Source organism: Sminthopsis crassicaudata, chromosome 2 (genome assembly GCF_048593235.1).
Source record: "Sminthopsis crassicaudata isolate SCR6 chromosome 2, ASM4859323v1, whole genome shotgun sequence".
NCBI lineage: Eukaryota > Metazoa > Chordata > Mammalia > Dasyuromorphia > Dasyuridae > Sminthopsis > Sminthopsis crassicaudata.
Window position 1 is genome coordinate 392,504,149 of NC_133618.1, and position 72,089 is coordinate 392,576,237.

General features: G+C 32.8%; 1 long non-coding RNA gene across 1 annotated transcript; it reads left to right on the forward strand.

The window, feature by feature from the left end:
- Positions 1–21,276: 21,276 nt before the first annotated feature.
- On the forward strand, positions 21,277–51,998 carry LOC141553539 (uncharacterized). The gene is made up of 3 exons (XR_012485507.1): positions 21,277–21,366; positions 23,585–23,691; positions 51,923–51,998. It is a non-coding gene; the product is annotated as an uncharacterized LOC141553539 (long non-coding RNA).
- Positions 51,999–72,089: the final 20,091 nt, after the last annotated feature.

Sequence of the window (72,089 nt, forward strand, 5' to 3'; positions counted from 1 at the left end):
GGCTCCCTAGAAGGGGAAGAGTTGAATTTAATTCTAACCTCATAATACTTCTTAGTTATGACTTTGGATAAATCTGCTTCAGCTTCCTCAACTGTAAAATGGAGATAATAATAATACCATTCTCTCGGGGTTATTGTGAGGATAAAATAAGATAATATTTGCCAAAAAAATGGCTTAGCACAGTGCCTGGAATGTATTAGGTGAAATATGAATGCTTATTCCTTCCCTCTCTTCTCTACAACATGGGCCATCCATCCTATATAGTACACTCAGAGTTGCCTTTCCTGATTTTGGTTGACCACATGAAAGTTTTTGGAACTGATTCTGACCACATGATGATTCAATACTGAGAAGTCTCTTTCTTTAATGGTAACTTTACTTTGACTAACAAGGGGTTCATTCAATTTCTAGATTTCCCTTCAGGAATATGAGATATGCAAAGGAATGGGCACTGCTTTTTCTCCTTATCTCACTCCAGTTGTTGCAAAGAACATTGACTTAACAGGCCTATACTACTAGTTCCCCTTTCAGTTTCCTTTGTTGAAAAGGTGATCAAACATAAGTTTTAAGGTATTTGTACCCAAATTTGGAGTCAACCTCATGAATTTGAAAAATCTAAGAGTCTTGATTCCAATTACTGTATTTGCCAGGAATCAAGGGAAATTTCTCCTCCAGAGAAGATAACTCCAGAGATTAACCCTAAACCAGTTTTTTTTTTTTTTTTTTTTTTTTTTTTTTTTTTTTTTTTAAACAAAGGATATTGTTTAAGCAGTGCAGAGCCAGTGCTAAATGTAAACTATCTTTTTGGGTAATCTCACCAATTGCTTTATATTATTAACAAAGAAGTTTAAGCATTAGACTCCCAACAGAGTATAGTAGCTATAATTAGATTACTGAATACAATGGAAATTTTATTTATTTCATTTAACATGAATTTTATATGCTTTTAAGTATCCTGAGTTTATCATTTCTTTTGTGTATAAAAAATAAATACCTGATTCATATCTGATTCATATTATACATTTTGTATCATTATAGCCCTCTCTTTTGAGGAAATCCTAAATGCTAGCCTGAACTTAAGTTTTAAATAATTTATTTCTAGATCATTGGGGCTGAGATTTAAAAGAGACAAAAAAAAGTGACAAAAAGGGAAACTTCTCATTAGAGGCTAGGCTCTAATGTGATTAAACTTAGAACACATCTGAATCCAGAGTGGACCTATAGTAGAAAAATGAACGAGTGTAGTATCCTTGGCAGGATGTGAACCCAGTGGCAGCTCCTTAATATTAAGACAAATATAGAATAATACATTTCTTCTTTTTTTTTACTAAAGCTTTTTATTTTCAAAATATATGCATAGATAATTTTCAACATTTCAACATTATCCTTGCAAAACCTTATGTTTCAAATTTTTTCTCTCTCTGCCTTCCCCTCATCCCCTTCGCTAGACAGCAAATAATCCAATACATGTCAAACATATGCAAATATTCTATACAAATTTCCATAATTATTCTGCAGAAGAAAAATAAGATCAAAAAGGGAAAAAAAAAAATGAGAAAGGAAACAAAATGTAAGCAAACCAGAGTAAAAAAAGTGAAAATAGTATGTTGTGATCCACACTTAGTCTCCACAGTCCTCTCTTTGGTTGCAAATGGCTCTCCCTATCACAAGACATTGGAGCTGGCCTGAATCACCTCACTGTTCAAAAAAGCCACGTTCACCAAAATTGATCTTCATACAGTCTTGCTGTTGCTGTATACAGTGTCATCTTGATCTGCTTACTTCACTCAGCATCAATTCATGTAAGGCTCTCCAGGTCTCTCTGAAATCATCCTGCTGATCATTTTGAAAAGGGTGGGAAACAAGGCAGAGATGGGTCAGTGGTTTCTTTCTGCCTGTCTCTCTCTCTCTCTCTCTCTCTCTCTCTCTCTCTCTCTCTCTCTCTCTCTCTTTCTCTCTCTCTCTCTCTCTCTCTCTCTCTCTCTCTCTCTCTCTCTCTTTCTCTCTCTCTCTCTCTCTCTCTCTCTCTCTCTCTCTCTCTCTCTTTCTCTCTCTCTCTCTCTCCTCCTCCTCCTCCCTCCAAAGTGCCAAGGCCAGATCCGTAGAGAACGAATTCACCTATCCAATGTTGTGTTAAAACAAAATCTTTATTGATTAGGAAAGGGATGCCACAGAGTCGGAGGGCAATAAGCTTCCAGGGAGAAAAGCCTAATTGAAAAGAATAGAATTTTGGAGCTTTATTTTATACACAAACAGGATCATAAAACAGAGTTTGTATTTACAAAAGACTTTTCTGCTTCCCTAGGATATAAAGAAGTTTGTATATCAATGGTGTTTCTCAGGAGGCTGTAAATCCTTTGAAGTTTATATAAGAAAGGGATTTCTCTAGAGGATGTAAGATTTTGTTAATCATTTACATACTGGGCTATCTGCTTTGTCCTCTTCAATTTCTTATAGAACAGTAATATTCCATTACATTCATATACTATAACTTATTCAGCCATTCTCCAACTAATGGGCATCCACTCAGTTTCCAGTTCCTTGCCATTACAAAAGAGTTGCTACAAACATTTTTGCACATGTGGATCCCTTTCCCTTTTTTATGATCTCTTTGGAATACATGCTCAGTAGAGACACTGTTGAATCAAAGCATATGCATAGTTTGATAGCCCTTAAGGCATAATTCCAAATTGCTCTCCAGAATGGTTGGATCAGTTCACATCTCCACCAACAATGTATTAGTGTTCCAGTTTTCCTACATCTCCTTCAATATGCATCATTATCTTTTCCTGTCATCTTAGCCAATCTAAGAAGTGTGTAGTGGTACCGAGAGTTGGCTTAATTTGCATTTTTTTTTGATCAATAGAGATTTAGAGTAAATTTTCACATGACTACAAATCGTTTTAATTTTTCACCTGAAAGTTGTCTGTTCATATCCTTTGAGCATTTATCAATTAGAGAATGTGTTATATTCTTATAAGTTTGAGTCAATTCTCTACATATTTTAGAAATTAGGCCTTTATCAGAACCCTTGGATGGAAAGATTTTTTTTTCCATTTTCTGTTTCATTTCTAATGTTTTTTGCATTGCTTTTGTTTGTCAAAAATTTTTTTAATTCAATGTAATCAAAATTATCCATTTTGCATTTCAAACTGTACATTCCTGAGAGATAGACTATCCTTTGTTCTTCAAATTTGCTTATAGTATCACTTTTTATGTCTAAATCATGAACCCATTTTGACCTTATCTTGGTATATGGTTTTAGGTGTGGGTCAATGCCTACTTTCTGTCATATTAATTTCCAGTTTTCCTAGCAATTTTTGTCAAATAGTGAATTCTTATTCCAGAAGTTTGGGGGGGTGGTCTTTGAGTTTATCAAGTAGTAAATTATTATAGTCATTAACTATTATGTCCTGTGAACTTAACCTATTTCACTGATTAACTACTCTATTTCTTAGCTAGTACCAAATGGTTTTGATGACTACTGTTTTAGGTCTGGTACAGCTAGGCCACTTTCATTTGCATTTTTCTTCTTCATTAATTCCCTTGAAATTCTTGACTTTTTTTTAGGAAAGAACAATTATCAAATAAAATCAGTGGTTAAAATGATGAATGATCAGTTCCCCAAAGATCTACAAACTATTGATAATGATGAAAAAATATTATTCTGAGTCATAATAATAAGAAAAATACAAATCAAAACAACTTTGAGCTTTTACCTTACACCTAGCAAATTGACAAAATTGATAAAAGCTAGTATTACTTAATGTTGAAGCCTTTATACACTGTTAGTGTGTATATAAATTTGACCCAACCTTTCTGGAAACAATTTGAAACTAGCCTAAAACATGATTAAAATGCCCAAGGACTTGGAAACAAAATACATGTTTATTGATTGGGGAATGGCTAAATAAATTATGGTACTTGTATGTATTGGGCACCTATGTGGTTCCTTGTGCCAGAACACTGGCCTTATACTCTGTAGAATCTGAATTCAAATGTGGCCTCAGACACTAGTTGGTTGACTCTGGGCAAGTCACTTAACCTTTTTTACCTCAATTCCTCATATGTAAAAAGAGTTGGAGAAGGAAATAACAAATCATCCAATATTTTTGCCAAAAAAAACGCAAATAGGTTTATAGACAGTCAGTCACAGGGAGAACCAACTCATCAACAAGATATGTAATAGACCATTGCTGCCCTTTGAAAAATGATGGATATAGTAAAGTCTTAGAAGACTTTTATAAAATGATGCAGAATGAAGTAAATGGAATCAGGAAAGAATTGCTACAACAATGTAAATGAAAAAAAATAAAATTATTGAAACTTAATGCTTTCAAATTTAAATGAGAAAGATGTGAAAATGTACATTTTCTGTACTTCTTTCTGTTCAGAGTGGCTATAAAAGCAGAATACTGCATATATATATATATATATATATATATATATATATATATATATATATATATATGGTCAAACTTGGTTGGCATGCTGATTATTTTCTCCCCTACATTGTTTTTTTTTGTTTTCAGGAACGGCTCTTTGGAAATGGGAGGATTTATTGGCATGTATATATGAAAATAAAATATATCAATATATTATATGCATACTATATCAATGTAGTACATATTAATATATACTAATGTTAAAAAAAATTTGCTTCCAGGACATTCAGGTTAAAGTCTCTAGAAGGAAGCTGGTGATGAAATGCTGGAGAAATAGAGTTTGAATATGTAAATCTGGGAGTTATCTGCAAAGATATGATTGATGTACTCACTTGAACTGATAAGATCATCCAAAGAGAAAACTTTAAGAAGAAAAAAGAAGGCAATCCAGAAGGGAATACTAGAAAACCCTTGAGTGAAATGGATTAAATATAAATATGATCCTGCACAGGGGGCTGAAGATTTGTCACATAGGGAAGAGAAGAAAAAAAATAATTTCAGGAAAAGGAAAAAGAAAATGAGAAAGTATCCAGGAGAAATGAAGCCCCCAAAGAAGTAGAGTTCAAGAAAGTTGTAGCCTAAGAAAAGACCATTGACTTTGGCAGTGTTGATGACATTTGGCAATGACAAATGATGATTTTGGAAAAAGGGTTTCACTACAGTGTTTTGGGTACTAAGTCAATTTACAAGAGGTTTAAGAAGTGAATGGGAGGCAAGGAAAAAGAAGCAGTAAATGATGTAGAGAAATTTCTCTTTCTCCTTCCCCAAGAGTTTAGTTTTAAAGAAAAGCACCTTGGTACAAAGAAACAACTTGATGTGGTGTTGGAATTCTACCTCTTATACATACTGGCTTATGACTGCAGGCCAGGTCATTTAACATTTGTACAGCTCTGTGATCTAATCACCTCCCTAAGAATTAATCTGCAGTAGTAAAGGGAATTACCTCCACTAGGAAGTTTTTTTGTTAGTTTTGTTTTTGTTGAGGCAATTGGGGTTAAGTGACTTGCCAAAGGTCTCACAGATAGGAAGTATTATGCATTTGAGATCAAATTTGAACTCAGATCCTCCTGACTTCAGGGCTGGTACTTTATCCATTGCACTATCTAGATGCCCCTTAGGGGTTTCTTATATTCAAGAAATCATAGTACTGGCCTTTATTGCTATATTAATTTGTCCAGTTCAAGTTTACTTCTTTCAGGATCAGCTTCAAAAAGTTACTTTTAACTAATAGTCTTGTTTATACTGCCAGGATATTTTTAAGGCAATATTGCAAAGCTGAAATATCTTCCTTATTTCCACACTCAACTGTTTATCTCCCATCAATCAAACAGCTATGAAAACTCTAGAGCTTTCTTTATTAAAATGGCCTATACTTATAGGTTAAGAATTAAAGGTGTTTTTTTTTCTCTCTGTTGCATCTGGAGGATGGAAGACTTTAATAGATAGATATACTCCCAGGTTCACTCTTCTCGGTATATTCACTGAGGGTAGCTAACTTCCCATCTGTTCTTTAGCTGTAATTTTCATAGTTTCATTCTTCTGTTTCTGTGTCCTGTACACATATTGACAACAGAGTATTTCTCTTATTGTCTCCAAAAGGCTGAAGACTATGTATTTGGATATTATGCATGTTATATGACGCATGAATAAAGTGAACTCTGAAAGCTGTCTCAAACGATGGAGACAATATTGTAAAAATTGAATGAGGATCTGCTATGCCCCAGGGTCAGGTTTCTTTCTCCAGAAACTATATGGTTTACAAGGAGTGGGACCTTTTCTTTGTGAAATTAAGTTGGGGCCACCTTGGCATTGAAACTCCCATAGAAGGTAATTTAGTAATCCTAAAGATGTGATTGGGTTAAAAGTTTTTCCTCAATTATGATTTACAATGTGAAGCCATTTGTCCTGGCTAATCAGGGCAAAGATCCAGCCTATAGGGAGTATTAGCCTAGGCCCCTATGTAATTCTTGTCTGTTAACCGGGACTTTCCTTTCCTTGCCCAACTGCTTGTAGGTAGGGAGACTCCCTTTCTCACCAGACTATAATAAAATTCCTTTCTGCTTTTCTTGAGAAATCTCCTTAATTTATTTGATTAATTTGAGTTGGTGGTCTTGTCCCACACATGCAGAAGTAGACAATCAAGGAAAAGTTGATAATGATAAATGAATAAGAATTGTTTCATGTAGGATCAGATGATAATTGTGGAGTTGAAGAAAGAGAATCTTATACAAATAAAATAAAAGGCTTTGTCTTAAGTAAGCACAACTTCAAGGGAAATCTTTCTTTGGGAAATATTTGTAGAGTTCAAGTTTATTAACAACAAGGTGTTCACTATTTTATTCTCACACATTAGCTTTGACCCATTCAAAATTTTACTTATTTTATTTATGTTATATACTGAATAATTTCTAGTTCTTGCCAAAAATTATCCTTCCCCCTCCAAAGAAAAGTAAAGTTTTACCCTTATTGAAGATCATGAAATTCCATTTTATTGGCACATATACATACCTCCCATGGATCTTTTTTCTTGGTCATTTATGGAAGAGGAATTGGCTACCTGTTAGAAATAATTCTATTCCATTTCATAGATCCTTTTATATGTAGCTTGCACACATCCTTTTTTTCTAGGCCATTTATGTAAGAAGAACTGGTACAGACTCTGGGGACAATTTAAAAGAACATTCAAGGTGTTTTGATACACAGAAGTCCTGATAGAATCAGTGCTAGCAGACCAAGATAACATATTTGTGTACAAGTAATACAAGTTGTACAAGTGATAATGATAGGAACTGATCTTGTGATTTTATTGATATAAAGAGCTTTCAGGTGAGGAAAATGTCCTCTACCAATTCAGGTCCACAAGATTATCTGTGGCTTATAGTCTTAGACACTTTCCTGGAACTTGGAGACATTAAGTAATTTGTGTAGGGACACCCAGCCATATAAAGGTAGATTTTGAAACTTTAATCTTCCTGACTCTGAGATTAGCTCTTTCTGTCTTGTCACGGATATGTTGATTCTATAAATCTATTGCTCTTCTTTCATAAACTTTTTTATATGGCTGTTTTTTTTGTAAATGCCATAGACTGGGCATAAAAGACTTGACAAAGTAGGACAAAGATCTTTGGTTTATTGATAAATATTCTTCCCAGCTCCTGGACCACAAAATACTAAGGAGTATTTTTCCAAATTGCCCTTATCTGTAACACCTAATTAAAAAATCAATTTTATCAGATACATGTTCACATGTTATTTTTTGCCTTTTACTAACTAGCTTATCTGCTGCTTACCAACATGTTCAATGTGTATGGAGAGAGAATTGATGAGAAAGTAAATCATTTTTCTGGTAAGGCATATTTTTAACAGCATTAGCCAGTTCAGCAAACAATGGGGCAGAAAATATATGTTTGTAAAAAGAAGTATCTTTTGGTTTCTTTCCTTGAAATGCTGAAAAGGCAGCTCTTCAAAATTCCCTTAAGTACTTTAGTCAGAATCTTGCCCTTGCATCAAAACCCAAAAGTCTTGAACCCAGGTTCAAGTTATCCTTTTGATATGTTTTAGCTATCTATAAGTCACTTAATTCATTCTGAAAAGATAGAGTAATCTCATCAGAGAATTCTCATGAAATCACAGGTTCAGGTCTTAATTTGATGTTGACCTATAGATGTAATGTGTAATACTAAGTTCCTTTTGTTGGGCAGGCCTTTTTTTTAGCTAAATTACAGGGATAATGTAATACAGGAATCAGATTTAGACTTAAAAGGGACCTTAGAGATCATCCAATTTAACCCTTGTAGATGAGGAAATTTAGGCAGAAGGGTTTAAATGATTTGCTTAGGCTAAGTACATGATAGAGCTGGGATTAGAATCCAGGTATTTGTTGCTATTGAATCATTTCAATTGTGTCTGAATCTTCATAATACCATTTGAGGTTTTTTTGGCAAAGATACTGGAGTAGTTTGTCAGTTCCTTCTCTAGTGGATTAAGACAAATAGGTAAAGTGATTTGTCCATCATGATACAACCAGTAATTATCTTAGGTAAGATTTGAACTCAGGTTTTCCTTACTCTAGGCCTAGCACTCTAACCACTGTAGCACCCACCTGTCCTTTAGTCCAGGTCTACTGATCTTTATGCTTTATACTCTATCAACCTGCTAGACCAATAAACATCTCTTGGCTCAGAATTCCAAATGAATACCTGAGAATATCTTCATAGCAAAAGTTTACTATTTGGAATAATATATAGAAGAAGGATGTTTGAGATGAAAATAGATTTGGATTAGAGAAATGTTGGAATTACAGTATTCTTATGAAAATATTATTTTATTACTTTAAAATACAAATATATACATGAAGTGAATAAATGAAATTCACTAAGTTAATATCCAATAATAGATTTGAAAAGAATTTTATTTATATGAACAGTTGAGCCTCACAAAAAATCCCTAGGAGGTGGAAAAGTACAGTCTGATTTGTATACACTGTGAGCATAGGACAAAAGAAAACTAACCTATCTCTGACCCAGAGAGACTTCCTGCCCATCTGCATTTCCCTTGCCCTTGTTCTTGAGTTTCAGATGGCAGCTGCAGGGCTCTAGGTAATGATCTATTGAATCAAATCTCAAATGGAAACTGCAAAACACAAATTATAATTCCATTTGAAATCTTCCTCCAGTGCTTTATCATCCTGTGGAAGTGAGGCCAGAATTCTCAAAGGCTACCTCAGTGGAACAAAGCTCAATGAAATCCTATCAAGCTGGAAGGACTTGAAAGTGTGACCAGTGACATACTATTCTCTTGTTTGAGAAACAGAATGGTCAAGTCCAGACAGACTCCTCATCAGAAATAGATCTTTTCTGAAAATGCTCACAGTTTATACAAATCAGACTGTACTTTTCCACCTCCTGAATAGCAAGGATCCATTTCTGGGGGCAATATAGAGTTAGATTCTGCTCGCTAGTTATTGGCTAGCTTGGATCCTCTCCTGATGGCTAGTCTTCTTTCTATGCAGCCTAGAAAATTCCTCTCATAGATTTCTTCATTCATTATTTTCTGGCTATTGAATTTGGGGAAACCTAGTCTAAGTAATAATAATTATTATTATTGCAATAGATATATACTTATTTTAAAATTGCAACAAATTTTGCTTATAGTATCTCATTTGGTCCTTATAACAATCAAGAGAAATGGGTTATATTACTATTATTATGCTTTTAGCAGCAGTGAGAGGACCAGCCTACTCATGAGAGACAAAAGCATTAACTAACTATAAAGATTTCATAGTAGTTAATTTATATGGGACTGTTTTTAGGACATAAAAGTTTATTGCTAGGAATCAAAAAGCTGTTTTGCTAGTGAGTCTATTGTATATTAAATATTTGTGTCATAGTTAAGAAAGGTCTAGCTTATAGGTTTCTCAACCTATGATAGATATAGGTTATTATAAATAAGACCCTAATTTGAGACACTGAAAGTCAATTTAGAAGGCAATTCAAAAGGTAACTGCGAAGACTTAAGAGAAGCAAATGAGAGAAGGTGCTCATAAAAAGCAGAACACAAGTTATTGGAGCCAAGAAATCTGGAGAGGAGAAATTCAAAGTGGTACAAGTCAATAAGCCTTGAGTCAAGGACTGATGTGATTGCAGAACTGCTTTGCTTTTGGGAGCCGATTGTAGAAAATAGTATTCTATTACTGGAAAAAAGGCAGCTAAGTGACACAGTGGATAGAGGACTCAACTTCCCGAGTTCAAATATGGCCTCAGATACTAATGACTTGTGGGACTCTGGTCAAGTTATAGCTATTTTTGTCACTTGTAAAACAAATTGGAGAAACAAATGGCACACTAATCTAGCATCTTTGCCAAGAAAATCCCAAATAGAGTCAGAAAAGATCTGACAAAACTGAAAACGACTGAACAACAATTTCAACAATTTTGTGCAAAGATCTAGCTGAGGAAAGGGTATCTCTTGATCTCTAGAACCATCTTAGTCTGAAAGTGGGGAAACCCCTGAAAAGATTTCTTATATTGCCCTATTTTATTTTCTATGAGTCAAGAGAAGGAAATCCCCTAAAAGGCATAGATAACTGACCTAAATATAGTTTTAATGCAAGACTTAACAGGAACTACTTTTCACTGAAAGAGTGTCACAGTGCCTCAGAATTCAGCCAGTGGAAATCTGATCATCTCTGCAGATCACAGACTTAAGGTTTCTGTTTCCAAAAGAACTTAACATTATCGGTGGCCCAAGAGTAGCAGAAAAGCATCTTCATCCAACATAAGAGTAGAGAAGTAATGACTAGTTGTCTTGTGGCACAGACTTTTCTCTAAAGGCATCAAAGACATGAAAGCTTGCAGAAGAGAGCTGGGAATTGCCTAAGATTTCTGGGTCTCTCTCTTTATGTGCCACATTACTTAGTTTCTATAAATTTGTGTTAATTATTGCTCCTTTCCCTCACACACAATATGTGCCATAGTGAAAGAATATGACCTAGGTTTATGGATAGATATGTCTGACTTTTAGTAATTATTTCTGATTATTTTTTGATTTTGATATTTTGATGTTTTGAAACATAAAAAAAGATCACAGAGGAAACAATAATAGGATTAATAAAAGTTATAATAATTTATTTTTAGTAAATACTTTATATTTAAGAGTTAATGGTATAATTGAAACTGATTTGTATAAATGAAAAACATATTGGTGGGGACTAAGAAGCTGTAAGTAGTGGGAATGTATTCCTTCACATTAATATTATCCCTAGGTCCCTGAAAGTAAGCTGTAGTAGTGTGGCAGCTATACATATTGATATTACTCTAGACACCCACTCTACCCTGGTCACTTTTAGCTTCTTTTTATCTACTATCTTCTTCTATCAGAATATTAAGCTTCTTAAGGGTAAGGATTATCTTTCTTTTTGTTTGTTCTTATGTTGTGAACTCTCTCTTCCACCCTTCCCTCCCCCCAGCCCCAATCTTTGCACATAGTATGTTTAATGCAATTCCATTTAACAAGCAATTATAAGTTATATATGATCATGGTTGTTTGTCCTCCGTTCTCGAAGAGGATTATGACATCAGGAAGATAATGCCATGACTTAAAAGTGAATTGGACTTAAGTGAGGGAAGGCTGTACAAAGCAACCAACCTCACTTTCTCCTCCTGAGCTATTTGGATCTACTGGCAAGATATAGATCAAGATGACTGGAGATCACCTCAAATGCAGTTGAGAGACTTTTGGCTTAGTGTATCATATAATAGGCTGTGAATCTGGGAGAACTGGATTCATATCCTACTTCTGACACTTAGTAGTTATGAGTATGTGGGTAAGTAACTTGGTACTTACCTGTGTACCTCAGGGAACTCTTGTATTTGCTAAGTTAGTAAGTGAATGAAGCAATATATTAAGCTGATTTCTTGATTTCAAATCCAAAATTCTCTGCTCCCTAACTACCAATGTAGAAAAGTCCTTTAGGCTTGTATCCAACACAATGTTTTATAAGATTTTGAAATTTACAATCTACAACTCAGAGTTTTTCAAGTATTTGCATGTGTCATGCATGCTTTTGGACATATAAAGGAACTTATAGGCCCTTTTAAATAATAATATTTTGAAATGCAAAAAATAAAAGATACAACATTGCAAGGGAAACCAATCATATTATAATATAGGTCTCTCTATAGATTATACATATATATTATATCTACATATATTTAACATTTATGTGTTAAAAGTTTATGGAACCCAGGTTAAGTACTCTTGCTATGTAGTGCATCTTTCCTGGGCTTTAAGAGCGCATACACTCTCTTATCTGCAAGCATAGAGAGTAAGAAAGACATTGTATTCTGGAGAAGTCATTTCCCCCATTTTATTTTTCTTCACTATCCCATCCACATTCTTAAGACCTTTATCACTAAGACTTAGCCCCTCAAAATTCGAGTATGCATTTCAGTATTATGGAAGGATATTTTACATTTTTTACTTGCACATATCTGAAAAGCTCTCGGGCCAACACATAGCTTATGGCAGGATTGACTCTATCTATCAACTATCTTTGTATATATCTATACACATACATACAATATATATATATATATATATATATATATATATATATATATATATATATATATATATATATATATATATATATATACACATATACTATATTCATGCATACATACATACATAAATACAAGGGGTGTGTGTGTGTATGTATGTATGTCTGTGTATATACACATACACACATCCTTGGCAAGTCTCAGTCATTGTATAAAGCTTCAGGGTCATTCCCTTCTTTCCCTTTGGGCTCCTTTACAGTATACCTCATTTAGGTTTTAAATTCTGTACCTGGTATGTCACTCACCAATCTCCTTCTCAGATACTGTGAAGGCAAGATAAGCCATTATATGATAAAAATTTGGAAAAACTGCTCTTAATATCAGAGGAGTTCAACTACGCTCAAACAACAAGTAAGAGGCCCATCCTCTGGATGGGGTTTCTATGAAAGCCTGTCATGAAGTAGAATGTAACAGGATAATATTGTTTTAATATTTTCATCTGTTCCACACTCGTCTTCAGCATCCTGCTATCATAAGGTGTTTGGGGTCAAAGTCATCTAACTTGGCCCTCAAAGTTAATGATGTAACCAGATTTCTTTAAATGATTGTCTTTCCAACTAATGTGCTGTATATGAGCTAATGAGTCAATTAGAGTTTTGAAGACATTTACAGGACCTCTTATTGGCAAAACTATTAGGAGTTTCTTAAAGCTTTGAATTTCATGATTCTTTCCTCTTAACACCATGATTTTTTGAAAGGGAAATTCAATGAAAAACATGTTTTTCTAACTAAAACCATATAACCCTGAGTTATATAAACAGTAAAGAATCCTGTTTGTGTGAATGAAATTGCTCTTTTCTAGTACAGCCAAGGGAATAAAAAAGTTACCCCTAATCTTTTCACCTCAACAATGGCATTCTCCAGTCCTTTTTTTTTTATTCCCCTGAGGCTAGGGTTAAATGACTTGCCCAGGGTCACACAGCTAGGAAGTGTTAAGTGTCTGAGAACAGATTTGAACTCAAGTCCTCCTGTTCAAGACTGGTACTCTATCCACTGCACCACCTAGCTGCCCCTATTCTCCAGTTCTGAGATTTGTCAAAGTTAAGCAGAGTAGAAGGCTTAGAAGTTCTGAGTTCACTTCTTAATTTAGACTCCCTTCATCTTCATGTGAACTATATATTTGAAAAATCTAGACTGATCTATTTTGAAGAGTAAATGTATATAATATATATTTCTTTGTAGTTGAATGTGTACACAATTATTAGGACTTAATTTAGAGCTTTGAGTGGATTAGTTCAGGGAGAGGGGTCAGGGAGCATCTAGAGCAGAAGGAAAATAAAAAAATATATATATATATAAAGAAAATCCTTACTGTTTTGGAGGGATGATCCAAATAGATGATTGTGCACAGTGCTTTAAGGTTTACAAAAACACATTGATGATAATGTAGTATGAAAACAAATAATGGTTTCTGTCTTTAAAGATCTTATGTTCTACTAGGGATGCAACATGTAAACAGTTAAAATAAATATAATTTAAAGCTGGAGCGAGCACTCCTAGAATTAAGACAATTAGCAAAAACTTCCCACAGGAAATGGAAGCTAAAAGCTGGGCCCTGAAAGAAGTTAAAGTTGAGGGCGGAGCCAAGATGGCGGAGAAGAAACACACGACTCTGTGAACGTCCTCACTCCCTCACAACCAATTAGATAAATTAAGCCTCAAAATAAGCCCAGGACTGATAGATACCACAAGAACTGGAAGCACGACTTACCAGCTGAAGAGAATCTGGAGTTTCAACAGAAAAGGTCAGTCCCCAGGGGAGGAAGAAGAGAGGCCAGCACAGACGGCTGGGTGCTAGCATACTCTGCCGATTGCTCTGGGAAGGGCTCTGGGATCAGAGAAGCCACTGAGATAAAGGAATCTGGCACAGGCTGTTAGCTCTTCTCTGCTAATTATTTAGCAGTTCAGAAGAGAAAGCTAAAATACTTTAAAAACTCAGATTAGATTTTCCCCTGATCCTGGAGGTGACTCAGCAGATCTCGGCACCAGGGGGTGTGGCCTCAGCTACCACCTGAGAATAGTTAAGAGATTGACAAGTGGGTGGATACGGCTCAAAGCAACACACACTGCCTAGATTAGCTGGAGGGAGTGGAACTCAGCTCCAGGAAGTCCCAGAGAAGCGGAACCTTTGAACTAGGGACCGCGGTTTCTGGCAGACACTTCCAGTTTGAGCACAGGGGCTTTTCACATCACCTGCTGCAGACATCCAGGCCCCACTGGTACGCATAGGCTGGGCTTTGTGCTGCCTTTACTGTTCAGCGCCCTCGGGGCACAGCAGCACTAATCACCTCTGAGGCACTTCCACAGAGGGGGTGGGGAACTGTCTCCCAGAGCTCTATCTTAGCTCAGGCGCAGGAGCCGCTGCATCCATCCGGTCTGGGAGGAAGCTGGTAAAGAAGTAAATAAATAATTTCCTACCCCAGGGACAGACACCAAAAGATTTTTTAAATATGAGCAAAAAAGCCAGAAAAACTATAGATTCCTTCTATACAGAGAAAGAGCGGGTATCCAACCCCAAGGAAGTTAACAGCAGAGAGACAGAAGATAACAACCTAAAGGGGAACGATTCCTGCCCCCCATCACATAACTCTCTCCTAGAAGAAACTCTTAAAAAATTAAGGGAGTTTGAAGAAAAATGGGGAAAGGAAAGGGAAGCTATGATAGAGAATAACAACGTCCTGAAATTGGAGTTGGAAAAAATAAAGAATTCACAGGAGATGCAGGGAAACAAAATTTATGAATTAGAAAAGGTTAAAAAAACACAGGAAAGTAGGATTTCTGAATTGGAAAAGATAAAAAAGTCTCAAGAAAATAGAATTTCTGAATTGGAAAAAGAAAATAATTCTCAAAAAAAAATTAGGGAAATGGAAAAAAATTCAATAGAGCAAAATAATTCATTTAAAAACGAAATTGGGCATTTACAAAAAGAACTAAAAACTGTGAAAGAAGAAAATAACTCCTTAAAAGTCAGGATGGAACAAATAGAAATGAATGATTCACAGAGAACCCAAGAATCAGTCAAACAAAACAAAAAAAAAAATGAGAAGCTGGAGAACAACGTCAAATACTTACTGGGAAAATCTATAGACCTGGAAAATAGATCTAGGAGAGAGAATCTGCGGATTATTGCACTTCCAGAAAACTATGACCAAAAAAAGAGCCTAGATTCTATTTTACAGGAAATTATCAAAGAGAACTGTCCAGAGATAATAGAAACAGAAGGGAAAGTAGATGTGGAAAGAATTCATCGAACTCCTTCTGAAATAGACCCTAAAAAAAGAACACCACAGAATATTGTGGCTAAGCTGCAGAATCACCACACAAAGGAGAAAATCCTGCAAGCAGCTAGAAAAAAACAATTTAAATACCAAGGTGCCACAATAAGGGTCACCCAAGATCTGGCTGCCTCCACATTAAAAGATAGAAGGGCCTGGAACCTGATATTCCGTAAGGCAAAAGATCAAGGACTGCAACCAAGAATGAACTACCCAGCTAAGTTTAGCATCTTTTTCCATGGAAGAAGATGGTCATTCAATGAAATAGAGGAATTCTATATGTTTCTAAGAAAAAAAAACCAGACTTAAACAAAAAATTTGATCTACATCCACAAGACTGAAGAGAAACAGAAAAAGGTACACAGAACCCTTAAGAACTGTAACTCTGTTGTGGGTATATAAAAAGTACTCAAGGATAATTTGATTTTACTGATATAAAAGAAAAAAAGGGGGGTGTAGTAAAGGGAAGGAGGTCGGTTCAGAAAAAGGGGAAGGAATGATAAAAAGAGGGAAACTACATCCCAGGAAGAGGCATACAAAATACACCATATCTGAGGGAACTTAGTGAGGGGGAGAATCATTGTGTGAATCTTACTCTCATCAGGAGAGGCTCAAAGAGTAAATAATTAACATATTTGTTTTTCAGAGAATTTTCTCTCACCTCATGAAAAGGGGGGAGAGGAAAAGGGAAAAGGAAAAGGAGAATAAGTGAAGGGACTTGGAGGGAGGGGGGAGGGATACTAAAAAAAAAAAGAGGGAGGGTTGCGCGTCACAAGGGGGGTCTGTAAATTAAATATCGGGGAGGGGGATCAGGGGGGTCAAGGGAAAAAGCATAATCTGGGGATAATATGATGGCAGGAAATACAGAATTAGTAATTTTAACTGTAAATGTAAATGGGATGAACGATCCCATCAAAAGGAGACGGATAGCAGATTGGATCAAAAAGCAGAACCCTACAATATGTTGTCTACAGGAAACACACTTAAAGCAGGGAGATACATACAGAGTAAAGGGAAAAGGTTGGAACAGAGCCTATTATGCTTCAGGTAAAGCCAAAAAAGCAGGGGTAGCTATCCTTATCTCAGATCAAGCAATAGCAGAAGTAGATCTCGTTAAAAAAGATAAGGAAGGAAACTATATCCTGCTGAAAGGTAGCATAAATAATGAAGCCATATCAATACTAAACATATATGCACCAAGTGGTATAGCATCTAACTTTCTAAAGGAAAAGTTAAGAGAATTGCAAGAAGAAATAGACAGTAAAACTATAATAGTGGGAGATCTCAACCTTGCACTCTCAGATTTAGCCAAATCAAACCACAAAACAAACAAGAAAGAAATTAAAAAAGTAAATAGAACATTAGAAAAACTAGGTATGATAGACCTTTGGAGAAAACTGAATGGCAATAGAAAGGAATATACTTTCTTCTCAGCAGTTCATGGATCCTATACAACAATTGACCATATATTAGGACATAAAGATCTCAAAATTAAATGTAGGAAGGCAGAAATAATAAATGCCTTCTTCTCAGATCACAATGCAATAAAAGCTACATTCAGTAAAAAGTTAGGGGTAAATAGACCAAAAAGTAATTGGAAACTGAATAATCTCATCTTAAAGAATGACTGGGTGAAAGAGCAAATTATAGAAACAATTAACAATTTCACCCAAGATAATGACAATGATGAGACATCATACCAAAATCTTTGGGATGCAGCTAAAGCAGTAATAAGGGGAAATTTTATATCTTTACAGGCTTATTTGAAGAAAATAGAGAAAGAGAAGATTAACGAATTGGGCTTACAACTTAAAAGGCTAGAAAAAAGACCAAATTATAAACCCCCAACCAAAAATTAAAACTTGAAATACAAAAATTAAAAGGAGAAATCAATAATATTGAAAGTAAAAAAACTATTGAATTAATAAATAAAACCAAGAGTTAGTTTTATGAAAAAGCCAATAAAATAGATAAACCTTTGGTAAATTTGATCAGAAAAAAGAAAGAGGAAAATCAAATTGTTAGTCTTACAAATAAAAAGGGGGATCTTTCCACCAATGAAGAGGAAATTAGAGAAATAATAAGGAGTTACTTTGCCCAACTTTATGCCAATAAAAAATTGGCAAGACATTCAGTGCTCTTGGATAGGCCGAGCGAATATAATAAAGATGACAATACTCCCCAAACTAATCTATTTATTTAGTGCTATACCAATCAGACTCCCAAGAAACTATTTCAATGACCTAGAAAAAATAACAACAAAATTCATATGGAAGAATAAAAGGTCGAGAATTGCAAGGGAACTAATGAAAAAAACTCAGAGGAAGGTGGTCTAAGTGTACCTGATCTAAAGCTATATTATATAGCAGCAGTCACCATAACCATTTGGTATTGGCTACGAAATAGACCGGTAGATCAGTGGAACAGATTAGATACAAAGGACAAAAAAGGGTACATAAATAGCAACCTAATCTTTGACAAACCCAAAGATATCAACATTAGGGATAAAAATTCATTATTCGGAAAAAACTGTTGGGAAAACTGGAAATTAGTATGGCAAAAATTAGATATGGATCCACACTTAACACCATATAGCAAAATAAGATCAAAATGAGTCCATGATTTAGGCATAAAGAGGGAGATAATAAATAGATTAGAGGAACAGAGGATAATCTACCTCTCAGACTTGTGGAGGAGGAAGGAATTTATGACCAGAGGAGAACTAGAGATCATTATTGATCACAAAATAGAAGATTTTGATTACATCAAACTAAAAAGTTTCTGTACAAACAATACTAATGCAAACAAGATTAGAAGGGAAGTAACAAATTGGGAAAATATTTTTAAAAGCAAAGGTTCTGACAAAGGTCTCATTTCCAAAATATATAGAGAACTGACCCTAATTTATAAGAAACCGAACCATTCTCCAATTGATAAATGGTCAAAGGATATGAACAGACAATTCTCAGATGAAGAAATTGAAACTATATCCACTCACCTGAAAGAGTGTTCCAAATCACTATTGATCAGAGAAATGCAAATTAAGACAACTCTGAGATACCACTACACACCTGTCAGATTGGCTAAGATGACAGGAACAAATAATGACGAATGTTGGAGGGGATGTGGGGAAACTGGGACACTAATACATTGCTGGTGGAGTTGTGAAAGAATCCAGCCATTCTGGAGAGCAATCTGGAACTATGCCCAAAAAGTTATCAAACTGTGCATACCCTTTGACCCAGCAGCGCTACTACTGGGCTTATATCCCAAAGAAATACTAAAGAGCGGAAAGAGACATATATGTGCCAAAATGTTTGTGGCAGCTCTTTTTGTTGTAGCTAGAAACTGGAAGATGAATGGATGTCCATCAGTTGGAGAATGGTTGGGTAAATTGTGGTATATGAAGGTTATGGAATATTATTGCTCTGTAAGAAATGACCAGCAGGAGGAATACAGAGAGGCCTGGAGAGACTTACATCAACTGATGCTGAGTGAAATGAGCAGAACCAGAAGATCACTGTACACTTCAACAACAATACTGTATGAGGATGTATTCTGATGGAAGTGGAAATCTTCAACATAAAGAAAAATCAACTCACTTCCAGTTGATCAATGATGGACAGAGGTAGCTACACCCAGAGAAGAAACACTGGGAGGGGAATGTAAATTGTTAGCACTAATATCTGTCTGCCCAGGTTGCATGTACCTTCGGATTCTAATGTTTATTGTGCAACAAGAAAATGATATTCACACACATGTATTGTACTTAGACTATATTGTAACACATGTAAAATGTATGGGATTGCCTGTCATTGGGGGGAGGGAATAGAGGGAGGGGGGGATAATTTGGAAAAATGAATACAAGGAATAATATTATAAAAAATATATATATAATAAAAAATTAAAAAAAAATTTAAAAAAAGAAGTTAACGTTACTAAGAGAAAGGAATGATGAGGGAATATGCTCTAAGCATGGGAGGAAGCCTGTGCAAAGGTCTGGAGGTGAGGAATGAAATATTGAGTTTGGGAAACATCCATATGCCATTTTGGCTGGAATGCAGAGTTCATGAAGTAAATTGAAAAATGTGGAAAAGAAGAAGATGCCATATTTTGAAGACTTTTAAGTTTTGTATTTTATCTTAGACGAAATAGAAAGTTAATAGAGAGTTTTCAGTATGTGTATGGTGTGGTCAGATGTATGGGTTAGGAAAATATTTTTGGGAACTGTGTGAAATGTAGACTGAATAAGGCAAAAAAAAATGGCAGCAGGAAAACCAATTAAAAAGCTTTAGATCTTGTTTAGGTCAGAGATGGTAAGGGCCTGATCTAGTACAGTGGCCATGTGAATGAAGTGAAGAGGGTGAAAATGAGAGATTTTATGGACTAAGAGTCAGTAAGATTTTGCAATCAATTGTACATAGAAGATGATTTAGAGGCAAGAATCAGGATGGTTCTAAGGTTGTGAATCTTCAATTTAACACATGTTCCGGAAAGAGAGTATTTTAAAGAGGGATAATGTTAGAGGGAAGAAAAGGAGTTCTGTTTTGAACTTATTGAATTTTGATTTTGAACAAAATCTGAACTGTAATTTTTAGAGATTGGATGACTTGACATATTCACATGTCTAGTAAACATTAGTGGATGGATTTGAACCTTAGCCTCTCTGCTATCAAAGATCTTTCCAACATCCTTGATTATTTTGAATTAAACTCTACCATCCTTATATGCTTTTTGATGTCTTTATCTTAGAGGGGTATATCAAATTTAGTATTTCCTTCTGTCATTTTGGTTTCCATTCCATGCAAGGCTATTTGGTACCACTGAAAATTTGAACATTGAGGAAAAAAATGAATGAGTAATGAATTTGGCTCATTAGTTCTAAGGTGCCCTCTGGTGATGATTTGTTCAACTCTACCTTCCCTGTTGCCATTGAACCTTTTCAATGAGTAGTCCATTTATTTATGAAGATAACTCTTCAGTTGATATCTATGAAAAAACATAGAAACTCATATCACTAAGCTCTAGGGCTTCATAGAAGATTAGCATTACATAAGCAATTTTTTCAATTCCAACTCAATTCTTTCTCTCTCTCTCTCTCTCTCTCTCTCTCTCTCTCTCTCTCTCTCTCTCTCTTTCTCTTTTTACTTTTTACTATTTTTCCCCTGAGTCAATTAAGTGACTTTCCAGAGTAATACAGATGGGAAATGCTAAGAATCTGAGGCCAGATTTGAACTCCAGGGCTAGGGCTCTATTCACTATACCACTTAGTTTCTCCTTTCATTTTATAGTAGAAGAAATTGAGGCCCAAAGAGATAAAACTCATGATCACCTAACCCCAAACCATTACTTTTTTATCTTGTCTGTCAACTCATACTAGACCATTATGTCATTAATTAATATTCATATTTCTTAGAATTTTAGGATCAGAAGAGACCTCAGTGTCTTTACAGACCAACCTAAAACTCAAAAGAATCTTCAGTATGTGATAAAAAAGAACATTCAGATTCTGCTTGAAGACTTCAGGTGAGATTTAACCTAACACTTCTTGGGACAGCCTATTTCACTTTTGGTTAAATGTAATTATTAAGAAGCTCTGCTGACCAAACTTACATTTATAAGGCACTTAAAAGCACTTACTGAGAGCTGCACAGGGTTAGAATAAATGGTAGGGTAGGTCAGAAAATTTCAAGCTCTCCAGATTTCCCCTGCAAAAAAAAAAAAAAAAAAAAATAGAATTACACTTCACAGTGAACAAAGATCACCGAAAAACAAATAAATTATGGGACAGAACAAAAATCCTTCTGAGACAACTGGAAAAGATGAGAAAAATGAAGTTTAATTAATGTGTAGTTTAAACAACTCCAGTATAGTTCTATTGAAATAGCAAGTGAAGAGCTGTGTTTGGAGGTAGCTTCAGTGCCAACCAAAGACATTTCACCTCCTGGACATTGGGGAATCAGAGATCTGAGTTCTAGAAGACTGAAGGAATCTTTACTGATAAAGAATGCTAGGTCCTTGGTCCTTGGTGAAAAGGAACCTAAACATCTAATGAATGCAGGAGTGAGGAAGCTGCTAAATGGGATACTGGTAGAATGGTAAAGTACTTGCTTTGTATTCTAAACCACACGGGAGAACTGAAGTGAAGTCAGAGGCATACATTTCTATACACACACACACACACACACACACACACACACACACACACACACATTTTCTCACCACAAAACTAGAGGTTATACTAATAAGTTCACATTAAAACTATGGAAATAGGGAAGACGAAGTTTCATCTTCAGAAGACATTGAAGTAAAAAAAAAAAAAAAAAGTTTTTTCTACTCCAAACAGTAACATCAAATGGTCAAATGGTTACCGGCCCAGAATTTTTAGAACTCAAAAAATACTTTAAAAGTTAAATGTGAGAGATTGAGAAAAAACTAAAAAAAATAAAAAATAAAAATAAAAAATAAGAACCATCCCAAAAAAGCAAGATGATTATGAAAAAACAAACAAACAAACAAACAAACAAAAAAAAAAGAACCAACTAGAAAAGGTGATCCAGAGCCTTAAAGACGAAAATGATTCTTTGAAAATTAAAATCGGGCAAGGGGAAGCTAGTGAAGCCATAAGAGACTAGGAAATAACAAAACAAAATATAACGAATAAAAAAAGTTGAAGAGAATATGAAATATATTATAATAAAAACAACAGATCTGGAGAATAGATCAAGAAGAGAAAGCATAAGAATATGAAAACTGTGAAAACTGTGACCAAAGAAAGAACTTTGACATAAAGATACAACAAATAATCAAAGAAAACTGTCCTGAAGTGTTAGAACAAGAGGGGAAAGTAAAAATAGAAAAATAAATCCATTTATGATCATCTTAAAGAGATCCTGAAAGGAAAACATATAAGAACATTATTGCTAAATTTTGAAACCCTCAATTCCAAGAGAAATTATTATAAGAATCAAAGAATCAAACAAACAAAAACAGAAACAATTCAAATTTGCTGGCACTACAACTAAAATTGTACCAGATTTATCAGCAACTACAATAAAAGACTGCGGGTTCTGGTATGACATAAATCAACACTCAAAAGAAATAAGGTTATGACTGAAAGTGGTATGTCCAACAAAATTAAGTATAATAATGAATGAAAAAAATGGACTCAGGTTTTCAAGATTTTCTCACCCAAACCTGAACTCAATAGAAAATTTAACATGTAAGAGCCAACATCAGACTAATTTAAAGTGACTTAATAAGAACAAAATGCTTATGTTGTATTTTATATATGGAAATGTAAATCATATGACTAAGATTGATATTAGTGATTGGGTGGTTCAAAAGAAAGATTAGAGCAGAGCCAAATATGATCTGACTCTAGAAAGCAACACTGTCTAGAAAAAGGTAAAAATAATAATTATGCTACATGAATACAGTGCAGAGGAAGTACCAACATAGAGGAAATAGAAAAGATACTCACATTGGGAGTGAGTTAAATAGGGAACAATACACATATGCATACATTCTTACACATATAGCTACATACATGCACACATGATATATTCATATATGGGAGGTTTTTAAATTTTGAAGTTTTAAGATGGGTTAGACATCAAGTAGTAGAACCAAGTGGTACATAAGTGGCTACTTATCTATATTGTTAGAAATTATCTTTACAAGGAATTCTTTATATTAGTAAAATCACAGGTATAAACAAATATGTGTGTTTCTTTTTATGCAGTGCACAAGTAAGAAAGCTAACTTTGAGTCAAGAAGATCTAGGGTCAAAACCTGATTTTAAAGGTAGTTTTGTCATTGGACAAGTCACATAATCACGCTGAACTTCAGGTAAGTCTCTAAATTACACATCTGTTATAAAGAAGAGTTCCTTCATTGGTGAAGTTATAAGTCCTTGATATATTTATATAATTAGACATCTTTTATCATAAAAATAACCTCATTCCATCTATGCTGTAGTTGTGGCTTTGTATGTTCATAGAATTCATTTCACATATTTACATGCAATAATATTTGTGTTCTTGTATACTTGCTATAGTGGATGAACTGTTCTAACCCATCCATTTATTAGGGTAAGGAAATAGTAACAAAATCTGCTGGAACTAAATGTAATCCAGTCACATTAATAAATATTTGATATATGTGTTTTTCTTGTGATGATTTTTTTTTTCCAAAACAAGACATTCAGGAAATGTTTTCCAGGAAAATAATTGAACAAGGAAACAAAAGGCATTGACTCACTAAAATTAAAACCAGAAATCATATTTTCACTATTTTCTTCTGATTCTAGCTCAGGGAATGACAGAAAGCAAGTTGGTAAGGGTGAGCAATAGGGATAAGTGCATAAAAAATGAACTAGGATCTTGCAAATTTAACTACATTCTCTTTCACAAAGAAAAAAATTAGGTAAGAAAAAAACATACACAAGTACAGGCATACATATAAACACATATGCAAATGTACATTTATGCATGTGTCTGTGACTATATACATATACACACACACACACACACACACACACAGAGAAAAGTATTTAAGTGGTACACTAAGTGACTACACTTAAAATTAATTTCACTAGATGGCTAGTCTCTTTGAAAATGCCAAATATCTGTTACTAGAACCTAGTTGTGGGTCCATATTGTTCTTAATGGGCCAGAAATGACAACAATGTCAACTTGATGTGATCACTCGGTTGTTGTTGAATAAAAAAGAATACTTAATGCATATATATGTGTGTGTATACATATATATGTGTGTGTGTGTGTATATATATATATATATATATATATGTATGTGTGTATATATATATATATGTATAAACACATATTTGTCTACACCTATGATTTCACTAAAATAATTTCTTGTGAATGTAATTTCTACAAATATAGATAAGCAGTCACCTATGTACCACTTGGTTCTACCACTTAGTGTGTAACTCATCTTGAAAACTACTAATGAGGTGGTGAAGAAATATGCGAGCTAGTGAAAAATTAAATTTTGACACAAGTTTCTAGCCACCATGTCTATCTGTCAGTATCTTTTTTTAAATATTTATTTCATTAAATATTTTTAATACATGTAAAAATTTAACATTCATTTTTAAAATTTCAAGTTCCAAATTATCTCCTTCTCTGCCACCCATTTCACATTCTTTGAGAAGGCAAGCAATAAAATATTGACTATATGTGCAAAATCATGCAAAACATATTTCCATATTAGTCATGATGCAAAAGAAAACACACACAAACACAAACAACATAAAAAGAGAAAGTTAAAAAAATGCTTCAATCTGCACTCAGAGTTGGAAAGTATTTTTCATCATGGGTCCATTGGAGTTGAAGTTGATAGGAGCAGGCAAAAAAGAGAATTGGTATTAGCCTTATTTTGCTCTACTTAATTTTTTTTTTTGTTTAATAAATTGCAATGGAAGAAACACTATTGTCCCTTTCATTTTTATAGAATTGACATAATTGAAAAAATGTTCATAGAGTAGGTTGTAAATTCTTAATCAGGTTATGAAGATGGTATTTTCTACTTTTTTCATTTAATTTTCAGTAATCAAAAATATAAAAATGTAAGTTATTATATTCAAGGTTTATATTTTGTGTCAAAATGTTATATTTTGGAAGATGAAAACACACACAGACACACAGACACACACACACAGACACACACACACACATACGGAATTTTGTTTGCACTCACCTTTCCAGGAAAAAGAGACTATAGGTGTGGAACAATTCCTAAAATTACAGAATTTTTTTTAGGTTGATGATTTTGGCTGAAAAAAAAAGATGTTTTTCAAGTGTGCTTTTGCATCCCTGCTATTTAAAACTTTTAAAATATTGTTTTGTTTATTATTATTATTTTACATTATAAATATAACCTTTATATTATATGTTACAAAATATAGTATATGACATATAAATATGACACAATATTAAATTTGTTTATAAATATAATAAAATAGTGTAATAAAAATAACACAAAATATTTATATTTAGCACTTTTTAAAAGCACATAACACAATAAATACTTGTTGATTAACAAAGTGGAAGGGAAAGAGAAGAACACATTGTGGAATATAGACATTGTAAATACAAAAGATGATATCAATATATTCTATTTAAATAATGAAAAGTTGGTCACAGTACTTCTTGTTAACCAAGTATATAACCTGACATGTTAGCTGAATTTATTCAGAATTTGAAAAAATTCTTTATTCAGAGGCAGTAATACTGAAGATTAATTCATCCAGATGACATCTTTTCCTCTGACTAGACAGTAAGTCTAGCGAGTTTATTTGCTATTGACTATTTGCCAGAGAGAGACATCTTAGAACTAAGATGCTTTGGGGCTTCAGATAGCAAAGCTCTAAAGAGACTTTGGGAAATACATCAACAACAACACCTCTTATGTGAGTAGTTCTTTAGAAATTATCAGATGGTCTGACAAATGCAGAAAAACAATTTATCAATTAGGAATTTTCATAAGCTTTATTCCAGACAACAGACATCAGTGCCCATAGTTTCCATTCCAAGGGACTAGATTTTAGAATGAGAAATTGTCATAGCAGAGGTCAAGAATCATATATATTAAAGAATGATTAAAAGACACTGTAATAAGAATGAAAAGATCAGATCCTAGTTCAGTATCTCTGTTTCAATGTCTCAATTTCTCTAATCATCATTTTTCTCATCTGAAAGATGGGAATAATATAAATAGTATAAGGATTGGAAGGCATAATATTTATTTTTATTCCAAATGAAAGTTGTTTCTATTATTTTCTCATGGGGTAAGTATAAGCTTCTTAAGGATGTGCAATTATCATTTTTATTTTTCTAACTTCTGAAGCCAATGTAGTGTCTAGTCTGTTATTTTGGATTTGCTTAATAAATTCTTATTGAATTGGATGGACTGGAATGGGGAGGGAAAGAATGGAATTCAAGGTTGAGACTTTGGGACAAAATTTATCCAGACCAAAGATTAGAATGCTAGAATCACAGGCTCTGGATTCAGCAAGATAGATATTTCATGAAGTTTTGGGAAAGAATCAGTTTGGCTAAAATTTGTTTTTCTGATCAAGGGACAGCTATTCTAAAAATGGAAGAATAGAGAGAAAATTGCTTAGATAAAACTCAAACTGGATGTTGTAGAGTATATAAAGTATATAAAGTATATAAAGTATATAAAGTATATAAAGGTGTAGTATATAAAGAACAATAATAGTGAAGTAATTCCTAGGGGGAAAATAGTAAGAACATAAAACATATCTCAAATATCTATATACCAAAATATGGACAATAGAGTGAATATACTCGAGACTTATTGGAATGATACTTGTGACCAGAATAGGACAATGGAAAGGCATACTATATTAGAAGAAAAACAGCTACTATTAAAAAGATATTTGCCAAGAAACTTATAACCTTATTCAGAAATCTGAAATTTACAAACCTAAAGGTAAAAGTATGGCAGAGTGTGTTTGGGTAAGGATAAAAAGAAATGGTAGTGCTGTGTTAGGTAAGTCAGCACTTAACAGTTCTCTAGCTCATAGTTCACACCTTTAGTTCAGACCTTTAAAGGAGTTTATACCTTTAAAAGGAGCTAGCTCATTTGTTGTAAGGAGTTCCCACAACCCCCCAGGAGTACCCACAAGCTCATTCTCTGGGAGGATAAACGGAGCCAACATTGAGTGGGCAGGGTCAGTCTGGAAGAAGTTAGAGTCTGGAAGGGTTACTCTGGAGTGAGTCAAGGGAAGGACTTCTCCAGAGAACTTCAGGGAAGCTAGAGGAGATTCAGAGCCAGTATTCAGGAAGAAGAGAATTCGAGATTCTACTCTGATGCTAACTGGGGACACTTGGACAAGAGCAGATTCACAAGAACTAAAGGAAAAGTCCGCTCATGGAGACTCACAACTAGGATTGACTTCTAGGAACCCAGAATCCCACACTCTTGGAGGCAGAGTCTGATTTATTCCCACCTCTACCTTCGCTCTATCTGGAGGCTCCAGAAGTCCCCCAAGAAACCTGCTCCCAGAGAAAAGGATTTACAGAAAAGTAACCTCCTCCCAGAGAAAGATTATAATTTGAGAGACAACAGGACATTTTGGTGCCCAACATGGGGTAAGGACTTTTGCTTATCCTGACTCTGGCTGATTCTGAGTCCTTCAGAGGGAGCTAGCCTGGACATGACAGTGCTGTTACCTGGTGGAGAATATGGTGCTTTTTGAATACCAATCACAGAACTGACATAGTACAAGCATAACCTTGAGTTATCTGCATGTTAGAAGTTTCTGATTATACTAATATTAGAGCATCTACTAAGATCAGAATGTCTGATAAAAATTTCACTTCCCTTAATGACAAATAAGTTACAGAATAAAAAAAGAAACAAAACAAAAAACAACAAAAACAAAAATGAAACATATTCTAGATTCAAATCTGAACAAGGAGAACAAACTTTTTGATAATATGTTCTAGCATTAGCAAGTGACAGCAAATGGTCATTGATGATTTACAGAAGACTTTATAATATGATTTTGAATTATTCGGATAAGAAAGAAAAGTACAAACTATTTGAAAGCAAACTAATTTAATTTCATAGTACTTACCTTTTCAAAATTATGTATCTATTTTGTATATATTTAGCAAATATATAGAAAATGGAGAGGAAGAGCAATAAGAAAAAATATAAAAGGACACCAAAAACCTATTATAATAGTGTCAAGAAGGTTATGGACTAAAACTAATGAAAAATGCATAGAATAACAAGGACATTTATTTAGTTTGCTCAGAACAATGCAAAGGAAGAGGGAGGCCCATGGAACAAAGAAGAAGATGAGAAAATTACTAAAGTTCTTTTTTTTTTTCCCACTTTCTGTATTTAGAAAAAAAAAATCTAATAGGAAAAGGTAGAACAAAATGATGAAGAGTTACAACTAGGTAAGATGATATCTTAGGATAGGATTTGTATTTCTGAGTTATAGCTTTAAATATATTTCATGCCTGTGATTTTGGCATCTTAAATTATGGTCCAGAAAATCAAATTCTGTTCTTTTAAAAGAATCAGTGTTATTCAGAGATAGTATATACCTATTGAGGACTAGGAAGAATGTACTTATCTGGAGTACTGCACATCTAATCAGAAAGACTTTAAATGTAAAAGAGATGATAGTGAAAACATTATATATACCAAGTTAAAATCATATAAAATAGTAATATATATGAAGTACAGTTGGTTTAATAGAATACCATAAAAGAATCCTACTTGGTAGGAAAGACAGAAAGCAAAAAGATATGTGCAATCTATTGATCAAATAATTAGGAAATAATTTAAAGAGGGAAGATGCTAAAAATAAGAGATTTTTTTTTAATTAAAGCTTTCTTATTTTCCAAATGTATACATGGATAATATTCAACATTCACATCTACAAAAGCCTGTGTTCTAATTTTCTCCTCTCTCTCCCATCCCCTCCCCTAGTTGGCAAGTGATCAACTATATATTAAACATTTGCAATTCCTCTATACATATTTCCACAAATATGCTACGCATGAAAAATCAGATTAAAAAGGAAAAAAAAAAAACTGAGAAAGAAAAAAATAAAAAATACAAATAAACAATAAAAAATAGTGAAAATACTATTTCCCCATTGTCCTCTCTCTGGGTGCAGATGGCTTTCTTCATCATAAGATTACTGGAACTGCCTGAATCAACTCATTGTTGACAAGAGCCATGTCTATCAGAATTAATCATCATATAATCTTACTGTTGCCTTGTATAATGATCTCTTGCTTCTGCTCATTTCACTTAGTATCAATTTATGTAAGTCTCTCCAGGCATCTCTGAAATCATCCCGCTGATTGTTTCTAATAGAACAATAATATTCCATAACATTATTCATATAACATGACTTGTTCAGCCATTCTCCAAATAATGGACATCCATTCAGTTTTCAGTTCCTTGACACTACAAAAAGGGTTGCCACAAGCATTTTTGCACATGTGGGTCCCTTTCCCTTCTTTATGATTTCTTTAGGATACAAGACCAGTAAAAATACTGCTGAATCTAAGGATATGTACAGTTTGATAGTCTTTTGGGCACATTTCCAAATTGCTCTCAAGAATGGATGGAGCAGTTCACAAATTCATCAACAATATATTAGTTTTCCAGTTTTCCTACATCTCCTCCAACATTCATCCTTATCTTCTGTCATTATAGCCAATCTGAGAGGTATATAGTAGTATCTTAGAGTTGTCTTAATTTGCACTTCTCTGATCAATAATGATTTAGAGCACCTTTTCATATTGCTTGTTCATATCCTTTTGAGCATTTATTATTTGGAAAATGGCTTGAATTATAGATTTGAGTAAATTCTCTATATATTTTAGAAATGAGGCCTTTATCAGAATCCTTGAATGTAAAATTTTTCCTATTTTATTGCTTCCCTTCTACTTTTGTCTGAATTAGTTTTGTTCGTACAAAAACTTTTAACTTAATATAATCAAAATTATCCATTTTGCATTCCATAGTATACTAAAGTTCTTTGGCCACAAATTCTTTCCTTCTCTACAGAGATGAGAGGTAGACTATCTTAGTTCTTCTAATATCTCTGTTTATGTCTAAATCATAAACCCATTTTAATCTTATCTTGGTATAGGGTGTTAGGTGTGGGTCAATGCCTAGTTTCTGCCATACTAGTTTCCAATTTCCCCAGTTTTTGTCAAATAGTGAGTTCTTATCCCCAAAGCTGGGGTCTTTGGGTTTGTCAAACACTATATTACTATAGTCATTGAATACTTTGTCCTATGAACCTAACGTATTCCACTGATTAACTACTCTACTTTTTAGCTTAACTTAGGTTTTGATACCCACTGCTTTTTAAAATTGTTTTAGGTCTGGTACAGCTAGGTCATCTTCATTTGCATTTTGTTTCATTAATCCCCTTGAAATTATTGACCTTTTGTTCTTCCAGATGATTTTGTTACTATTTTTTCTAGCTCTGTGAAGTAATTTCTTGTGAGTTTGATTGGTATGGCACAGAATAAATAGATTAATTTAGGTAATGTTGTCATTTTTATTATATTACTTTGGCCTACCCATGAGCACTTGATATTTTTCCAGGAGATTAGATCTCACTTTATTTGTGTGGAAAGTGTTTAGTAATTGTGTTCATATAGTTCTTGACTTTGCCTTGGCAGGTAAACTCCCAAATATTTTATATCATCTACAGTTATTTTAAGTGGAATTCCTCTTTGTATTTCTTGCTACAGGACTTTATTGATAACATATAAAAATGCTGATGATTTATGTAGATCTATTTTGTATCCTGCAACTGTGCTAAAGTTGTGAATTTTTTTCTAGTAGTTTTTTGTTGATTTTCCAGGATTCTCTAAACATACCATCATATCATCTGCAAAGATTGATAATTTGGTTTCCTCCTTATCTATTCTAATTCTTTTAATCTCTTTTTCTTCTCTTATTGCCAAAACTAACATTTCTAAAACAATATTGAATAGTAATGATGGAGGTGGGTGGGAATGGTTCTAGTTTATACCCAATGCATCTGATATCACGTAAATATGAAGCTGATGGCTTTAAATAGCTGTTTTTGATCATTTTAAGGAAAACTCTATTTATTCCTATATTGTAATTTTAATAGGGGTATTGGATTTTGTCAAATCCTTTTTCTGCATCTATTGAGGTAATCATATGATTTTTGTTATTTTGGTTACTGATACAGTCAATTTTGCCAATGGTTTTCCTAATACTGAACTAGCCCTACATACCTGATATAAATCCTACCTGGTCATGGTGTATTCTAGTGGGGATAATTTGCTGTAATCTCTTTTGTTAATATTTCATTTAAGATTTTTGCATTAATATTCATTAGGGAAATTAGTCTATAATTTTCATTTCCTGTTTTCACCCCACCTGGTTTAGGTATCAGCACCATTTCTGTGTCATAAAAAGAATATGGTAGCATTCCTTCTTTCCCTATTTTTCCAAAGAGTTTGCTGAGTGGGTGTGACCAAGTAATGTGTTATTCTGGAATTCAGGGGCTTACTATTTGCCTTTTGCATTTTGGTTGGATATCTTACAGCTAATCTTTTGATCTATTGGCTTGCTACCAGAACAAAGTAGCCAACACTGCTGTAGATTTCTCCCATTATATTCTCTGGTGTGTGGAGTCCACAGGCTCTAGTGTTCTATATTAAGTCTGTGCTCAGCCACCTCCCTCCATGCCTGATTGAAGCAGACCTTTTCTGAAGTTTTTCAGAATAAATTTCTGCTGGAAACTTATTATATTCCAACTATTTGTGGATCCTATAACTCCAAAACTATTTTAGAGGGTTGATTTGGTGTTCACTTGAGGGATATCAGGGAGAGCTCAGATAAAATGTCTCTTCTCCACCATCTTGACTTTACCCTTAATTAAGAGATTCTTAAAAAGATTCTCTGTAGAAGATGTTAGTTAGAACTTAAAAGAAGCCATGACAGTCAGTAGGAAGAGATTAAAAAGAGAGATAAAAAGCGAGAGAATTACAAACATGTAGTACAGACAGAGAAAATGCATTAAATAGAGAGATGGAGTATCTTGTGTATGGAACAGCAAAAAGACATGTGTCACTGGATCAACAAGTAGAGAGAAAAGTGTAAGAAGACAGACAAGGTAGAAATAGGCTAGGCTAGAAGGAACTTTTATTGCTAAAAAGGAGAATTTTGTATTTGATCCTGGAATTAATAGGAAGTTACTGCACTTTATTGATTATAGAAGGAGACATAATCATATCTGTGCTTTAGGAAATAAATTTGGTGGCTGTGCTTTGAAATGGGAAGCAGCTTGAGATAGGCAAAACTAATCAACATGCTATAGCAATAATTCAGGTATGAATTAATGAAGATCTGCACCAATTGTGGCAATGTCAGAAGAGAGAAGGGTGCTTATTTGAGAGATGTTGGAAAAGAGAGATTAACAAGTCTTAGCAATAGACTGAACATTCTTGTAGATAAGAGATAGTAATGAGTTAAAGATGACATCTAAGTTGTAAGCCTGGGTGACTGGAAAGGTAATATTGCACTCAAAGTAATAGGGAAAGTAGGTGAGAAGGAAAGTTTATGTGCGAAAGATAAGTTGTTTTTGAACATGTTGAGTTTAAGATGCCCACTGAAAATTCAAGATATCTGAAAACCACCTGGAGATGTGAGGGCAGGAGAAGTAAATTTGAGAATCATCAGCACAGAGATTATAATTAAAGCCATGAGAGTTGATGATATCAACAAATGAAGTAGTAGAAAAGGAGAAGTGAAGAGAGAAGACATAGCAATCTAAGGAATACCTACAGTTAAAGATCATAATATGAAAGAGAATCTAGGAGGAGAGATAGAGAAGAAGTAGAGAGGTAAGATGAGGATCAAGAGAAAGGATGATCAATGTTGTTAAAAATTTCAAAGAAAGTTGAAGAGATTGAAGATTGAGAAAAGGCCATTGGATTTGGCAATTAAGTAATCATTGGTAACTTTGAAGAAGTTAATGGAGTTTTCTTTTTGACAAAAGTAGAGTAACTGATAATTTCTTGCCTTACTTTTCTTAATAATTCAAAATAACACAGAGAAGCATAATTTTAGATTTGATTCTCAATAACAAGAAAGAATTGGCTACTGGGGCAGACATGACAGTAGCTTGGGGGAAAATGACCTTTGCACTTAAAAATTTCTAATAGAGGACAGATTTCAAACCATACATTGGAAAGATGAATAAGACTCCATGATCACAAATATTTTATGGGAAAACATTCCAAAAAGATGGGAGGCTCTTCTGAATAAAATTTTGAAGATATTGAGAAAGATAATTCCAATAAGGAAGAAAATTAGAGGTAATATTTAAAATAAACCAATAAACTCATCAACCAAATCAGATCCAAAGATAGACAAAAGATGGAAGAAGGAGAAATTAATATGGAATAAGTGGGTCATGATCTTATAAGAACTATCAAAAATGCAGAAAGGTTAATAAATTTGGTGAATAAATCCAAGGAAAATATAGTGTTTTGTTTTGTTTTTTAAATCATCTATATTCAGGGAAAGTAGAAAAAGTGAAATACAAAGATCACCGTTTGGAGTGGATGGAATGCCTATAGTTGACATAGGAAAGCAGAGCTCATCAATTTTCATTTCCTTTTCTCTGCCATGAAGAATAATTTGTATAGTGAGGGTGAAAAAAATGGCCAATTGAGAGTTGCTATCCAACTAAGTTGGTAGATACAGAGTGGTGAGATGATTTTTACACATTCAAATTGCCAGATCCCTTTGAACCAAGTCACAAGAAAGTGAAAGAACAGACACCTTAGATGGGTGAGCCACTATGAAAGATAGTATCATGAAGAACAGGAAAAGTATCAGAAAAAGAAAGGTACAATTCCAATTTTAAGAAAAGAGAAAAAAACAAGTAGTTTGTAAATTTTAGGTTGATGAGCACAGCTTTGATTCCCGGCAAAATTTTCAAGGAATTGTTTATTAAAACAATGCTTATAAACTCACATGAACTAATGCTTAGTGAAGTGAGCAGAACAAGGAGAAAACTGTACACAGTAACATCAATATTGTGTGATAGTCAACTCTGATAACACTCCTTATCAAAATAATGATCCAAGACAATTATAAAAGACTTATGATGGAAAATGGTATCTACATATAGAGAAAGAACTATGAAGTTTGAATGCAGAACAAAGCATACTATTTTTACTTGTTTTGTTTTGTTTTTTTTTCCTTTCTTGTGGATTTTCTTTTTTACTCTTATTCTTCTTTCACAACATAATTAATGTGGAAATATGTTTAACATGATTGATGAGTATAACCTGTATTGAATTATCTGCTGTCTTGCTGTAGGGAAGGAATGGAAGAGATGGAAAGAATGAAGAACTTTGGAAGTCAACATCTTATAAAAATGAATGTTGAAAACTATTTTACATGTAATTATAAAAATACTGTTAAATGGGGGGAAAAGGGGAAAAACAATGCTTAATGAACATACAGAATCTTCAAGAATAGGCCACTACCAGTTAACTTAATTATTTTTTTCCAATACATTTATTAAAGTGGTAAATCAGTTATGCACTATAGATACTCTAGAATGTAGCAAAATATTTAAAATGCCTTTCATGGTATTCCTTTCCTCTCATAAGATAAATTTTAGAATTCATTCTACCTTCTTTCTTTCCAGCTCTTCTCTGAAAAGGCAAGCACACATACATGTGAAGGCATGCAAAATAAATAAATATTCATGTTAACTAAGTTGCAACAAAAAAAAAAATAAAGCAAAAAGAAGTTGTTTTAATATGTATTTAGAAGTCACCAATTCTTTCCCTGGAGGTAAATAGCATTTTTACCATATGCATTTTGAAATTGTCTTGGATCATTGATTAATTAGAACTGTTAAATCTTTCAGATAATCATTATTATAGTATCACTGTGTGTAATGTCCTTCTGGTTCTGCTCATTTCTCTTTGTATCAGTTCATAGAAGTCTTCCCAATTTTTTTTTAATTGTCCTGCTTGTCATTTCTTTCTTTTAAAAGTTTATTTATTATTTCCCCCCAACTATACATAAGAGTAATTTATAGCATTTTAAAAACTTTGAATTCTAAATCCTTTATCTTCTTCCCTCAAGAAACCTTTTACCTTCATTGACAAGGCAAGTAATAAAATAATATGCTTCGATCTATATTCAGGCACTATCAGTTTCCTGTGTGGGAATGGACAACATTTTTCATTGTAAGTCTTTCAGTTGCCTTGCATCATTGTATTTATGATAATAGCTTAATCATTCAAAGCTCATCATCTTAATAATGCTTCTATTACTAGGTACACAGTACATTTCATTGTACATCAGCTCTATGGAAGGCTTTTTAGGTTTTTCTGAGAGCAAACTGCTCTTTTCTATTCAGGTAATTTTTCAAATGAAGAATGTTTGGCATTCCTCCATTTCATTGATGTCTATTTTTTCCCTGAAGGATTATATTCCGTTTTGTTGGGCAGTTGATTCTTGGTTGTAAGTGTAGTTCCTTTGCCCTCTGAAATATTATATTCTAAACTTTTATATTCTTTAATGTAGAAATTGAAAAAATGTTGACTGTGGCTCTACCTAATTTGAATTATTTCTTTCTGGCTGATTGCATTCTTTACCTAAGAACTTTGGAATTTGGCTATGATGTTCCTGAGAGTTTTCATTTTGGGATCTCTTTCAGGAGGTGATTGGTGTATTCTTTCAATTTCTATTTTTACTCTCTTATTCTGAATTATCAGGGCAGTTTTCCTTTATGATTCCCTGAAAGATGATGCTGGGGTTCTTTTTTTTTTTTAATTCTGGCATTCAGGTAGTCCAACAATTTTTAAATTATCTCTCTTGACATGTTTTCTGGGTCAGTTGTTTTTCCAATGCAATATTTCACATTGTCTTCTATTTTTCTTCATTCTTTTGGTTTTGTTTTATTGTTTCTTGATTTCTCAAAGTCATGAGCTTCTATTTTCTCAATTAGAATTTTTAAGGAATTATTTTCTTCAGTGAATTTTGGCACCTCCTTTTCTATTTGACCATTTGTACTTTTAAGAGATTTCTTCAGTGAATTTTTGTGCTTCTTTTTCCATTTGACCAATTATTTTTAAACCATTCTTCTCAGTGGCCTTTTTGTACTTCTTTTACTTTTTGGCCAAGTCTATTTTATGAGATGTTGTTTTCTTCAGTATTTTGTGTGTGTGTGTGTGTGTGTGTGTGTGTGTGTGTGTGTGTGTGTGTATCCTTTCCCAAGTTGTTGAATCATTTTTCATGATTTTCTTACATCATTCTCATTTCTCTTCCTCATTTTTCTCTACCTGTTTTACTTGATTTTAAAAATATGTTTTAAACTCTTCCATGGCCTGAGGCCAATTCATAAATTACCTGGAGGCCTTGAATGTAGAAGCTTTGACTTTGTTATTTTCTTTTGAATCTGTGTTTTGATCTTCCTTGTCACCACAACAACTTTCTGGGGTCAGAATTTTTTCCTATTGTTTCCTATTGTTTTCCTGTTTGTTTTCTTCATCTTTTACTTGAATTTTAACTCTTTGTTAAACTTCTGCTTCCAGGATGGAAGGTACACTGTCCTAAGCTTCAGAGATACTTCTAAAAGGGCCTGTTAGTTCTTCCAAGTTTATTTGTGAACTAAAGAGAGATATACTTGCTATCTTACTGGCCTATGCTCTAGTCTGTGAGTGACCACATGTACTTTTTTTTGTCTTGTAACTATGAAGACATTTCTTGTTCCACCACAGTTGCAAGCAACCATATACTAGTGCTCCTCCTTGCCCTGACACTTCCATCCAGCTTTATGACTGAAATCTGAGTTTGGGAAAAGCAATAGAATCCTGATTCTCTGCTAGGAAAGAAACCCCTGTAAGTACCTGTAATCTACTTGAATCTGCTATTTAACCCCTTTACTATATGTGGACTGAGAGCTCTGGAAGCAACTACTACCACTGTTGGTTCACTGGTCCCCAAGGCCTGTATCTAGTTTGCTAGGCCCTTGTCTGCATGGGCACAATTTGCACTGGACTGGTGTCCACTTTTACACAAGGTGTGACAGACCTTTACTAGTGACCGTCTAAATTATCTTTGGCTGGAAAATTATTTCATCTCATCCTTTTTTTGGGTTCCTTTGCCCCAGAAATTTTTTATGGCATTATTAAAAGGTGTTTGTAGGTCTTCAGGAAGAATTCAGGTGAGTTACTGCCTTTTTCCTGCCATCTTGGCTCCTCCTGCTCATCATTTTTTACAAAACAATAGGGTTCCATCACAATTATATGCCACAACTTGTTCAGCTATTCCCCAGTTGATGAGTGACCATTTTCCAATTCTTTGTGACCACTAAAAGAATTATTATAAATCTTTATGTACATATGGCTCCTTTTTCTTTTCCTTTAATCCCTTTGGAATACAGATTTAGCTGTGGCATTTCTGTGATAAAGGGAATGCATACTTTTATAGCCCTTTGGGCATAGTTTAGATTGTTCTACAGAATGATTGGATCACTTTATAATGCCTACAATAAGTACAATAAGTCCTACAATAAGTAAGGAATACAATAGTATTCCTGTCTATCCCACCAAAATCTCCAGTATTTGTCATTTTCCTTTTCTATCGTATTAGTCAAATCTGATAGATATGAGGTAGTACCTCAAAGTTATTTTAACTTGTATTTTGATAGTCAGCATTTTAAAAGTATTTTATATGACTATTGATAGCTTTAATTTATACTACTAAAAATACCCTGTTCATACATTTGATTATAAGGTGGAGAATGTTTTTTTCTCATGTAATTCTTTTAAAAAATATGAAGCGATGTGAGCTATATACTATATTTGGATAAATTTGGACCAATTTAGTGGCCAGATAAAAAGAGTAATTATTAATTGTATGATATCATATTGAAAGATGGTGTCTAGTAGATTGATCCAGGAATTTGTGGTTGATATTATCATACTTAATATTTTTATCAATGACTTAGATAAAGATACAGCTGAAATACTTATGAATGTTTTAACTGACACAAAGTTGGGAGGAATAGTTAACACCCTGCATAATCAAATCATATTTCAAAAATTTCTTGATAAATTAGAATGTTGGATTTAATCTAGTAAAATGAAATTTGATAGAGGTAAATATAGATTTTTTTCACCTGGATTATTTTTAAAAATTCAAATATCAGATGATATAAACACAAGCTATCAATTTATTTGAAAAAAAAATGTTGATGAAAGGCAGAATTAATGAATTGCAAGCTTAATGCCAATCAATAGTATATACAGTTCTCATCAATCAATCAGGAACCCAATAGATCTCAGCAGTCTGAGCTAAATATAACAAGATGAAATCTAAAAGGAATGCTTTAAAAGCCTTGTACTAAATAAAACAGTCAGAAAATCATAGTATGGAAGAGACATTGAGATTAAGTAAAAAAAAGACTTAAAAGTATAGTTGATCACAAACTCAATATGTGTGAAATGTGATGTGTCTATCAAAGAAAGCTAATAAAATTTTGAGCTGAATTAATATAAATTATATTTAAAAATAAATAATGTCACATATATAAATACCATGATTGTGTTCTATGCTGATAAGACCATAACTATTATCTGAAAATATATCTCCTTTTTTATTGTGCATCCCTATCCATAAAATGTATATTAAGCATCAGCCTAATAGATGAATGATATAGACATACTTGTTCACATATTATATACATATTATCACTAAACTTACAAAAAATAGAAATTTTAAAATGATAAAATAAAAATTAAATGATATTTTGAAACTAATACTTTCATAATAGTTCTATAATCTTGATCTGAGGATACATTATTATTAATTATGTTTTTGAGAGCAATGAGATTTATTATGATCCATTATTTTAGAAGTATTTTGTTTAACATTGTGATACAAAGATTCAACAGTTTATTCTAAGTTCAGCTTATTTTGGTTTTGATATTTAACTGATGAAAAGGATTGTCAGAGCTGAAAAACATGCTTCACAAAGACAGAGATTCAAATAAATTGTTGCATTATTGAATACATTCACTAAATCATGATAAAATTTTTTCAATCTTATCTCTAAATTATGCAAAAGCTTGTGTAAAAATTTGACTGCTATACTTACATCACCCTGATATATATATATATATATATATATATATATATATATATATATATATATATATATATATAATTTTTTTTTTTTTTTGCAAACTGATCAGAATGTGTTTCATTTTTTAAAAAAATGACCTCTTGACATTATTTGACACTGCTGATAATACTTTTCTTCTTGATAGTCTCTAGATTTTCAGGATACTAGTGCCTTGTATTTCTCTTCCTACTTTTCCTGACCATTTTTCAGTCTCTTAGATCTTAATCCAGATTATACCTACCATGGATATTATACAATATACATATTACATAATATACATATTATGCAGTCTTTTTCTATTCTCCTTTTGTACTCTTTCAGTTGGTGATCTCATCAGCTCCTAAAGATTCAATTATCATCACTAAACTGATATTTTCCACTTCTACTTATCTAAATATGATGTCTCTTTGGAGTTTAGTCTCATATCACCAGCTATCTATTACACACTTGGAAATAGATGTCTTATAAACTCAACCTTAAATTCATCATGTCTAAAACAGAGCTCATTATCTTTCCCTCTTCCAAATTTCCCTGTTATTATCTTCCCTGTCTCACAACTAAGGTATCATCCTGAAGGTCTCACTCTCTTATCTACCACTCTCTCTCCTTCCTCTTTATTCAATTTATAGTCAAGGTCTATTGAATTTTTGAAACATACTTCAAATATGCTCCTTTCTTTTTTTCTGATATATAACCTTGGTGTACCCTGGTTCATTTATTCATATCTAAACTATTGTAATAGCCTGCTAGTTGATCAACCTTCCATAAGTCTCTCTCTGCTCCAGTCTGTTCTTTACTTAGTAACTGACCAAAAGAAATTTCTTTGTAGTTTTGTAGGGTAAGGGAATGAAATGGGAAGATCTCTTAATATTCTCCTTTGTTACACCCCTAAGGACTACTCTAACCTGGTAGCTCCCCTTAGAGCTACTCTTAATGCCCGTCCATCGATGGCACAGCTAGGCCACACTTACCCATCTTTGGGCACCATAGAGACAGACCACCAGGAGGTAGGGGTGAAGTGAAAGAGAACTTTATTCTTAGATAGCACATATTTATATTCCCCTGATGATATGGGGGAAAGGGAGGTCCTCTAGGAACCTGGCATAATGGGATTGGCCCAAGAAGAAGGAGGGAGGTATGCTAGGCTTTGAGAGCACTAAGGAGGGAGGTGTGGTACCTGGAATCAGACACCACCTCTTGGGGCTATGCCCCACCTCCACATAGAACTCTCCTGTGCCTTTGAATCTCTCATCCGTCAGGTCCTCCCACATGCCTTGAACTGCATTCTTTGCTTCTAGAGGCTTTTTAACCCTTACACTCCTTAAATTTAAGGACTTTTCTCCCCAATTAATAAATGGTCAAAGGATATAGATATACAATTTTCAGATGATAAATTACAGCCATTTATAGTTTAATTGATTCATTGAATAAAACTGACCAATTCATTCTACAAGACTGAACATTCTTCAATGTAGGCACAGATTTATCCTTATGGGAAGTGTAATAAATTTAGTTTGAAATTCTTATTTACTATTTTCTTGATTTTGTATTTGTGGGCTAAATCTGATTATTATGAGTGCTAGTTATTTTTTCACTGCACCTGGCAAAGAGTGCAGATGGGATGAAATACTTATTCCATTGTGCCTGTATTTGTCTTCTATTATGGATGTAACAACATTTTTAAGGTACTTTGACAAACCAAATTATATTCAGAGGCATTCTGGAAATTATATTATAAGCGGTTTAGATTTGCTCTGCATGACCCTATAGAGAAATAATAAAAGCAATACATAGAAGTTGGAAAAAACATTAATTTGACTTTGATGTAAATTAAAAAAAAAAAACATTCCCAGTTATTATAGAATTATATGAAAGAAATGGGCTGATATGTACTGTCTTGATTGGTAATTGAATTTCAACCTAGTAATTTTGTAGGGTTGTCTAAGAAAAAGTCGTCTTCATTCTATGCCGGTTGGTCTCTGCAACATATAGCCTAAGAGTTCCCTAGAACACTGACAGGTTATAATGGTAACTTGTCCAGAGTCATACAAGTAGTATGTGTCAGAAACAGGAGGTGAACCAAGAAGGGCTTTCTGATTCCTCTACACCATGTTGAAAACACAAACTCAAAACTGAAAGTTTGCCATCAAGAAGTTGAAACTCTATCAGAGGACACAATCAGAGGGGTGCAAAATATATGCATAATAAAAATGAAATAAAATTGGAGGAAAAAGTGTAAGTGTGGGGGAAGGAGCATCAGTACAGGCCCCATACTGATGATGAGCTTTGAAGGAAATTGATCTTCTTCATTGCAACTTTATAACTCAAAGCATTCCCTGCCATGTCCCTTCTTCCTTCTGAATGAACTAAACAACTAGTGAGTATATCTGATTTCTGGCTGAATTACCTCCCACTAGTTAGGAAGAAGTGGGGTCATAAACTAGAGGAAGCTAATTAAGTATTTTACTCTTTTCAATTTGTTTTGCATCTTGAGTACTTTGATTCCAGTAAAACTGTATCCTTCCCTAATTAACAGTGGGAGCCAATTAAAAGGCAATCTTGAATGTTTAAAGGAAACATCACTTCTCAGAAAGGCCTATTCATCAGATGTGGACAATAGAGACATTAAAACTGTTTTCCTGGACATTTTGCAACCCCACATGATGAATTGCATTTTTCTGAGTGTCCTCCATCAAGATGCTTCAGAATCTACTTACAGTGACAAATTCTCCCCTGGGAAAGTCTTTTTGATCCACATAAATTCATAATAAAAGCAGAAAGTTTCTGAGTTGGCATCATTTCTGCAACCTAATACAGCATTTTATTTCATCTGATGTTTCATCCATCCTATGATTTGAATGTTCCAGTGTGTAGCGTATCATTTACAGCATAAGAGAGAAAGCTCTGAGCCTGAGTCTCAGAGGAGAAGAAAAGAAGTCTTGAGAATACACTAATGTAACATTAAGTACAATGCCACAAGCTTTTGCAGATACTTGTCTTCTTTAACATCCCCAGAGAGAAAAAAAATTAATTTAAATAGTAAATGATACTTCTAAGGAAGTTATAAATCCAACTCCCCACTCCAACACATCTCAAGCAGGCTAATTCTTAGTTTTTTGAATTGCTATCTAGGGTGCCTATAGTCCTAAATAACCATATTTAAATCTATAGATGTATCAAAGGCAGCTACCCATCGGCTATTTGTGACATACAGCTGCTTCTGTAGAGCGATCTTTATTAGTCATAACATAGTCCTGTTGTGGAAAATATGTTAACCATAAATTTGGTACAGCAGATCTTTCACTTCCTGAATAAATGGATTCCATTTGGGAAAAGCAAAAGAAGGGAAATATCACAGTTTGCACTGATGACTAGCAATCAACCTAGCTCTTCACTGAATACATACTACATAAGTTTGACTGAGTCATATGTTTTTGTTAAACCTCCTAAGAAGGTAATGATGACCTATAATTGTACCAAGTAAAACTAATGCCATAAAATAATGTCATTAAAAAAAAAAAAACATTCTTCTCCTCTGATTTTATATTTCAATCATTAATTAATTAATGTAATATTTATAGTATTTATATTACATTACATTTATCATATAATTTAATATACAGTATTTATTTAATAAGCATTTTGAACATCTGCGTTGTGCTAGGTCTTTTATGTTCGAAGGGTGCAAGAGTAAATGGCACAATAAAATTTTGAAGAGCTTAATGTAATAATAATTATTTAGGCTTAGGGATAGAATTAGACCTAACAACAAAATAATATTTGTTAATGCTTCATATGTCTCTTAGAAAGAAAATGCTATAAAAATTTTATACATAAATTGGGAAGGAATGTATAATTGGTAACTATATAATTAAACTGGAGAGGAGTTATTTAAACATGGTTTCTTGGAAGAGGTAAGGAGTATCTTAGAATAAATGATGAATATGGGTTGTCATATAGGGAAAGAAAACCAATAACAAATGACACAGATAAAGGTGCTAAGGCATAGAAATAGAAATTTTTAAAATGTATTAATTTAACATATTACAATTTCTTTTGGTTTTAGTATTATTGATTCCTTTGGCATTGTTTCTTATTCTCATAATAATTTAAGTTCATTAAGTATTACTTATTAGCTTGAGTGTTCCCTTCCCTTATCTGAATTTACCTAATATTTTCTCTGTATATATTTTGTTTATATTATATTATATCAGTATACAAATGTCTTTGTTCACCTAGCATGCAGAGCCTAGCAGGTATATGAAAGTGATAAAGATGCATCCTTAGCAGTTTTTCAGTCTTCCCAGAAATTTCCCAGAAATTCTTCTCAAATAAATAATCCCATACCCAGTAGTTTATTTTATGGGTTTGGCAATTACCAATCTACATCAGTGCCAGGTAACTTCACAGAGAAAAAAGATCCTTGAAACATTTCTTTAAATAATACATATATCATGGTAGGCTAATTTTTTAGATACTTGAAATATTTTATTGTTAACTTAGGACATTTTCTTCTTTTATCTTCCTGTTGGATGTTTTGCTGGAATATATTTAAAAAGTAAATATTTTTTGTAGATTATGTTGTATCCTGTTAGTTGTGTGAGGCTGTGAAGACCTAAAGTGAATTCTTATGCTTACAAAGGTAGTAAACTCTTTGCATGAATTGTCTCTGAGTCCTCACAACAACCCTGTGTATCAGAGATATTGGTATTATTCTTATTTTGTGAATTAAGAAGCTGAGGTTTACTCACTAGTAAGCAAGAGAGTAACATTTAAAATCAGGTCCTTCATAAAAAATAATTCTATAAGCAGATTAGGAGAGCAAGACATATCCTACCTGTTAGATCTCTGAAGAAATGAGGAATTTATGGCTAAAAAAGAAATAGAGAACATTATAAAATAGAAAATGGATATTTCATTACATTAAATTAAATTGTTTTTGCACAAACAAAACTAATGTTGTCAAGATTAGAAGAGAAGCAAAAAGCATTGTTTCTGATAAATATTATATTTCTAAAATATATAGAGAACTGATTAGAATTTATAAGATTACAAGTCATTCCTCAATTGATACATGGTCAGAGGATATGAATAGACAATTTTCAGATGAAAACATTAAATCCATTTCTAATTACATGAAAAAAAAATAGTCTAAGTCACTATTGTTCAGAGAAATGCAAATTAAGACAACTCTGAGATACTACCTCAGATCTCTCAGATTGACTAAAATGACAGGAAAATATAATAATAAAAAATGGTGGAGAAGATGTGGGAAAACTAGGATATTAATGCATTGTTGGTGGAGTTATGAAATGATCCAACCATTCTGGAGAGCAATTTGGAGCTATTCCCAAATGACTATCAAACTATGCACATCTTTTGTCAGTGCTACTACTGAGTTTACATCCTAAGGAGGATAAGGACTCACATATGCAACATATCTATAGCAGCCCTTTTTGTAGTGTCAAGGAACTGGAAATTGAGTGGATGTCCATTATTTGGGAAATGGCTGAATAAGTTATGGCATAGGAATGTAATGGAACATTATTGTTCTATAAGAAAGGATGAGCAAGCTGATTTCAGAAAAGCCTGGAAAAACTTACATGAACCGATACTATGTGAAATGAGCAGAACCAAGAGAACACTGTATGCAGGAATAACAAAATTATGTCATGATCAATGTGAGGGACTTAGCTCATCTCAATAATGTGATGATTTATGTTATTTCCCATAGATTTGGGATGGAAAATGCCATCTACATCCAGGGAGAAAACTATGTGACTGAATGTGGATTGAAGCATAATAGTTTCACCTTTTTGTTTGTTTTCTTTCTTATATTTTTCCTTTTTGGTCTGATTTTTTTTCTTGCATATGATGAAAAATATGAAACTGTTTAAAAAGAATTGCACATATTTACATTATATCAGATTGCTTGCTGTCCTGTGGAGAGAAAAATTCAGGGAAGCAGGGAGGGAGAAAAATCTGGAACATATACTTGAAAACTAACTTTACATGCATTTGGGAAATAAAATAATATTAAAAATAAAAAATAATTAAAACAAAAAGGAATCACATCCTTGCTGTATCTTAGTCTAGTATTCCTTCCATTACACTACGTTCTCCAAATTACCAATGATTTTCTTAAGATGCCCTGAATGGAATGTAATACTCCATATGGGTTCTAATCAAGAAAGAAGGCAGTGAGGCTGTTTCCATCATTCTTGACACAATACCTGTATTAATGGAGCCTAGAATCAGAGCATCTTTATAGGGCTATTTTTTTAAGCTATCAAGTTTATGGCTCACCAAAATCCCAGAAATTTTTCAGATGAACTTTTTTTTTTTTTTGCGAACTTTCCCCATCTTGTATATGTAACATTGATTTTTTAAACCTGATTATAATATTTTATATTTATTCCCACTAAATCTCTTCCTATTTTATCACAGTGATTTAAACTGTCAAGATTTTATTGAACCTCATTATCCAATGTTGTGTTCTCCCTTTTTTATCACCTTGATATTTGATAAATATGTACTTTATACCTTATACAAGATATTGATATTATTTTTTTTAACTAATAACAGGACCTTGGAGGGGACGAGGTAATCTAGTGATGTCTTTCTAAAGTAATAACACAGCATAAAATGCTCATGGATTATAAATTTCTTTTGCAAAAAAATACTTAAGTCTATTCAAATACTTATGAACTTACCTGATTATACTGTAGTTTGTAGCATATATTTCACTATCATTTTCACAAAAATAATGAGAGTTTTAAAAATTATTTTCTAACATCAAGTTAAATATCCAGGATATTCTCCATCTATTTGTGTAGATTTGTTGTCAAACAAAAAAGGAAAGAACTAGCTTATCATGACTTCTAGTTTACTTGGTGCTTTATTTTTATATAACAACCCTTTATAGTTTGATTCATTATCTCACTTTTCATACTAAATTTGTCACTTCTGTGTAATGGATGATAACATTGCACCATAAATCCTCTGAAATCATGAATGATCATTATAGTGATCCTAAAGCTTTCAAAATTGTTGGTTTTTATACTGTCACTTTCATTATACAAATTATGCCTCTGATTCTAAATATTTTGCTCTCTATCAGTTTATAAAAGTCTGTCAAATTGTTTATTAAAATTTGATATTGCATTACTTACATTACTACTTACATTACTCTGCACTAGTTCATATAAATGTTTCCATCTTTTTGAAATTTTCTATTTCCTCATGTCTTACAGTGTAATAGAACTTCATCATATTCACATACCACAACTTATTCAGACATTCTTCAATTGCGAGTCATTCTTAGTTTCCAATTTTTTGTTTTCACAAGAAAAAAAACAAAACAAAACAAAACAAAAAAACTACTACAGATATCTTTGTACATAAAGAATATTTTCTTCTCTCTTAGTTCTCTTTTGGATATGGATCCAGATGTTATAACTAGATCAAAGGGCTTACATTGTTTAGCAACTTTTTGTGTATCATTCAAAATACTTTCAGAATGTCCTATGATTTTATAAACTATTCAAATTGTTTGAGTAAAGATGTCTATTTACCTGAAAGACTGAGAGAGAGGTAGATATATGGAATGTTGTTACTAAAAATTGGATGTGGAATCGTTACTAAGGATTGACATTTTGTTCAAGAATTTCCAGTTACTATTCCTCAACATTGTCAATAATTTCAACATAGAGATCAATTTCATTTGCAGAGAGAAAATATGTGACAAATGTATTTTTAAAACGAATGAGAAAAAAGTGTGTATATGCGTGTATGTGTGTAAGTATGTGTGTACATGCACTGTACTATAGGAGAAGAAGGAAAGAAGGAACTTTTTAGAAAAGAATCAAAGCAGTGTTGAAATTCAGAAACTTTATTGTTCTACAAGTCTAATTAACATTGTAATGGTGGGCAGATTCCTGTCCTCTAGATGGTTTTCATGATTTTTTAGCTATCATGGCTTCCATTATGGTCCTTTAAAAACCTCATCTCACTTGATTCTCACCATAACCCTGTGAGAGGTGGATACTGTTATTATCTTCCCTGATTGTTGAGGAAACTGAAAAAGAGCAGTTTTTTGTTTTTTTTTTCTTTTTTGGATTTAATACATCTTTTTGTCTCAGTGATTTTAGTTCAACAAATATTTGGTAAATGACTTGTTTAGGATTTCACAGAAAGAAAATATCTGAGGACAAATACCTATTTCCATTTGCCCACTTCTAGTTTTTAAGGTATGATTTTCTTCAGTTAAATTTTGTATCTCCTTTTCGATCAATTTACTTTTAAAGGTGTAATTTTCTTCAGTGAATTTTTAAAAAATTATTATTATTATTATTATTTTTTTTTGGTTTGCATTTGACTAACTGTTTTTAAGGAGTTGTTTTCCTTTGCCAAACTGCTGGCTATCATACATCTTGTTTCTTTTCCCAATTTTTCTTCTACTTGTCATATTTAATTTTTATAAATCTTCTTTAAACTTTTCCAAGAAGTCTCTCTGGGCTTCTGACCAATTCATATCCTTCCCTGAGGTTTCACACATGAACATTTGTCCTCTTCTGAATTGGTATTTTGGTCTTCCCTAACACAATGATAGCTTTTTATGGTCAAAGTTCTTTTTTAATTTCTTCCTCTTTTTCTTTCTTTTGTCCTTCTATTTCATGACTTTTGAAGTTGAGTTCTGCTCCTGGAGCACAGGGGGCACACACAAGCTTCTTGTGTAGCTTTGAGTTTATCTTTTAGCATGGCACCCCTTGTGTTTGCTGATTTGTTCCAAATCAAGGTAGCCTAATCTAATTCTGCTTATTGTTGCCTGGTTTCTTAGATTGGGAGTTTGCTTTCTATACTGGGACTTGATGTTGCCCCACTGGTCTGTTTATTACTTTTTTATTGAGTCAAAATTGAGCAGTTTGATTCTTGATCTACTATGATTAGGATATCTCCCAATGACTTTTTCAGCTATCTGGAATGTGCTGTGCACTCCTTTTACCCTAGCAAGACTTTTTTGAAATCATTCTAACGTATGTTTAACTGGAAAATTGCTTCATTCTTCACAGATTTTGTTTCTTCACAGACTTTGTCATTCCTATCTATTTGACCAACAGTGTGTCAACACGCTTATTTTCATAAAATCCCTCTAATTTTTACCATTTTTTTTTCATTTTTTGGGGGGGATTATATTTGTCTTTCTAATGGAATCTCAGGATTGCTTTAATGTGCATCTCTTTAATTTGTACACTTTTTATATAGCTATGGAAGGCCTGGTTTTTGTTTCTTAAAAATTATCTATTTGTATCCTTTGAGAAAGTGGCTTTTTTTTTTTTTTTTGCAAATTTGAATTGATTCTTTATATATCTTGGAAATAAGACCATTATCAGAGAAACTAACTGAAGGTTTTATTTAAACTAGTCTGAGGTCGAGGGAATGTCTTTAGCTAACATCTGCCCCATGTCAGCTATAAGAGATTGCTGGTTTAGCCCTTAACAAGGTAAGTTCCTTATTTGTCTATTAGAATACTCACCTAATCTCCTGGTCACCGGAGGACTTCAGTGGAGGTAGGGTGTCTGCCCCACGTTGGGCACCAAATGCTGGAACTCTGTCTTCCCAGAAATCAGCTGGAGTCAGGATCATCAAAAATCTTTATTCTTGGTCTTTTGGGGTCGTCAGGGGATTAGATCTAGCAATCTCTACATCTCCTTCCACTCTCTCCACCTCCAGGAGAATGCCTTAATTTCCTTCTCCTACTCCACCCACACAAGTCACTTCCCCTTCTTTGTCCTGCCAATCAAGCTAGCACAGAATAGTTGGGGAGGGTCAGCCTTCAAACATGTTAATAGAGAATTGTCCAATTGGCAATTAGTCTCATTTGCTCCATTATTCAAGTGCATTTGCTCAGTTCTAGACTTTTACAGCTTCCTTTTTTATTTTAGCTTCATTAATTTATGGAAAAACTTTCTTAATTAGCTTCATTAATTTATGCAAAAACTTTCTTAATTTTATGTAATCATTTTGATACCCATTTTTGAATACTCTGATACTTTCTCTTCCTTATTTTGCCATAAATCTGATAAGTGGTTTCCCCCCATGTTTTTCTGATTTGCTTCTGATGTGGTATGATAAGTTTATGTCATACACTCTTTTGGAGTTCATCTTTGTATAAGTTTTAAGTGGTAAAAATCTAATTTCTTCCATACTATTTGTTACTGATGAAACTATGTTGATATTTATGTAATCATTTTTATACCCATTTGTGCTCTTTTTGAATCCTCTGATTCTTTCTCTTCCTGGTTTGGCCAAGAACTTTATCCATTAATCTGATTGATAGTTTTCCATGTTTTTTTTTTTTTTAATTTGCTTGTGGTGATATGATAAATTTATGTTACAAAATTATTTGGAGTTCATGTTTGTATAAGTTATAAAGTGGTAAAAATCTAATTTCTTCCATAATATTGATTACTGATGAAACTATGTTGTTATGAACATTTATATGTCTTCTAGAGATTCACTAACTATACTGTTAATAATGAAATTATAATTAAATAATTAATATTTAGAATATTATGCATAATATAATATATAGAATGTCATATATTATATTTATAATATAATAATATGAAATGTTTCTGAGAATTATCAAGTTCAATGGCCTGTAGTCCACACAATTCTATCTCATCCCTTAAAAAACCAACAAAACTGAAAAACCAAAAAAACAAAAATCCAGCTAAAACATGTGCCTTTCTCTAGATATGTCTCTTTCTTCTCATGTATTGTCTTCTGTTTTAAATCATCCTGATTTTAAAAAATATTTCCTTCTTCCATTCAGAGAACTATTCCTTTTAAGAAAGATTTTTTTAAAAAGTTAAAAAAAAGTAGTTCCATTAAGTAACCAACACATTTACTGAAGTCTGGTATCTTGTATAATGTTCCACACTTATAATTTCTAGTGGGTGGAGAAAGTTGCATTTTTGCTTCTCTTATGTAGGGGCAGGTTTGGACTTAGTAATTAGAAAATATTGTTTCCTTTTTTTTCCTTCACAATTGTAATCATTGAGTATATTTTTCTTATTTTTCTTATTACAGCTCTCATCAGTTTATGTCATTTATGTTTGTATTCTTTATATTTGTTTCTTCTTGTGATAAAATGATATTATACATATTCCAGATATATATTAATATTCCAGAATTTATTTAAGCATTTTCAAGTAAATGAGTATCTACCATTTTTTCTTAGCTCTTTCTGCATTAAAACATGTTGTTAGTAATATTTTGGTGTGTATAGAACTTACAATTCTATCTTTGACATTATTTCTGAATATGTCTGCTAGTTATCTATCACCTTTCAATGATCATTGATGGTGACTCAGTAATCAAAACTCATTTTGTACCCTAAGCTCTCTTTTGTCTTGATCTTGAGAAATGCATTTATTATTCCAACCAAATTGAGCTTATCTGTTTCTCTTCCAGAGATGAGAGTTTTTGAAAGAATATCTCCCATGCCTACAATGTTTTCTTTTCTTACTTCCATTTCTTGGAAATTCCAGCTTCCTTCTCTGCTTAGCTTGAGTGCTACTTTACACAAAAAATTGTTTTCATGTGTTTCTGGCTTAATATTACCTTAAACAGAATGTAAGCTTTTTGAGGGCAGGAGCTGTTTTGTCATTTTCTCCTAACACTCAAACCTATACAATTTTTCATTCTTTATATTTTGTTTTTTATTATTTTATTGGTTTCTTATAACCTTGCTGACTTCCCCTTTTCTAAGTCTAGTTTTGTTTTTTTAAATCATTTTTTCTGGTTATATATGCATTTTAACTTTTAAAATACACATGTATTCATGAATTATTTTGGGAGAGAAAAATCAAAACAAAAGGAAACCACCACAAGTGAGAAAAAAGTAGAAAAAAAGTATACATAGTGCATGTTGATTTACATGAAATCTTCATAATTCTCTTTCTGGAAGCAGACTAAGTTTTTAATCCAAAGTTTATTGGAACTGCCTTGAATCACTGAACCACTGGAAAAAAAAAGTCTTTCATAGCTGATCATTGAACAATCTCGCAATTACTGTATACAATGTATTCTTGGTTCTGCTTGTTTTGCTCAGCATCAGTTCATGTAAATATTTCCAGCTTGTTCTTCATTTTTTATAGAACAGTAATAATTCATTACTTTCATATATCATAACTTATTCCCCAGTATAATATTTTAATATCACAGCAGCAATTTAATAAATATTTGTTGAATTGAAATTATGGCTAGCTAATTGCTATCATTTCCCTACATATCTTGCCTAACAGTAACCTGTTTGCTATTTTGTTCTATTTTTTCTAGATCACACATCATTTTCCTTGGCCAGCAATATCAAAATAAAGTAAGAGTTGAGGAGATTTGTCTTCCTTTTTCCTGCATTATCATTATCCCCTTTTTACATAGACACTATCCCTATTTTGATCCAGCTTGATCTCCCAATATGCTTTTTTTTCCTCACCAGACTGAACTCTGACCTTTATTAGTTCTGGGACTAGTCTTATAGGATTATGTTGCTTTTTCTTCAGAGTAAATTCTTAGAAAATATTAATAAAAATGTAGGAACATTGCTTAAGGCAGAGCACATTTCTTTGATGCTCTCAGAAGATTTGGAAATGGTTTCTGCTCATGTTAGAAAAATATATTTTGTAATAATGAAAATTCAATGGTGGTCTAATACATTTTAAGATTAATCTTTTTTCCATTTACCCAATTATGCAAAAAAAATCAATAATTAAACAAAAATTTACACTCATTGTCAAAAGACTTTATTTCAGAACATGAACAAGAATGTTGTCAACTTACTGCCTCAGGAATTATTAAAACCATAAAAATGCATATATAGTAATGCATAGCTTGTAGTTGAACAAAATCTTTTTTTTTTTTTTTTTTTTTTTTTTTGCTGAGACAATTGGAGTTAAGTGACTTACCCAGGGTTACACAGCTAGGAAATATTAAGTGTCTGAGACCAGATTTGAACTCAGGTCCTCCTGACTTCAGAGTTGCAAAATCTTTTCTTGATGGTGTTGTTGCTGTTATTGATACAGGCTGTGATTTCTTTTTTGTAAGGAGCTCCTAGAGAAGAACCTCTCTTCACTAATGCAGGTTAGCAAATTTCTTAAGTATTAAAAAGTTTGTTAGGGCAACAATAAAAATCAAGTAAAATTGCTTATGTTTACACAGCTAATATGTGATATGATTTAAAAGTATTTTTTCTAAGGCTAGTTCTATATTCACTATAGAATAATGATGCTAAGTTACATTTATTTAATCCTGTGAACATACTAGGTATTGCTAGCCTATAGAAACTGTGAGGAATTGTATCTTCATAGGAGAGAGTGCTGTGTTGGGGCAAGATAATGTAAAGTATCTGCACAACTTGAAAAATTTGTTTTTAAGATTTTCCAGTCACAATTTGATCATTGTTGGTCCCATTAACCATGTATTTTTTAGCAATTTCTTAATTTTATATCACCATCTTCCTGAAATACACTTAAAACCCATTTGTTTTTCAACTCTGTGCCATCCCCTATTTTTCCTTTGTTTTTACAACCCAATTAAAAAGGAAATAAAAAAGGAAAGGCAGAAAGCAAAACTATTAACTGCTTATCCAAGCATTGTACTAATTAATTTTTAAACATTATTTTATTTAATCTTCATTTGATGTCAGACTATGTCTTTGATATCTACTTGATATCTATGGACCAGTTCTTTTCTTATGCAAGCATCACATGCAATTATACACACACATACACAATCAGAGTACAGTGTCAATTTCTTTACTGCTATATCTTTTTTTAAAGAAAAATATACACAAAAGTCAAAATTCCTGTGATTAAGAAGGAGTTAAAAGAGATACAGCAAAGGAAAAAAATAAATGTTTAAATAAGAAAACTATAGTAAAGTAGAGAATCATGAAAATCATGGTAAGTAAAACTATTAAGAACGATCAGGTTGAAAACCTTCAAGTGAAGATGAATTTATTATATTCTGACACTTTAGAAATCTCTGAATGGTAATGTCTAGTGATACAGACAACTCATGAAAGATGAAGTGTGATAAAAAGGCCTTTTGGCTTAGCATTAGGAGTTCATTAGTAACTATGGAAAATAATTTAAATAAAGTGATAGGTCCATAAGGCAGATTTTCAGGAGTTGAAGACTGAGTCTATGTCCCATACATTATTGTTTCAAGAGTTTTGGCAGAAAAAGTAAAGAGAATGATAGAATCCTTTGTGAAGAGGAGTTTTCTTTAGAATATGGAAAAACTAAACTTATTTGCCTTTTGTAATTAGAGGGGAAGCCACCAAAAATATATTAAAAATGAAACTAGGGGGACAGCTAGGTGGTACAGTGGATAGAGTGCCAGCCCTGAATTCAGGAGGACCTGAGTTCAAATCTGGTCTCAGACACTTAACACTTCCTAGCTGTATGACCCTGGGCAAGTCACTTAACCCCAGCCTCAGAAAAAGGAAAAAAAAAATGAAACTAGGGAAAGAGTGGTTGATTTAACAAGGATTTTAAGAAGGGCAGAGAAGATTCAATTAAGGACAAAAACAGAAGAATTATTCCTGACAAGAATAATTGTCTTTTATTCTAATATAAAATGTAAAAGAAATGAGGAAGGGAGAAGGCTAAAAAAAAAATTAATATGGGAGAAAAGATAGAGGTAATCTAGAGAGCTATTATAAGCTAACTTCTGTCTTTTTCAGTTTTTGTGCCAGGGTGTTGTTGTTTTTTTTTTGGGGGGGGGCAGAGCTTGAATGCTAAGAACAGTTGCTATTCATAATTCAATAAGAGATCATTTAAGGCTAAAAGTTTGTTTTTTAATAAGTCTGGATTAATAGGCCAATTCTTTCATGGTATTAATGCTTACTGTGTCTCTCTGGAGTTAGTTTTGCATAATATTACAATTCCAACTCTTAAGAGTAATTATAATTATATTAATATCAATAAAACAGCCAAAAACTGATGAAAATAAATAGTTTTTGGATGGCAACATTATGCTAGATCTTCCAAATGATGTGGATCGAGACATAATTCCAGCTTGTGAGCATGTAATAAAATGTCATTGATCTTCCTTTAAAAGAGGTTACAATTAATAGTATACTGTCAGCAGTACAGATTTTAAACTGGTTTCTGAGCTTATTATGAAAAAAAACCAAACAATTAAATGTTACTTTGTAGTTATTATTTGTTTTACTGTTAATTTTTACATTTTATAAACTAGAAATGAACCAAGAATTATTTCATGCAAAATCTTATCTTCACATTTAATGCAAATTTCAAAGTAATGTTTCTGGTTCAGAATTAAACACTATTCAAACACTCTTCATGCTTATTAGTTCTTCCATAGTATTTTGAAGGGGATTTCTATGCAGGTGGACGTTTTTCTTCATAATTAGTTACTGAGTCAGACACGCCAAAGGGAAAGAGTACTATCTTGAAATTATATAGGCCAGAAAACAGAGAAAGAAAATTATGGACCAATTTCCCTAATGAATATTTATGCAACAATCTTAAATAAAATATTAGCACGAGGGATTATAACAATTTATTACCAGGATGATACACTATGACAAAGTAGAATTTATCCCAGCAGTGAAAGGCTGGTTAATATCAGGAAAATTATCAATGTAATTGACCATATCAATTACAAAATTAACAAATAATAATATTATCTCAAAAGATGCAAAATAAAGCATCTAACAAATTACAGCACCTATTATTATAGACAACACAGGATAAAATGGAGTGTTCCTTAAAATGATAAATAGCACCCATCTAAAACCATCAGCAAACATTATATGTAATGGAAATAAGCTAGAAGGATTCCCAATAATCAAGGGTGAACAAGGTTAGCCATTATCATCAATACTATTCAGTACTGTACTAAAAATGTTAACTTTAGCAATAAGAAGAGAAAAGGTAATAAAAGAAATTAGACTGAATAATAAAGAAGCAAAACTATCACTCTTTCCAAAGGATATGATCAAATAATATATCATATGATATTTGGATATGATGAAATGATATGTGAAATCATATCATGTGAAATGATATCCAAATCATATTATGATATAGTGATATTTAGATAATCCTAGAAGATAAAACAAAAAGCTATTTGAAATAATTAGCAACTTTAGCAAAGTTGCAGGATAAAAAATAAACACACATAAATCTTCAGAATTTCTATATGTTACTGACAAATCCTAGAAGCCAGATATAGAAAAAGAAATCCCATTTTTAATAAGAGTAGACAATACAAAATATTTCAGAGTCTACCTTCCAAGAAAAAGCCTGAAACTATATCAACATAATTATAAAACACTTCTCACACAAAGTTAGATCTAAATAATTGAAAAAGTATCAATTACTCATGGGTAAAGTGAGCTAACAAAAATGACAATTCTACCTAATTTGTCCATGTATTCACTGACATACCAATTAAACTGACTAAAAATACTCAATAAAGCTAGAAAAATAATAACAAAATTGATCTGGAAGAACAAAAGGTGAAGAATTTCAAAGAAATTAATTTTTAAAATTACAAAGGAAGGTAGCCTAGCAATAACAGAATTAAAACTATATTAGAAAGCAGTGGTCATCAAAACCATTTGGTACTGACTAAGAAATAGAATGATGGATCAGTGGAATGGGTTAGGAATATAAAACACCACAGTCAATGAGTATAGTAATCCAGTGTTTGATAAACCCCAAAAAATTCAGCTTCTGGGATAAGAATTCACTACTTGACAAAAATTACTGGTAAAATTGAAATAATAGTATGGCAGAAATTCATCACTGAACAACATCTAACATTCTATACCAAACTAAGATTGAAATGAGTTCATTATTTAGACATAAAAGGAGATAGTATTAGTAAATTAAGAGAACAAAGGATAATCTACCTGTCAGATATGTGGAGAAGGGAATCCAAAGGAGAATAGAGAGCATTATAAAATGAAAAATGAATAATTTGTATTACATTAAATTAATATGTTTTTGCACAGAGAAAACAAATATGGTCAAGATTAGAAGGGAAGCAGAAAACAGGGAAACAAATTTTGCAGCTAGTGTTTCTGATAAAGACCTCATTTCTAATATATATATATATATATATATAGAACTGACTTACATTTTAAAGAATACAAGTCATTCCTCAATTGATTAATTGTTAAAAGACATGAACAGCTAATTATCAGAGGAAGAAATTAAACCCAATTCTAGTCACATGAAAAAATGCTCTTAATCACTGTTAATTAGAGAAATGCAAATTAAGACAAATCTAAGGCACCACCTCACACCTCCCAGATTGGCTAAGATGACCAGAAATGAGAATGTCAGAAAAACTGAAACATAAATGCTTTGTGAAGTGATCCAACCATTCTGGAGAGTGTTTTGGAACATAGTTCAAAAATTATGCCTAAAGGACAGACCCGGCATACACTTTGATCCAGCAATGTCACTACTGGGTCTGTATCCTAAAGAGATCATAAAAGAAGAGAAAAGATCCATATGTGCAAAAAATATTTTTAGCAGCCCTATTTGTAGTGGCAAGGAATTGGAAATTGAATGGATGCCCAAGAGTTAGGGAATGGCTGAATAAGTTATAGTGCATGAATATCCAGGAATATTATTGTTTTATAAGAAATGATGATCAGCTGATTTCTGAAAAACCTGGGAGAACTTATGTGAACTGATGCAAAGTAAAGTTAGTAGAACCAGGATAACATTGCATGTAGTAACAGCAAGATTATGTAATGATCAGCTGTGATGTATTTGGTTCTTCTCAACAATGTGGTGATTTAAAGCAATTTCAGTAAACATGGGATGAACAATACCATTTTTTCCAGAGAGAGAACTGTGAATACTGATTATAGATTCTTTTTCATGTTTTATTTCCCTTTTGTTCTTATTTTTTCTTGAACAATATGACGGATATAAAAATTTATTTTAAACGATTCTATATTTTTAACCTATATCAAATTGCTTGCTGTCCTTGGGGATAGGGGACACAAAAGAAGGGGAGGTAAACACAAAGTTTTACAAAAATGAATGTTGAAAACTACCTTTATAAGTATTCAAAAAAAAAAATAAAATGAGAAAAAAAGAGGAAAATTTACAGGCTGTTTATTATCTCAAAACAATAAGAAATATTACAAAATAAAGTAAAATAAAAATGAAAATATGCTCTCCATTTTTGATCAAAGTTTTTAGGAATTACAATGATTTTCCTTTTAAAATTATCTTATATTTATTTATATCTTTTGGATTTTTATTGCATAATTTCCCTTTGAATTCTTTCCAGAGAATTCTTCCATATAACAAACAACATTTTGAAAGACATAAACAAAAAGAGTAATAGGAAATAATTAGCACAACAGTTTTACATTGAAAAAAGTGCAAAAGAATGAAAGAATTTACTTATGAGCTAACCAATAGAATCACAAGGATTAGCTGACTATTAGTTAGAGGAAGCATAAAATAAGGGATAGACACCACTTAAAGGAAAGAAAGTTCCTTGATAGAGAATATTAATGTGAATTAGTATGAAGCAAGCCTTATGATTTTTTGCTACATTTTTTTCTTATACAATAACTATTCCTGATTTTATCCATTAGTCAAGAAAATGCAGGTAAGAAATCATTTAGCCATAATTCTTCAAATTCTTCAAGTCAACTAGCATATCTTGCCAACTCTTCTCTTCTCTTCTCTTCTCTTCTCTTCTCTTCTCTTCTCTTCTCTTCTCTTCTCTTCTTTCTCTTCTCTTCTCTTCGAGATGTCAGTTTATGATTGGATTCCCTGTATTGTTCTTTGACATAAAATTTTAAGTGTTTTACTTTTTTCTAAGGAGCCTATCATTTCTACTTTAGCAATTAGTTCTGGTGAGTCAGATCTAGAACTAGAATAGTAGCTCTCTTCATAGCTTCTTCCATTGTTTCAAGAATGAAATTTTCATTGTAGCAAGTCAAAAATGTGTTACAATATTTGGATAGTTTGAAATCTACTACTGTTCGAATTCACTCATATACCTCCTTTAATGAAGACCATTCAAGTACTGCTCAAACATCTCATTGGTTAATCAATTTGATTCTGAAGGAATTCCCATGTTTCTCAGGATCAAATTGGCTTCATCAATTATGTAAATGAACAAAGAGAAAAAATGAGAATTGTACATTAAAGTGTGTCATTTTACAAATATTATATTTTCTTATCAAAAACTTGAAAATCATCCAGGCATTTAAAAATGTTTTACCTCCCCTCAAACTTGAATTAATCTAGCATGTTTCATTTCCCTTGTGTTTTTAAATTTTGACATGACAAAAATAATGTCAATACTTTTTGATTCTAAAAAGCACTTTTCCCCTTCTCTAAACAACTTATATATAAAAGAGATAGAAAAGAGGAGATATTGCTCCCATCTGTTTTTGACATAGGTAACATATTCCATTTAAAAGTGTATTACTATTGGCCACTATATAAAGATAACTTTCAAATCTAATTCCAGATCTTGCCAGTTTCAGCTACATAATTCTATGGCACTCATGAGATAAACCCAACTAATTTTCAGACCAGTTTTCAAAAAAGACAAAACAAAATAGACTAATTCATTTTTGTTTTATTGTTTTAAGCAACAAAAACTCAAACATTTGTTATTTACAATCTCAATTAATTTGGAAATATCCATAGATTCTACTGTATGGACACATATGCATATACATACACATATACATATATATATGTATATATATGTGTATATATATATGTATTTATATGTATTTATACTACCAGATAACTATTTCATATGTAGATATGTATATATCTACATATGAAATAGTAATCTGGTAGTTCATATAATATAAAGTATTCATATATTTGTGGGCATAATGACTAAACTGATTTCACTGGTATAAGGAATTTATAGATGAGAAAACTCCCTCTATCAATTTAGATCATATTTTTTAAGAGAACTACCACTAGAAAATTAAATGATTTACCCAATGTCATGAAGCTGCTATATGTCAGAGTTGGCACTTGAACTGAGGTCTTCCTAAATTGTATTCTATCCACTACAACACTTATTCTTCCATCCTCAACACAGTATGTGATATATATGTATGTATAAATATAGATGTATAGCAATGAAAACTCTCATACACCACTTAAAGTCAGACTCTAATTATGATCCTTAAGAAGAAAAAGTAGTGATTGGAAAATATAACCAAAGGTTTGGGAACCTCTCTTTCAGAATGGGTAGTTAGCAATTGCAAACATACAAGGTTTAGTTTTTAACATTTTTCCAGCAACATTTTTAGTACAATATAATTAAATTTCTAAAGGGATACAGCAAAGAATCAATTTTAATTACTATATATTTTTGTTTCAATTTGTCTTTTTGAGCATTGTGATTTTTTTTTTCCTTTTTGCTTTAATACTTTTGCTACTTTGGTAATTGTAGCATTAATTACATTGAATGTTGCTAATCAGATGTTTGTGTCCACTAAAGTTAATTTTATAAAGGAAGATAATGTGAAGATCAAAGTGGAAATAATTTCTATAAAAATAATGCAAAAATGTTGAGAAATATGTATATACCTAGGATCCATGTAATGTGATGATGTTATATACTCTTCTCATTTTTATGTACAATCCCAATCTAGACTTGCCATGGTAGTTGTTGCTTTATGGCTGCCAAGATTTCCTGGTATATTGGTTTGGGCAGCCTCATTAATAGCAATAGGTCAGAAGCAATATAGTACAATTGAAAAGTTTTGAACTCTGATTTCTTGGGTTTCAATCCTAATTCTGTTACTTAATGCCTGTGTAGTCTTAGGTGATAACTCTGAGTCTCAGTTTGCCTATAAGTAAAATGAGAGATTATATTAGATGATGTTCAAAGTACTACTCCACTAGAGTCTGTGATTCCAAAAAAATCAACTCTATCCATTCTTTCATTTTTGTGCCAAGGGGAACTTTTAAGTAAGTCATCCTTCCATTTTTCCCTCCACTTTCTTTTGTTTCTTGATTTAATTGTAATTCAAATGCCAAGATTGTCTCAGATTATGTCTGTTCCAAATATTTTCATTCCCTTATCCTCTCATTATGACATGCTTTTTCTGGTCTTTTTCTCTCAAGTCTTCAAATTTGAATAGAACTAGATTTGGAGTGAGAGGACCTCAGTTTGAATCCCAACTCATCTACTTGATGGCCATTTTTATTTACAAAATGAGGAATTAGACTCAATGACCTTTTAAGTCTCTTCCAGTTCTAAAACTATGTAATCTTATAATTTTCTTTATTTTTATTTGCTGATAGTTATGCTAGATCTGGAAGAAGCTTTAGAAATCATATAACAACAATATTATTTTCTATATGAGGAAATGAAAACTCTCTTCAAGATAGATCCTTTTTGACCACTCATTCTTTAGAGAAAGGTTTCTTACCTTAAAACTATAGGCAGAAAAAACAATGCAGAATTTTCAAAGTTCTGAGGGAAACTTTGCCTGTTACAATTAAATCAGTAAAATAACAGATTGTTGATTTATAACAGCTCTTTTTTGTAGTGGCTAAGAATTGGAAAGTTAAGGGATGCTCACTAATTGGAGAATGATTAAACAAACTGTGGCATTGTTTTTATGATGAAATATTATTGTTCTATAAGAAATGACTAGCAGAATGATAAAAAAACCCTAGAAAGACATGTATGAATTAATATTAAATGAAGTAAATAAAATGAGAACATTGTACATAATAAGAATAATATTGTTCAATGAAGAACTGTGAATGATATAACTATCCTTAGTGACATAATGATCCAAGACAATCTCAAAGGATCAAAGATGAAGCATATTATCCACTTCAAGAGAAAGAACCAATATCGTTTGAATACAGTTTGAATACAGACTGAAGCATGCTATTTTTCATTTTCTTTCATTCTTTTTCTTTTCTTTTAATCTTTTTATTCAAAATGACTAATATGGAAATGTTTTACAGGATTGCACATGTATAACTGGTATCTGATGACTTACCATCTCAGGGTGAAGAGAGATGTGGAGAGGGAAGGACAGAGGGTCAGAATTTGGAATTCAAAACATAAAAGCCCCCAAATGTTAAAAATTGTTAAAACATGTAATTAAGAATATACATGCATATATAAATACAAATATGTATATATATGTACACACATATACAAACATTGATATACTTAATATATATTTAAATTGTCTTTACATGCAATTAGAAAAAAAATAAAACATTATTTGAAAAAGAAAATATAAGTAGTGATTGTTAAGAAGTACTGTATCAGGAGGTCAAAAATTTAAATTCCATTCTATCTTACCTATTTCCCCCTTCATTAATTGTAATCTGTGGGATTTAAATCACTTAACCTATATGGACTTCATTAAATGCAGATAATTTTTACTTTATCTGATTTTGGGAGAGTCCATCAATTGAGCTGGAGAAGTTTTATTTATTTCTAATATTCACTTTTCTTTGGTTTTATGGATTGTCTGGTATGTTTTATAACATTAAAAAAGTAGCCTGAGTAATTTTATTTTGTCTTTTATCCATCATTTTGTAAAGTTAAATTTCAACTTCATGTAAATCACCTGATTTTGGGGAAATCACAAGATTACTCTCTCTCCCAATTGTTATCCCTTAAGAAATGCCATGGGGACAGAGCCAAAATGGTGGAGAAGGCACACACTCTTTAAGCTCCTCTCATGCCCTCACTTTGAATTTAGCCTCAAAAATAGTGCTTGATTAGTGAAATTCATAAAGATTAAAGGTGCAATGACTTACCAGGTGAAGATAATCTGGAAGACCACCAGAGCAGGTTTGTCCTGAGGAGCAGGAACAGATTGGCACAGGCAGGGAGAAGTCTGGCATTCTGAGCAGACCAGGGACATGGATACCCTCTGTGACTAGAAGAGTAGTGAAAAGGACTCTGCCATAGGCTGACTGCTTTGCCTTGATTGTAAATCAGGGGACCAGCACAGAACCAGAGGTACAAGGTACTCTAAAAATGCCAGAATTGTACCCTGCCCAAACCAGAAGTGACTCAGCATAGACCACCGCAATTCTGCAGCTGCATGCTGAAGCAGGACCAGGGCAACTGCAAATCTACCCTGCACAGTGGTGCAGCCTGGGGCAGCCTCTAATCTGTACAATGGGGGGCTCAGCCTGGGGCAACAGAACTTCTGCAACTCAAATGTGCTTCCAGTGCAGAGACACTTCTGGTTGAGCATGGCTATTCAGCTGGTTAGCTGCTAATACCCACAGCCCCAGTCAGCTTCAGACATTTTCACTGCTCATACTCTTGCTTCAGGGCAATTGGTAATCCCCACAGCAGGATTCTTAGCAGGGCATCCCCCCAGCAGCCAGGCTGTGCAGGCCTGAGTCACTTCCATTCGGGATCTATTTCCCAGAGCACTACCGTACCTGGCCACTTTTTGTAGTCCGTTGACAGGTCGTCCATACTCCTATCCCTGTTCTGCAGAGGAAGCTGGTAACATCCTGGCCCTGAAGGCAGACCCTGCAGGCTTTAAAAAATGAATAAAAAAATTAAAAGGCCAATGGATAGTTTCTATATAGAAAGAGAGCGAGCAGGTTTTCAACCCCGAGAAGACTAATAGCAAACAGTCTCCAGACAATTGTTGGTCCCCAACATAAAAGGCTCTCCTAAAAGAGACTTAAAAATCTTAAAAGAAAGCTAGAAGAAACATGGGGAAAGGAAAGAGAAACTATGCAATAGAGTAACAACTTCGTGAAAATTGAACTGGAAAAAGTAAACAACTTCCTGAATGGTGAATTGGAAAAGGTAAAAAACTGCCAGGAAGTGCATGGAAACAGAATTTGTAAATTGGAAAAGATAAAGCACTCCCAAGAAAGTAGGATTTGTGAATTAGGAAAAAAAAATAACTCCCTAAAAATAATTAGTGAAATGGAAAAAAAATTCCATAAAGTAAAACAACTCATTTAAAAATTCAATTGGACATATACAAAACGAAGTAAAAAAAGCTAATAAAGAAAATAACTCATTAAAAATCAGAACTGAACAAATAGAAACAAATGATTCCCTGAGACATCAAGAATCAGTCAAGCAAAACCAAAAAAAAAAATGAAAAATAGAAAGAAATATTACATATCTACTTGGAAAAACAACAGACCTGGAAAATAGATCTCAGAGAGATAATCTGAGGATTATTGGACTTCCAGAAAATTATGATGAAAAAAGAGCCTACATACTATTTTAAAGGAAATCATCGAAGAGAACTGTCCAGAGGTAACAGAAGGGAAAATAGGCATTGAAATAATTCATCGAACACCTGAAAAAGACCCTAAAAAACCCCCAAAAAATCAAAAACAAAAACAAAACAAAAAAACTCCACGGAATATTGTGGCCAAATTTCAGAACTATCAGACTAAGGAAAAACATATTACAAGAATCCAGGAAAAAAACAATCAAATCAATCAAATCAAATATTAAGGTGCCACAATCAGGGTCACTCAAAATCTGGCTGCCTCCACATTAAAGGATTGAGGGACCTGGAATCTGATATACTGAAAGGCAAAAGGACTTGGAATGCAACCAAGAATAAGCTACCCAGCTAAGCTGAGCTACCATGGAAGAAGATGGATATTTAATGAAACAGATGAATTACATTTGTTTCTAAGGAAAATAACTGATCTAAACAAAAAGTTTGATTTCTAACCAAGAGAAGTAGAAAAAGGTAAAAGGAACTCTTGAGAACTGTATTTCTGTTGTGGATATCCATAAAGTCCACATATATAATTTGATTTTACTAATATAAAATAAAAAAAAAGAAAATAGAAATGGAAAGGGGATAGTATCAGAAAAAGAGAAAAGGAGAGATAAAAAAAAGGGAAACTACATCCTAGAAAGAGGCAAAGAAAACCTATCATATCTGAGGGAAGTTAGAGAGGAGGAGGAGGATCATTGTGTGAACCTTACACTCATCAGAGTTGGCTCAAAGAGAAAATAATTCACATATTTGTTTTACAGAGAACTCTCTCACACCTCATTAAAAAGTGGGAGAGAAAAAGGGAAAAGGAAAAGATTAATAAGGGAAGAGTACAAAAAAAAGGAAAGGGATTTAAAGGGAGGAAGGAGGGATATAAAAGAGGGAGGGATGCGTGATGCAAGTGGGGCCAATAAGTTCAATGCTGGGGGAGGGGGAGCAAGGAAAAAAAGCATAACACAGGAATATTATTATAGCAGGAAATACAGAATTAGTAATTTTAAGTGTAAATGTGAATAGGATGAACTCTTCCATTAAGCGGAGGCAGATAGCAGACTGGATCAAAATTCAGAACCCTACAATATGTTGTTTACAGGAAACACATTTAAAGAAGAGAGATACATACAGAGTAAAGGTAAAAGGCTGGAGCAGAATCTATTATGCTTTAGGTGAAGTAAAAAAAAAAGCAGGGGTAGCCATCCTTATCTTAGATCAAGCAAAAGCAGAAATTGATCTAATTAAAAGAGATAAGGAAGGAAACCATATCCTGCTAAAAGATAGCATAAACAATGAAGCCATATCAATACTAAACATATATGCACCAAGTGGTATAGCATCTAACTTCCTAAAGGAGAAGTCAAGAGAATTGCAAGAAGAAATAGACAGCAAAACTATAATAGTGGGAGATCTCAACCTTAAACTCTCTGAATTAGATAAATCAAATCACAAAACAAATAAGAAAGAAATTAAAAAGGTAAATAGAAAATTAGAAAAATTAGGTATGATAGATCTATGGAGAAAACTGAATGGTGACAGAAAGGAGTATACCTTCTTATCAGCAGTTTGTAAGGATGTGGTTCCCGCAAAAAAAGAGAAGGGAATCGTAAGGGCCCTTTAAATGGCAGGCACAGCACAAGTGGAGATTCATTAGGAAACTAACAAGTCAGGGCATCAAATCAGGGCATTATGTGAGTAGGTATAATAAAGGCTTTTAAGATTACATGTGACTGTTCTTGAGTATGCTACCGATTATTAACCTACTATTCAAGAAATTGTGGCCAGAGACTTTTGAAAGCCTCAGAGGAGGCAAGCCAAGTAGAGTTGACACTGCAAAGGTCAGTGGTCAAAGGTACTCTGTTGGGCCTAGGACAGATTAATAATTGTAACTGCCAGGAGGGCATGTTACAGCAGTTCGTGGAGCCTATATAGAAATTGACCATATATTAGGACATAAACATCTCAAAATTAAATGCAGCAAGGTAGAAATAGTAAAGGCTTTCTTTTCAGATCATGATGCAATAAAACCTACATTCAACAAAAACTTAGGAGTAAATACACCAAAAAGTAATTGAAAACTAAATAATCTCATCTTAAAGAATGATTGGGTGAAGCAGCAAATTATAGACATAATTAATAATTTCACTCAAGATAATGACAAGGATGAGACATCATGCCAAAATTTGTGGGATGCAGCTAAAGCGGTAATAAGGAGAACTTTTACATCTTTAGAGGATTACTTGAATAAAATAGAGAAAGAGAAGATCAATGAATTGGGCTTGCAACTTAAAAAGCTAGAAAAAGACCCCCAATCAAATATTAAACTTGAAATTCTAAAATTAAAAAGAGAAATTAGTAATATTGAAAAAAAAACTATTGAATTGATAAATAAAATTAAGAGTTGGTTCTATGAGAAAAAAAACCAATAAAATAGATAAACCTTTGTAAATCTGATCAGAAAAAGGAAAGAGGAAAATAAAAATGTTAGTCTTAAAAATGAAAAGGGGTAACTTTCCACCAATGAAGAGGAAATTAGAGCAATAATAAGGAGTTACTTTGCCCAACTTTATGCCAATAAATTTGATAACCAAAGTGAAATGGATGATTACCTTCAAAAATATAGGCTTCCCAGATTAACAGAGGAGGAAGTAAATTGCTTAAACAGTCCCATTTCAGAAAAAGAAATAGAACAAACTATTAATCAACTCCCTAAGAAAAAATTCCCCAGGGCCAGATGGATTTACAGGTGAATTCTACCAAACATTTAAAGAAAAATTAGCACCAATATTATATAAACTATTTGAAAAAAAATAGGGAATGAAGGAGTCCTAACAAATTCTTTTATGACACAGATATGTTACTAATACCTAAACCAGATAGGTTGAAAACTGAGAAAGAAAACTATAGACCAATGTCTTTAATGAATATTGATGCTAAAATCTTAAATAAGATATTATCAAAAAGACTACAGAAAATCATCCCCAGGATAATACACCTTGATCAAGTAGGATTTATACCAGGAATGCAGGGCTGGTTTAATATTAGGAAAACTATTAGTATAATTGACCATATTAATAATCAAATTAACAAGAACCATATGATCATCTCAATAGATGCAGAAAAAGAATTTGATAAAATCCAACATCCATTCCTACTAAAAACACTTGAGAGTATAGGAATAAATGGACTATTCCTTAAAATAGTCAGGAACATATATTTAAAACCATCAGTAAGTATCATATGTAATGGGAATAAACTGGAACCTTTTCCAGTAAGATCAGGAGTGAAACAAGGTTGTCCACTATCACCATTACTATTCAATATTGTATTAGAAATGCTAGCCTTGGCAATAAGAGTAGAGAAAGAGATTAAAGGAATTACAATAAATAATGAGTAAACCAAACTACCACTCTTTGCTGATGATATGATGGTGTACTTAGAGAACCCCAGAGATTCTAATAAAAAGCTATTAGAAATAATCCACAACTTTAGCAAAGTTGCAGGATACAAAGTAAATCCATATAAATCTTCAGCATTTTTATACATCACCAACAAAATCCAACAGCAAGAGATACAAAGAGAAATTCCATTCAAAATAACTGTCTATACTATGAAATATTTGGGGATCTATCTACCAAAGGAAAGTCAGGAATTATATGAGCAAAATTACAAAACACTTGCCACAAAAATAAAGTCAGATTTAAATAATTGCAAAGACATTAAGTGCTCTTGGATAGGCCAAGCGAATATAATGAAGATGATAATACTCTCTAAACTAATTTATTTATTTAGTGCTATACCAATCAGACTTCCAAGAAACTATTTTAATGACCTAGAAAAAATAACAACAAAATTCATCTTGAAGAACAAAAGGTCAAGAATTTCAAAGGAATTAATTAAAAAAAAATTAAATGAAGGTGGCCAAGGTGTACCTGATCTAAAATTATAGCATAAAGCAGCAATAACCAAAATCATTTGGAATAGGTTAGGTTCACAGGATGAAATAGTGAATAACTGTAGCAATTCAGTATTTGACAAACCCAAAGATCTCAACTTTTGGGATAAGAATTCATTATTTGACAAAAAATGCTGGGAAAACTGGAAATTAATATGGCAGAAATTAGGCATGAACCCACGCTTAACACCACATACCAAGATAAGATCAAAATGGGTCCATGATTTAGGCATAAAGAACAAGATCCTAAAGAAATTACAGGAACATAAGATAGTTTACCTCTCAGACTTGTGGAAGAGGAAGGAATATGTGACCAAAGAGAACTAGAAATCATTATTGATCACAAAATGGAAAATTTTGATTACATCAAATTAAAAAGCTTTTGTACAAACAAAAATAATGCAAATGAGATTAGAAGGGAAGTAACAAACTGGGAAAATATTTTTACAGTTAAAGGTTCTGATAAAGGCCTCATTTCCAAAATATATAGAGAACTGACTCTAATATATAAGAAATTAAGCCATTCTCCAATTGCTAAATGGTCAAAGGATATGAACAGACAATTTGCAGATGATGAAATTGAAACTATTTCCACTCATATGAAAGACTGTTCCAAATCACTATTGATCAGAGAAATGCAAGTTAAGACAACTCTGAGATATCACTACACACCTGTCAGATTGGCTAAGATGACAGGAAAAAATAATGATGTATGTTGGAGGGGCTGTGGGAAAACTGGGACACTGATGCATTGTTGGTGGAACTGTGAAAGAATCCAACCATTCTGGAGAGCAATCTGGAATCATGCCCAAAAAGTTATCAAACTGTGCATACCCTTCAATGCAGCAGTACTACTATTGGGCTTATATCCCAAAGACATACTAAAGAAAGGGGACCTGTATGTGCCAAAATGTTTGTGGTAGCCCTTTTTGTGGTGGCTAGAAACTGGAAAATGAATCGATACCCATCAATTGGAGAATGGCTGAGTAAAATATGGTATATGAATGTTATGGAATATTATTGTTCTATAAGAAATGACTGGCAGAATGAATACAGAGAGGATTGGAGAGACTTATATGAACTGATGCTGAGTGAAATGAGGAGAACCAGGAGATCATTATACACTTCAATAATTATATTGTATGAGGATGCATTCTGATGGAAGTGGACATCTTCAGCAAAGAGAAGATCTAATTCAGTTCCAATTGATGGACAGAATCAGTTATACCCAGAGAAGGAACACTGGTAAATGAGTGTAAAGTGTTTGTATTTTTGTTTTTCTTCCCAGGTTATTTTTACATTGTGAATCCAATTCTTCTTGTGCAACAAGAAATTCGGTTCTGCACACATATATTGTATCTAGAATATAATATAACATATTTAACATGTATGGGACTGCCTACCATCTAGGGGAGGAGGTGGAGGGAAGGAGGGAACATTTGGAATAGAAGTGAGTGCAAGGGATAATGTTGTAAAAAATTACCCATGCATATGTACTGTCAAAAAAAGTCAAAATTATAAAATTAATTTTAAAAATGTAAAAAAAAAAAAAGAAATGCCATACTTCAGTGTCTCCACCAATAAGAAACTAGATGTCTCAAGCTTTATATTCTGCTTTTACTGTTTTTCATCTTCACAGTATATTAATTGTGTGGAAACCAATGGTCAGTGTCCTTGGCTACTGGACATCATTTGTTTCTGCAATCACATACATTGCTAAATAAATCCTTTGTCTGGATGAAAGTCCATTATTTTATTCTACTGTAACAATGTGGAGCCATAGATAACGCTTATGTTCATGGCCTTCCTTAGGTATCATGATCATTAGAAAATACTTGGAAAATGGCTGAAGATTCATATTTCAGACTTGTGAGAAGAGTATAGGTTCTATTAGTTATCATAGTCACTTTCATGATTACTGTCTAGCACCTCTTATAAGTAATCACAAAAATTTGCTACCTGGGTGTAAAGAAAGGTATATCAAGCTGGGTATGAAGTGAGAATAATAAATGAGAAGTACTCACTTCAATTTTTCTATTAAAATAGTGCTCTGGACTAGGAATACCATTACTTTAATCAATTGATATTGAATAATGACTATATGGATGGACTGCCCTAACTGGAAAAAATATTAAATACTTTTTGTGACAATCACTAATTAGCAGGACTCTAACCAACTTCAATTAGGACTTTATTGATCATAAAGAGAAGCTGTCATAATTTTCAGAAAAAAGTTGATTAAAACTTTCCTTTTGTTGATTCATATCTTGATTTTGTTTGCCATGTTCAGTGAATTAAATCAAAATCTTTTTTTTCTATTTTAGATACCATACATTCTTTCTTTAAAAATGATATTTTATTTTCCCAAATACGTGTAAAGATAGCTTTCAACATTCATTTCATAAGGTTTTGTGTTCCAAATTTTTCTTCCTTCCCAAGACAGTAAATAATCTGATAAAAGTTATACATGTACAATATTTTTATTTTATTTCTTATTTTTTTATTTATTTAGAATTTTTTTCCAGAGTATATATGCATGAGTAATTTTTTTATAATATTATCCCTTGTATTCATTTTTCCAAATTATCCCCCCCTTCCCTACACTCCCTTCCCTATACAACAGGCAATCCCATACATTTTACATGTGTTACAATATATGTGTGTAAATACCATTTTCTTGTTGCACATTAAGTATTAGATTCCGAAGGTATAAGTAACCTGGGTAGATAGACAGTAGTGCTAACAATTTACATTCACTTCCCAGTGTTCCTTCTCTGGGTGTAGTTATTTCTGTCCATCATTGATCAACTGAAAGTGAGTTGGATCTTCTTTATGTTGAAAATATCCACTTCCATCAGAATACCTCTTCATACAGCATTGAAGTGCACGTACAATATTTTTAAACTTATTTCCATATTTGTAATTTTTATGAGAATCAAAACAAAAGAGGAAAAACAATGAAACAGGAAACGGAATCAAACAAACAAAGAAAAAGATGAAAAATACTATGATTATGATTTTGATTCAGTCTTCACAGTTTTCTCTATGGATGCATAAGGTATTTTCCATACCTAATTTTTTGAAATTGTCTTAGATCATAGTGTTGCTGAAAAGAGCTAAGTCTATTATAGCTGATCATTACATAATCTTGCTGTTACTGTGTACAATGTTCTCCTGGTACCACTCACTTCACTTAGCACCGGTTTATGTAAGTCTTCCCAGGTTTTTCAGAAATCAGCCTGCTCATGAATTTTTTTCATACAGCAATAATATTCCATTACATTTATACTATTAATTTATTCAGACATTCTCCAATTCATAGACATCCTCTCAATTTCCAATTCCTTGCCACTATAAAAAAAGCAGCTACAAACATTTTTGCAAATGTGATACCTTCCATTCTTCGGAAGATGCCTTTTATGACAACCTGGATAAGGAATTATGTAGATCTTACTTAAAAGATTTATAATAACTCACTAACTCTCAAGTTGGCTCATTCACCTGAGAAGTGGTCTTTTTATTATAACTGATCTCAATGCATCAAGCCTAAATTTGTAAATTCTTAGTTCTATTGCATAGGACCAAGTAGAAGAAATTTGATTCATTTCCCATATAATATTCCTTCAGTCAAGACATGTACAAATTAATTATATACATATTAATGTGTGGAATAGAGAGATAAGGTGAAGAACTTACAGGAATGTGTGAATTTTTTTCATATTTTATTTTCATTATTTCTGTGTCCCCTATGATTTGTATAATACGTGCAGGCCCATATTTACTTGAGCCTTGGCTAGCTACATCTGAAGCCTGAAGGCCTGATTTTCTGTTTCGTAGAAATCAGGTGATTTTGGGGAAACGGAAACCTTCCATTCCAATCTCTCCAGATAGCAACAACCAATTAGATGCCTCCCTCTTCCCTTCTCAATACTCTCTTATTTGTGATGTAATCTCTTGTTTAAAAGCTGTGTACCTTTACTACTTCTTTAGGCCTCCTACCACAAGTTTTCTCTTTCCCTTATCTCATTATAGAATGGCTCATCCTCCAGAGGTTTTAATAAACAACCTTTCTGCTTTCTATTTTGAGTGATCTCTGAGTAGTCATTTTGGGTAAGGGTCTTCTACATCCCACACATTAATATGTTCAAGTAAACCCAAATTTTGGTTTGAGAAATTATTTTCTTCTAAGTCTTCTGTTCTCTTACTGCATTTCCATTATTCTTTTCTTTCAAAATCCTAACTTTCTGTTAAAT